The following is a 72,089-nucleotide window of genomic DNA, read 5'->3' on the forward strand; positions in this document are numbered from 1 at the left end:
GTTTGTCCATTAGAGACCTGGGTAAAGGCCTCCAGCCTGGGAGCTAAGAAAGAAATGACTCAGGGCCAGGTATGGTGGCTCACGCCTGTAATCCAAGCACTTTGGAGGCCAAGTTGGGTGGATCACCTGAGGTCGGGAGTTCAAGACCAGCCTGACCAACATGGTGAAACCCCGTCTTTAAAGAAAAAAAAAAAGAAAAGAAAGAAATGACTCAGGAAGCTACTGAAAGGTCAAAGTCTTCCTTGTCCCCAGCCCCGGACCTGGGAGAGGGCAGTAGTGCCGAAGGCTCCTCTGATGAAGTTCAGATGGAAAAGTCAGGCTGGCGAGAGCAGATCCCTCTGGCAGAATCACAGAACATCGGGGCAGGAAGGGACTTTAGTGTGATCTTGGCTCACTGCAACCTCTGCCTCCCGCATTCAAGCAATTCTCCTGCCTCGACCTCCCGAATAGCTGGGATTACAGGCATGTGCCACCATGCCAGCTAATTTTCTGTATTTTTAGTAAAGACGGGTTTTTACCATGTTAGCCAGGATGGTCTCGATCTCCTGACCTTGTGATCTGCCCACCTCTGCCTCCCAAAGTGCTGGCATTACAGGAGTGAGCCACCATGCCCAGTCTATTGACTTGTATTTTACAGGCACTACCCATCACGAACTAGCTCCTAGGTTCATTTAATGTACAAAAAAGGGTGGAGCATTCACTGGGGTCAGGCAGAACCTGGTGTCTCAGCTCTCAGTCAACGACATTTCCGTCCCTCTGTCAAACTGGGCAAAGATAATTTCAGCGGCTTTTGGGTTTTGCCCTAGAGGAGTGTACATCCATGGGAGGCAGGCATGTAAACCAATCATCCCCTCACTGGGTGGGAAGTGAGCATTTTACAGGAGCAGGACCCTGTGAGAGGTACTGCAGGGCTCTCCTGGGGAGGGAGGGAGGGGTCATGTACTCTGGCTCAGGAGGGGTCCCTAGAGGAGGTGAGGTCTGAGCTCAGACTTGGTGAAAGAGTAGGACAAAGCCAGGTGACGGCGGGTGGGGGGTCAGCCTGCAGGTGCATAGCTACAGGGAACTGAAAACAATGTCAGGCTGCCACCGAGCTGTGAGTTGACAAATGATAGAAGGCTTGGTGGGGCAGTCTTGGAGAGAAGACAGAGATTTGGGAAAAATTTAGGACTGAAAGCTGACAGAACTTGGTAAGTGGACATGGAGGGGCTGGGGTAGAGGTGAGGGAAAGGAAGGAGTCCAGGACGACCTGAGGGTCTCTTTGGCTTTCTGTGTCGATGGTGGAGTCATGTCGAAGACAAGGGCTGAATTTGCACGAGTTCAAGTTCAGACACATGAAGTTGTTGGTGCCAGAAGACATAATGTAGAAACAGCTGCAGTCCTCTAAATACCAACATCTGAAGCTCAGGAGAGATGACAGAGCCAGATACCTGTTCTTTCTCTATTATCTGTGCTTTCTATGTTACCTCTATAGATAATTTCTTACTTTACCTGTATCCACCCTGACATGTATTGAATACCTGTGCATTTTAGCTTGTTCATAGGAGCTTCTCTTCTGGGAAGGAGTGGAAAGGCGCTAGGTGCAGGGTGCAGAAGGGTATGGAAGGTAAGGTCAGCGGGCGTGCTGGTGGGAATGGGAGACAACTGAGAAAGCAAAACGAGCTGCAGGAAATGTCAGGAGGAGCCGAGAGACGCTCAGCCTGACCAGAGATGAGGGTTGTTGCCATCTTGAATGGTGGGGAAGTGAAGGAAAGCCCAGTTAAATGCCACCCAGTCAAAAAGAAAAGATAAATGCAGACAGTAAGGCAGAGAAGGCTCTGAGGCCTGGGTAATGAGAGCCATGCTACATCCCACACCACGAAGCATCCAACACCGCATATGTCCAAGGATGCGTCCCCCACGCTGGATCCGGCTGGCTTCAGTGTCCTCTCTCTGCAATCTCAGAGCTAACGTGGATGTCCATGCATCTGCTGGGCAACGCCCCCTAGAGTGAATGTCTATACTTGTTTTCACACACATAATGTTATATCCGCTGCCATCCTACTGAGTAAGGGGATGAATAAAGGTAAGTAAAAAACAAGTCACTTTAACTCAGAAAGGAGTCCCCAGGCCACTCCAGTGAATGTCAAGGTGGCCATAAACTTACTTTCCCCACCCCTACCAAGCCCTGGTAGGAGAGAGAGACATGGAGGGGAAGAGAGAGGAGGGGCTCTGTCTTTCTGGTGGATCCATAACACAGTGCTGAGAAAGGCAGCTCCCCACACCTGGCTCCCACCAGCACCCCTGCCCCTCCTTCTGCAGCAGACCCTTGGGCAAGCTTCTCTTCCCAGCCTCCACCCTTGCCCATGACACACTCAGGCCAACCTGGTACTACTCCAGGGGTGGCCCGTTCTGCCCAACCCATTAAGAGTTTGGCTGATTCGAAAACACCCAACTCCAAAAAAATGTTTTCTGTCTACCACACAGTCCTTTTGACCTACGCTGGATGATGTCATCAGAAACAAAAGCATCCTAATCTTCCAAGGTCAACATTACTCCACCTCAACCCACAGCCACGGCCATCAGACACACACCCAAGCCAAGAGATTATTACAGAATTCTAAATGGCGCTCTTTCAGAACTCTGGGGCAAGCTACCCTGGGGCCTCCAGGGCTTCCTGCCCTGGCCCTGGCCTTGACAATGAACCTGTTTCATCTCAGCAGTTGACCCGGAAATGCCAAGCTGCCTTAGTCTTCAAGTTTCCATACAAGTCTGCATTGCTGAGGATCGGGGCAGCTGGAGCAGGTCTGGGCACCTGGGGAAGGAGGGAGAGGGAGGCAGCACAGGGGGCCTGGGAATACCCAGTGAGGGCAGGGGGACCCAGATGGGCAGGGCCACTAGGAGTGGCTTCCTCACTGCTTGTGGGCTGTGTCAGTCATCCAGGTTGCAAGGAAGCCTCATGCCATCATAGCCACGACAGTCACCCAATACCCAGGCCAGGGGTTTGACCTGCTGGATTCAGTGCATTTTCATAGTTCGGTCCTGTAGGTAGGAATCGTTAATATCCATTTAGAAGATCAAAGTTGCCCCAAGCGTACCACGAGGAAGCGTCCCGGCTAGGACGTTCACATTGATCCTGGTGCTCTTTCCCACGCCACTCTGCCTTCCACCACCACGGCCATCCTCAAGTTGAGTTCTTTCTGGAAGGCGGTAGAAAACTGGCTTCCAACTTTCCAACTCTAGACTTTCTTTCTTGATTATGCCTGCACTCAAGCAGTTTTCCCTAATGTAAAATTCTCTGAGGGGTCAAAAGATCTGGCAGCTCATCCAAACAATCCAATTTTTTTTTTTTTTTTTGAGACAGTCTTGCTCTGTCGCCAGGCGCCAGCCTGGAGTGCAGTGGCACGATCTCAGCTCGCTGCAACCTCCACCTCCTGGGTTCAAGCAATTCTCCTGCCTCAGACTCCCAAGCATCTGGGACTACAGGCGCATGCTACCACACCCAGATAATTTTTTGTATTTTTAGTAGAGACAGGGTTTCACCATGTTGGCCAGGCTGGTCTCGATCTCTTGACCTCGTGATCCACCCGCCTTGGCCTCCCAAAGTGCTAGGATTACAGGCATGAGCCACCGCGCCTGACCCAGACAATCCAATTTTGAGAGAAAATTTTGGATGAATATAAACATTATGAGGTTGGGGAATTTTGTCTGTTTTTATTCACTGCTGAATCTTTCATGTCCAGGACAATGCCAGACACACACTAACCCGAGTGGGCACCCGCTAAATGTGTATTGAATCAACACTCTTCCAGATTGCAGATTCTTGAAAATGTTCATGATTTCCTGCTCAAACCGCTTGTTAAGAACACAGCATGACTTCAAGAGCCCTCAACTGTACTAAAGTAGCAACATGCAAATAGCATAACTCAAAATATGCAGGCCTTGGTCCTCAGGAGACCACGCTCCACTCAACAGAAACAGAAAGACATCCATCCGATTCCTGTACCCAGCCAGAGAATGCCACCTGTGAGAGTTACTTCCTGACTGTCCAGACACCTCTCCATGCTCTCTCAGTTACAGATAAACTCCCCGAAGGACTGGGAGCAGTTGTGGAACATTTCAAATGCTTCCTACTAATTCTTGTAGCTGGATGGGCCCTCCCTGCTCTGCTGTGACATGAATCTGCAAGGAATGCGGGGTCTGGAGAGTTCTCAGACCAACACACCTCACGGCTGTAGGTCTGCGTTCCCATCACAGGCACAAAGGCTGTAGCTCCCATCACAATCTCAGCCTCACCACCTCCCCAATCTTCAATCCCACCTCCATGCTCTGGCACCTTGGCATTCCTTCAGCTCCAGGAACATGCCCCATGTGCTCTTTCAGCTTCCTAGAAAGCTTCTCCCTCACCATTTCCTGGCATACTCTCCTCATCCCTTCAATCTCAGCTGTGTTACTGTTTCAGGAAAGCCCCCCTTCCACGCCACCCTCTCCCCTAGCCCAGATCCATTTCCTACGTCATAAGTATTAGTCCAAACTGTGCCACTGTGTAAGCTCCCCGTCATTTCACAGACCTTGATCAAAGTGAAACATTCCATGGGGGGTTTGGGTGGTGAGAAACAGCCTGACCAACTGCCTGAATTTGTCACATTTTGCTGGGAGAAGGGGCAAGGAACATCATATCCTGCCAGAACAAGGGCCAAACCACCTCATCATGTGAACATGTTATCAACATTTTCCCAGGCAGCAGGCCATGCCCCCCAAGACTCCTCCTGCTCAGGCCTATAATCACCCCAGCCTGTACATAGCAGTAGGCACTGGCATTAAGCTGGTCTCCCACATCTGCAGGTTTTATGCTGGACATAAAGCCTACGTTTTGCTGTAGGGCCGCCAACTCTTTCTCTGTCCTTCTTTAACTCTCACCTTCCCTTTAAAAAACCTAACGGTAGGCCAGGCACGGTGGCTCACGCCTGTAATCTCAGCACTTTGGGAGGCCAAGGCGGGTGGATCACAAGGTCAGGAGATCGAGACCATTCTGGCCAACCTGGTGAAACCCCATCTCTACTAAAAATGCAAAAATTAGCTGGGCGTGGTGGCAGACGCCTGTAATTCCAGCTACTCGGGAGGCTGAAGCAGGAGAATTGCTTGAATCCAGGAGGCAAAGGTTGCAGTGAGCTGAGACTGCACTACTGCACTCCAGTCTGGCCACAGAGCAAGACTCCATCTCAAAAACAAACAGACAAAAAGAAACCTAACAGTAAGCTGTCCTGGGATCCTGCCTCTTTCCTCTTTAGCACTTACCTCCATGGAAATCACACCACATCACCTTGGTGTTTGCTTAATTAATGTTGGCACAAAAGCTGAAACCACGTCTGCTTCTGCTCATTACTATTCCCAACGCCTTACACAGTGCCTGGCATATGAATGATGATGAATGATGACAAGAATCCAGCAGTAGGCAAGACCTGGTCCTATAACACCCAGTCAGGCAATTTAGCAACCCAGCAATTCTACCCCACATGTATACCTGACAGAAATGTATACACATGCTCTCCAAAAGACATGTAAAAAATGTTCACAGCAACATTCTTTGTAATAGCCAGAAACTAGATACAACCTATATCCATCAAGAGTAGAATGAATAAACAGTGGTATATTCCTTTCCTGGAATACTACACAGCAGTGAATACTAACCAGGTACAATTTCTTGCTACTACATGGATGAATGTTACAAACATAAAACTGAGTAAAAGGGCCGGGTGCGGTGGCTCACGCCTGTAATCTCAGCACTTTGGGAGGCTGAGACTGGAAGATCACAAGGTCAAGAGATAGAGACCATCCTGGCCAACATGGCGAAACCCCATCTCTACTAAAAAATACAAAAATTAGCTGGGCGTGGTGGCGCACCCCTGTAGTCCCAGCTACTCGGGAGGCTCAGGCAGGAGAATTACTTGAACTCAGGAGGCGGAGGTTGCAGTGAGCCAGGATCGCGCCACTGTACTCCAACCTGGCGCCTGGTGACAGAGCAAGACTCTGTCTCCAAAAAAAAAAAAAAAAAAAAAAAAAATCATTCCAATTATGTTAAACTGAAAAAAAGGCAAACTAATCTATGTTCAGAGAGGTCAACATTGTTAAAGATCATCAGAGGCTGGAGAGTGACTCAAAAGGTAGCCGCTTATTCCTGGGGCACTGGTAGTGCTCTGTTTCTTGATCTGGGTGCAGGTTTTTAGGGATACCTTCACTGTATAAAAATTTATCAAGCTGTTCGCACATTATTTCTATACATTATACTTCAGCACCTTAGTCATTTTGGACTGCTATAACAAAAAACCCTAGACCGGGTAACTTACAAACAGTAGAAATTTATTGCTCAAAGTTCTGGAGGCTGATAAGTCCACAATCAAGGCATCAGCAGATTTTGTGACTGGCGAGGACCAGTGCCTTCATAGATGGTGCCTTCCTGCTGCCTCCACTCACATAGTGGAAGAGGTGAACAAGCTTCACTGGGTTGTGGTTTTGTTTTTTGTTTTGTTTTGTTTTGTTTTGTTTTTTTGAGATGGAGTTCCGCTCTTCTTGCCCAGACTGGAGTGCAATGGCACGATCTTGGCTCACTCCATCCTCTACCTCCCAGGTACAAGCAATTCTCCCGCCTCAGCCTCCTAAGTAGCAGGATTACAAGCGCCTACCACCACTTCCAGCTAATTTTTTTGTATTTTTAGAAGAGACAGGGTTTCACTATGTTGGCCAGGCTGGTCTTGAACTCCTGACCTCAGGTGATCCACCCGCCTCGGCCTCCCAAAGTGTTGGAATTACAGGCATGAGCCACCATGCCTAGCCAGGTCTTTTTTTGTGAAAGCACTAATCCCACTCATGCCTTCATGACTTAATCGCTTCCCAAGGGCTCTACCTCTTAATACCATCCTCTTGGGGATCAGGTTTCAAAATATGCATTTTGGAGGGATACAAACATTCAGACCATAGCATTCAATAAAGAGCTTACTGAAAGAAAAATGGAAAGAAAGCAATGCCTCCATCAGGTGGTAGTGGATCTCAACAGGCCCACAGGGTGTTTTGGCAAACACATATATGCTCTGCTTTTTCCTATGCATACCTGTAATGAACATTCACTTTTTCACTTAAAGGAAGTACTTTATGGCTTCTCTTGGGCATATCTGAATCATCAGCTTCACTACTCTTGTGCTTTGGGATTGTTATCAAGGAAAATAATGGTTACTTGAACACAGCGCCACCATACCTCAACAGTGGACTGGCTCACTGAGATGGCTCCTAAGTGATGCTAGGGTGGGTGGTGTATACAGTGTGGATACACTGGCAAAAGGAGGACTAATGCCATGGGCAGAACACAGTGGGACAGTCGAAGATTTCATCATGCCACTCAGAACAGCTCACGAATTAAAATTTATGAATTGTTTATTTCTGGAATTTCCCATTTAATGTTTTCAGATTGTAGTTGACCAAGAGTCACTAAAACTGTGGAAAGTAAAATTGCAGATTCAGGGGGTGTGGGTGGGGAGCTACTGTATATAAGTAAGGAATATCTCTGGAAAGAGACCCAAGAAACTGAGTCAGGAGCCCTATTTTACAAATGAGAAAATATCTACTCTAGATTAAAATAACGGAGCTCAGTGGGTTGGGGGTTTTGGGTATACTAAGGGCCCTCTCGAAAAAAGAATAAGAGGGAGTTTTTATAACGGTTCTAGGATAGAAAAAAAAGTCAGCATCTTTGCTTATAGAATAAAATGAGTTCACCCACAGGATTTAATAAGGTAGGTAACAACATGAAATTCAACATAGATGCAAATTCAGATTGAGCAGAAGGAATCATTTCCAATGACACCTGTAGTTCAAAGAATACTCAAAACCGTATCTGAAAGTTAATGACTTAAAAGTTACGAATGGGTATGAGTGCCCAGAGCCAGTCTTGAGGGGCCATTTCTCTACTGATATAGCAGTACTTGTGAACCTGATTTTCCATGTTCTAGTCTCTTCTCTATCTCTCTTCCTGCTCCTACAATCTCACCACCCTTTTGCTCCACATCTCATCCAAGGAAAAGCACAAATCAGTTTCTCCCAGGACACAAATGAGACCCTCTTATCACACTCTATGACATTCTAAAACCAGATTTAATCAAGAAGATATTTTGGAATTAGAATGCTTCTTTCAAGCTCTTGCCCAAAGACAAATAATTCAAGACAGAATGTCGACCTTCAGTGAATGATGGTAATTATCTCCTCATCCAATGGAAGGGAGGGGCTGATTTTATTTTTACAAAAAAAGAAGAAATGCATCTAGTGAATGTGCTTAACAGACATTCCCAGGTATAATGAAAAGATAAGAAAAAGACAGGCATGATTAAACATTACATCCACACAAGCTGGTTAGCTGAAGTCACCTGTCAGCATCTCTGAGACTGTTCTTTTGAGAAGCACCCCAGAAAGGCAAACCGAATTGCTGGGGATAAAACATGTCCATTACCTTGCTTTAGAGGCGATAATCTTTAGAGTGAGAGTGAAAGTAGCTGAGCGAGCAGTTCCTGGACATTCTGCAAAGTCACAGGCATCAGGATGTCAAAGGCAGCCAGAAAGCACCGAGGCATACAAGTGTGGGAAACGTGTGGCCAGAGCGAAGCCAATATTTCTCCAGCTAAACAAAAATGCCAGGCAAGATCCCCAGGAATTATGAAAGGGGCTGTGCCCCTGACTAACCATGACCTTAATCAGGGTGCAGAACCCCAAGGAGCTAGCCCTGTATGAGCAATTCTATTCATAGTAACCACAAATCACGGCGTGCCTCCTCTGTATATCCAGAGATCATTTATCCAGAGACAGCGTCCTCCAAAAGACACACGCTTGGGTAGGTATTTGGAAGCCACATCGTCAGTCCTCCCAGACATACACCTGGCTCTATACCGGCTGGTTTCGCCTCATCCTCCTCCTCAACATTACACGTCCCCAGCCAGGGGCTAGGGCTGGGAAGGGGTCACTGATTTTGCCCTAGAAAAAATGTCAGGGGTGGGGACAGGGATGAACTGAATTGAGACACCATGAACCAGCTCTGGAGCAAGAAGTGCAGGAAGAGATCCGAAGAACGACTTCAAGTAAGTAGTAAAGAAACTCCATTTTCTGATAGGGCATTGTTTGTCCCTGGCTTTCATTTGTCCCTGGTTTTAGGGATCCCATCAGAGCCTTACAAGCTTTCCCGCCTGTAATACAGTGGTCACGGTGCTGAGATAGAGACAAAAAAGGAAGGAATCAATGTGGAATCAATTATAAGAATTGATTCCATATGGAAAATAGAAGAACGAAGGGAGATTTTCTGAGCCTGGTGAGTAGCCCTGATGATATAGGTCACTGAGGTTGGTCATTCTTGTTTCCAGGTTCTGCAGCCTGGGAAGGTTTCCTAGGGTTTCCTGGGGTCTGTTAGGGGGAACCAGGAGGGATGTTGATGGTTCCAGAGGTCAACATGGTCAGTAGTTTCCAGTGAGGTCTTCAAAACTTCTAGACTCAGAAGACCAAGTTCTCACCATTGACACAATCTCAGTCTTCTCATGGCAGGAAAAGGAGTGAGGCTCCCTGAAGAATTTTTGCTCTGGAACCCAACAATGGGGTGTGCATAGCCAGCAAGGGTAGAATTTGTGTGGCAGTAACTCACACTCAGCCTGGAAGGCCCCTGGACCCCCGGATTGACAAAACTGGAGTTTGAGAAAGAAAAGAAATTTAGGGAATGATTTCAGAACCTAAGCATGGAAATTAACTGCTGGAGACAGAGCAGTGAAGTGAATACGCCCTTGAAAACCTGGTTTTGCCTTTGTCAGAAGTCAACATTGGTAGGCAAGTGAAATTATCTGACAGAGAAAGGAAACATTTCCCCTAAATCCTTAAAAGGAATCTGAGGGAAAGCTGAGGAAGGGATGCCCATCTTCATAAAAAATAATTCTCATGGGAAAGAGCATGGAGAAACCAGGGAATAACCATGACTGACAGTGGGTCAGAGAAAGAAAATCAGTAGCAACCTCTCCACAGAAATAGCAGGGGCGAGGGGGCAGGAGAATAGGAGAAAGTGAAGATAACCATGAAAAAGATAAGCCAATGAGAAATGCAACATGGAAATATTAAAACATGCTGTGTCCAAGAAATACTCTGGAGAAAAGTCAAAAAGCAGGGGAGGAAAAAAATGTCAAATCAGAAGCATGGTTATTAAGATCAAAAGTGGCATTGTTTGAGATGCATAGTCCTTTTAGAAAAACATAGGTGAGAAGATTGACGGGGCAAGACGGAGCTCTAGAGGTGCTGAAGGTGTACCTGGAGAAGGTGGACCAGAAGGTCCATGAATGTGAGATTCAGAGGCATCTAATACCAAGAGTGAGGGTAAGCATTTTAAAAGACCATATTTATACCTTGAATCTTACTACAATGGTAAACGTAGCACACAAAAAAAGGACATTTTGCAAATTAAGCTGAAAAGAACACTCTCAGTATATATAACTAAGGAAAATGCCTGCAGAAGCCTGAATTCTGAAGTTAATAAAGAAATCCAGTTTTTACAAATATATTTATTATATATAACTATATTCAATATAATATAAATTATAATTTTATATAATAATTTGTAGAAGTTATCTACAAAGTATAATATAAAATCTTTTATTATTTCTGAAAAATTATATAAAATATATAAATTATACATAATATATAATATGTAATTAAATATATTAATTAATTAAATATATAAATTATAAAAAATAAATTAAAATTTATTAAAATTATAAAACAATTTTATATATTTTATGTCATATATTTAATAATTATATAATTAAATTTACATATTTATTATATTATTATTTTGAGACAAAGTCTTGCTCTGCACCAGGCTGGAGTGCAGTAGCACAATCTTGGCTAACTGCAACCTCCACCTCCTGGATTCAAGGGATTCTCCTGCCTCAGCCTCCCAAGTAGCTGGGGCTACAGGTGCACGCCACCACACCCAGCTAATTTTTGTATTTTTATTAGAGACGGGGTTTCACCAAGTTGGCCAGGATGCTCTCGATCCCTTGACCTCGTGATCTGCCCGCCTTGGCCTCCCAAAGTGCTGGGATTACAAGTGAGAGCCACCACGTCCAGCCTGAAAAAGTACGTTTTAAAGATCAAGATAAAGATGGCAGCACATGCAGAAAATGATAGAATTGGAACTAAGGCAGATTTATGAATTCAGCTAAAAGGGGTGGATTCCTGAGTTTTTCAGAAAGAAATGGGATACGGCAGAGGGAATTTGTGACCCAGGTACAGGTGTAAGACCCTATGGATACATTACTACACTTGTGGAAATTCCAAACACAATTTCAGCTCCTCTCCTCACCGAGTCCATTCTCTTATTGTTTACCAAGAAACCAAATGAATTGCCATCTTCTTTCTTTCATTCTCTCAAGGAAAGGAATAAAGCAGAGAAATTAGCAGCTTCTTTGCTTCCTTGTTTTCTGTTTGAATTTGTGGGCAGACATGGAGGAGGTGAGAGGAAATAAGAAAGGAGGAAGGAATCTGGCAATTTTCCAATGTGGATAACAACCAGCCCCCAAATATCGAGAACGTGCCTCATCCAGAGTACCTAGAGCAAAAGACTGCGTTTCATACAGAGAAAAGATAAAACAGTTTCATACCTCAAACTCACCATGGCCACTGAATGAACCACTTGAAATACTTATCAGAAGGAGTTCTAGACAAAGCATGTAAGTTACAGAAGGCTAAAGATCTCTAGCCCCTGGTTTCTAACGGGGCCAGTACGAGGTGACTGGTGCTGTGTGCACGCTCTTAGCAGGATGGGGGCGGCTTGGCACTTCAAGCAGGAGTGTGGGGAGGTAGAAAGAAACCAGGAAGGATGCCTCCCTCCTCCTTCTTCCTGATTCCCTGCCTGCCGGCCTCTCCCACATGACTTTTGCGCTTGTAGTTATTTAATTGGGAAACAGAAAGGAAACAGGAGCTGGGCATGGGGTCTCAGAGTTCTTTGTCCTCACTCAGGAATCCAGAGAGACTGGAAAGGGGGCACTCAATCCCACTGCAATGAGCTTGGAAGAGGAGGACACACTGGCATGGTCTGAGGGCTGACCATGGGCTGGGCATTCTGCCCATTTTACAGATGAAGTTCCTAGCAAAATAAAGCTTGTTCAAGGCCACAATGTCAACAGCACAACCAGGAGGAGAACCCACCCTGTGTGACTGCAAAGTCTGCACAATGCTGCCTCCTTCTCCTAGGCTAGAGGAGTCCTCGGGACTGGAGCTGTGTTCATTTCTACTGGAGGACCTGTGAAATGAGGGGCATTCTGGAGCTGGACACTCAAGGAAGGAAGTCGGGGGAACTCTAAGCCAGGATTAATGAGGTTAAAATCAGGCACCTTCAATTTACATGTTTCTTTGCCATAGAAACTTTGCCTTGACATTGCTATGTTAATACACAGCAAGAACAGAAGTCCAAGGAAACCACATTGAATGTATTCCAAGCAACCAATTAGCTGCTGTCTTTTATCCAGGGATCTGTTTCTCCCAGGAAGCATGCAGAGCTAATAAGGCAGATGAGCACCCGGTGCTTGGGACTAGTCTTAAAAAGGAGAAGAAATGACATTAATGTTCCTGACAGAGGGGGTCAGGAAAGGGCCTCTTGAGCATTCCAACATCCCAACTAGGGCGCAGGTGGATGCGGTCTGCCTCAGGCCTATCTGCACTGCAGCCAGGGTGCACGGGCCAGTGTTCTCTACAGTAATGAGGGGAGGCCAGGAATCACCCCGGAGCCTCTAAGTGATCACACCTGACATTTAGGTTTGTGCTGTGTGTGGCAGCAGCTGCTGAATCTGGGAGATATGATCTCACCTTCTGCCATCATGGGGCTCACAGCCTAGCAGAAGAGATAGATGTTAATCAAACTGTCAAATAATTGTGAAACTGTGGGTTTATCAGTGCATCAAAGGAAGGGGTAAATAAGAGGGTGCGCACCTCACCTGGAGTTGGAAAGTTGTTGGGATTTGAAAAAGCTATAAGGTTTGCTAGGTGAGAAGGAGAGGCAGGAAGGGCAGAAAAGAGAGGGCCAGGCCCCAGGACCTGAAGGAAGAGACACCCTTTCGCAGGAGAGAGCTTTGGGAACAACACATATTGTTTTATTGGCTATTTAAATAATTACCTGGTAGTTGCGTAAAAAGGATGATTGAGGTTAAAATTGGGAGACTTTAATTTGTGAGTTCCTAAATCTTGTGCCACAAATCGCCTTCTCTGTAGTCAAGATACTTTCTCATGCTGAATTTCTTATACACCTAGCAAAATGCTTGAAGAAATTATTGCTGTCATTGTTGCAGCAATAGTAACCCACATTCTGTCTCAGCGAACAGTATTAAAAGCATATACTTTACATGCTTCTGTTCATGTGATTCTGACAACAATCCTATGGGCAGGGGAGCTGTGAAGAAATTCTGCCCAAGATCACACAGCCTGGGTGTGACAGGGACCAGATCTGAACCCAGGCACAGCTAGTTCAAGGCTGTGCATGTAAACAGAGCAGCATCCCTCAGGGGGTCAGCAGAAGGAGGTGGAAAGATACCCAGTATCTATCTCTGGGTATCTTTCCACGTCCTTTAGTATACTGGTACTGTCAATCCTGAGACCTGGCAACTCAGCAAGCCTCCTATGACATCACCTGCCTTACCTGTAAAATTGGGATAATGATACCTGCCCACCCACCTCCTTGGGTTGTTGTGAGGCTCAAACAAGCACATGAGAGCACCACATGAATGAGAAGCATGATTGGGCAAAATCACACCCTGATAATAACTTCAAGTAGGCAAGACAAATGACACCCTCCCAAGACCACAGACAAAATTACAGAGAAAGGAGAGAGAAAACTGAAGTCACTCCCCCTCAACTTGACCCTGAGGCATAAAAATGAGCACTAATGGCAATTTACCAAAGTCTACCTGTCTAGTAAAGAATTGACCTTACCCAAAAAGAAGTCTGGCTTTTTCCCTTCCCTGGAATCTGAGAGGTTACCTCTAAATCCTTAATTGTATTGCCTGAGAAGTGTGGGGACCTTGGGCTACCCAGATAGTCTAATAATGTGATTTATGGTAGGGGCCCTGGGCCATGTAGCATCCACTCAATCTCCAGACAGGGTGGAGACCTAGGCCAACCACACAGCTGTCAGCTATATGAGTGAGCCCCAGTAAAAACCAGGCTCAAGAAACAGCATTTGACCCAGCAATTTCACTACCAGATATATACCTAAAGGATTATAAATAATTTGACTATAAAGATACATGCATACACATGTTTATTGCAGCACTATTTATAATAGCAAAGACTTAGAATGAACCCAAATGCCCATCAATAATGGACTGTATAAAGAAAATATGGAGGAGGGATCCAAGATGGCCGATTAGGAGCAGCTCTGGATTGCAGCTCCCAGCGAGAGTGCGGAGGGTGAGTGGACGCTGCATTTCCAGATGGATTTTTATTGCCCACAGACCAGGAGATTCCCGGGTGGAGGTGCACCACAGGTCATCAGTGTGGCTGTTTTGGCTGGCGTGGCGGGTCTCTGCACAAAAAACTCACACAGGTCCAGGCACTGTTTCAGCTGGTGACTGGAGCACCTGGGAGACAAAGTTGCCTGTTCAGCTGATAAAAAGGGGAATGAAACAGGGAGCCAGGCCAGGAGATTCCCAGGTGAAAAAGAGCCATGAGTCTCCAGCGCGGCTGTTTCAGCATCAGCGGGTCTCCACACAAAATCTCACACAAATCTGGGTGCCTTTTCAACTGGCGACTGGAACACCTGGGAGACAGAGTCACCCATTCAACCGAAAAAAAGGGTACTGAAACAGGGAGCCAGGCCAGGAGATTCCCGGGCGAAAAAGTGCCATGGTCTCCAGCGGCTGTTTCAGTCGGCACAGTGGGTTTCCGCACAAGAAATCACGTAAATCTAGGCGCCGTTTCAACTGGTGACTGGAACGCCTGGGAAACAGAGTTGCCCGTTCAACTGAAAAAAAAAAAAAAAAAAAAAGGGGTCTGAGGCAGGGAGCCAGGTGATTAGGCTCAGCCAGTCCCACCCCCACAAAAACCAGCAATCTGAAACGCTCTGGATTGAGAGTTTCACAGCAAACACAGCTGAACACGGGACAGTCCAGCTTTGTGGGGGAGGGGCGTCTGCCATTACCGAGGCAGTCCACCACTACGGAGGCAGTCTGCCAATGCTGAGGCAGCCCGCCATTGCCAAGGCAGTTCTAACTATACCCCTATAAACAGGACTGCAGGGAAGTTCACACAGCAGCTGGGCGGAGCCCATAGCAGCTCAGCAGCACCTCTGCTGGCAGACAGTGACTAGGCTGCCTCCTCGCTGGGCAGGGCAGCCCTGAAAAAAAGCAGCAGCATGACAGAAGCTTATAAATAAAGCCCTAACTTCCAAGGACAGAGCATCTAGGGGAAAAAAAGGCGGTTATGAGTTCTGCTGCCGCAGACTTAAACATACCTGCCCAGCAGCTCTGAACAGAACAACAGAGCTCACAGCTCAGCACTTGAGCTCCTATAAAGGACAGACTGTCTCCTCAAGCAGCTCCCTGACTCCCGTATATCCAAAGAGTCACCTCATAAAGGAGAGCTCAGACTGACATCTGGCAGGTATCCTTCTGCGACAAAGACAGCAGAAGAAGAAACTGGCAGCAACTCTTACTGTTCTGCAGCCACTGCAGGTGATCCCCAGGCAAGCAGGGCCTGGAGTGGACCTCCAGCAGTCCTACAGCAGAGGGGCCTGACTGTTAGAAGGAAAACTAAGAAACAGAAAGAAATAACTTCATCACCAACAAACTGGACGTCCACTCAGAGACCCCATCTGAAAGTCACCAACTACAAAGACCACAGTATATAAATACACAAAGATGGGAAGAAAGCAGCACAAAAAGGATGAAAACACCCAAAACCAGAACACCTCTCCACCTCCAAGGGATCACAACTTCTCAACAGCAAGGAAACAAGGTTGGATGAGAATGAGTGTGATGAATTGACAGAAACAGGAACTTCAGAAGGTGGGTAATAAGAAACTTCTCTGAGCTAAAAGAACATGTTCTAACCAAATGCGAAGAAACTAAGAACCTTGAAAAAAGGTTTGACAAAATGCTAACGAGAATAAACAGCTTAGAGAGGAATATAAATGAATTGATGGAGCTGAAAAATGCAACACGAGAACTTTGTGAAGCAAACACAAGTTTCAATAGCCGAACTGACCAAGCAGAAGAAAGGCTATCAGAGGTTGAAGATCAACTCAATGAAATAAAACAAGATGGCAAGACTAGAGAAAAAAGAGTAAAAAGAAATGAACAAAGCCTCCAAGAAATATGGGATTATGTGAAAAGACCTAATCTATGTTTGATAAGTGTACCTGAATGTGACAGAGAGAATGAATACAAGCTGGAAAATACTCTTCAGGATATTATCCAGGAAAACTTCCACAACCTAGCAAGGCAGGCCAATATTCAAGTCCAGGAAATACAGAGAACACCACAAAGATATTTCTCAAGAAGAGCAACCCCAAGGCATGTAATCATCAGATTCACCAGGGTTGAAATGAAGGAGAAAATGCTAAGGGCAGCCAGAGAGAAAGGTTGGGTTACCCACAAAGGGAAGCCCATCAGACTCACAGCAGATCTCTCAGCAGAAACCCTACAAGCCAAAAGAGAGTGGGGGCCAATATTCAACATCCTTAAAGAAAAAAATTTTCAACCTAATTTCATATCCAGCCAAACTAAGTTTCATAAGCAAAGGAGAAATAAAATCCTTTACGAACAAGCAATTACTCAGAGATTTCATCACCCCTAGGCCTGCTTTACAAGAGCTCCTGAAAGAAGCACTAAACATAGAAAGGAACAACCAGTACCAGCCACTCCAAAAATATACCAAATGGTAAAGAGCATCAACACAATGAAGAAACGGCATCAACTAACAGGCAAAACAACCAGCTAGCATCAAAATGGCAGGATCAAATTCACACATAACAATATTAACCCTAAATGTAAATGGGCTAAATGCCCCAACCAAAAGACACAGACTGGCAAATTGGGTAAAAAGCCAAAACCCATCAGTGTGCTGTATCCAGGAAACCCATCTCACATGCAAGGATACACATAGGCTCAAAATAAAGGGATGGAGGAAGATTTACCAAGCAAATGGAGAGCAAAAAAAAAAGCAGGAGTTGCAATCCTAGTCTCTGAAAAAATAGACTTTAAATCAACAAAGATCAAAAGAGATAAAGAAGGACATTACATAATGGTAAAAGGATCAATGCAACAAGAAGAGCTATCGATCCTAAATATATACACACCCAATACAGGAGCACCCAGAAACATAAAGCAAGTTCTTAATGACTTACAAACAAACTTAGATAGACTCCCACACAATAATAGTGGGAGACTTTAACACTCCACTGTCAATATTAGACAGAACAACAAGACAGAAAATTAATAAGGATATCCAGGACTTGAACTCAGACCTGAACCAAGCAAACCTAATAGACATTTACAGAACTCTCCATCCTGAATCCACAGAATATACATTCTTCTCAGCACCACATCACAGCTACTCTAAAACTGACCACATAATCGGAAGTAAATTACTCCTCAGCAAATGCAAAAGAACAGAAATCATATCTCTCAGACCACAGTGCAATCAAGTTAGAACTCAGAATTCAGAAACTAACTCAGAACTGCACAGCTTCATGGAAACTGAACAACTGGCTCTTGAATGTTGACTGGATAAACAATGAAATGAAGGCAAAAATAAAGATGTTCTTTGAAACCAACGAGAAAGAACACACAACATACCAGAATCTCTGGAACACATTTAAAGCAGTGTCTAGAGGAAAATATATAGCAATAAATGCCCATATGAGAAGCAAGAAAAGATCTAAAATTGACATCCTATCTTCAAAATTAAAAGAGACAGAGAAGTAAGATCAAAAAAACTCAAAACCTAGCAGAAGACAAGAAACAACTAAGATCAGAGCAGAACTGAAGGAGATAGAGACACAAAAACCCTTCAAAAAATCAATAAATCCAGGAGCTGGTTTTTCGAAAAGATCAACAAAACAGACAGACCACTAGCCAGATTAATAAAAAAGAAAAGAGAGAATAATAAAATAGAGGCAATAGAAAACAATAAAGGGCATATCACCACAGATTCCACAGAAATACAAACTACCATCAGAGATTATTACAAACAACTCCATGCACATAAACCAGTAAACCTGGAAGAAATGGATAAATTCCTGGACACTTGCATCCTTCCGAGCCTAAACCAGGAAGAAGTTGAAACCCTGAATACACCAATAACAAGGGCTGAAGTTGAGGCAGCAATTAATAGCCTACCAAACAAAAAGAGCCCAGGTCCAGATGGGTTCACAGCCGAATTCTACCAGACATACAAAGAGGAGTTGGTACCACTCCTTCTGAAACTATTCCAAACAATCCAAAAAGAGGGAATCCTTCCCAAATCATTTTATGAAACCAACATCATCCTGATACCAAAACTTGGCAGAGACTCAACAAGAAAAGAAAACTTCAGGCCAATATCCATGATGAACATAGATGCAAAATCTTCAATAAAATACTGGCAAACCGATTGCAACAGCACATCAAAAAGCTTATCCACTACAATCAAGTACACTTCATCCTGGGGATGCAAGGCTGGTTCAAAATACACAAGTCTATAAACATAATTCACCTCATAAACAGAACCAAACACAAAAACCACATGATTATGTCAACAGATGCAGAGAAGGCCTTTGACAAAATTCAACAGCCCTTTATGCTAAAAATTCTCAATAAACTAGGTATTGACAGAACATACCTCAAAATAAAAGCTATTTATGACAAACTCACAGCCAATATCATACTGAATGGGCAAAAACTGGAAGCATTCCCTTTGAAATCTGGCACTAGACAAAGATGCCCTCTCTCACCATTCCTATTCAATATAGTATTGGAAGTTCTAGCCAGAGCAATCAGGCAAGAAAAAGAAATAAAGGGTATTCAATGAGGAAAGGAGGAAGTCAAACTGTCTCTATTTGCAGACGACATGATTGTATATTTAGAAGACCCCATCGTCTCAGCCCAAAATCTCCTGAAACTGATAAGCAACTTCAGTAAAGTCAGAGGATACAAAATCAATGTGCAAAAATCACAAGCATTCCTATACACCAATAACAGACTTAAAGACAGCCAAATCAAGAACAAACTGCCATTCACAATTGCTACAAAGAGAATAAAATACCTAGGAATACAACTAACAAAGAATGTAAAGGACCTCTTCAAGGAGAATTACAAGCCACTGCTCAAGAAAATGAGAGAGGACACAAACAGATGGAAAAACATTTCATGCTCATGTTTAGGAAGAATCAATATGGTGAAAATGGCCATACTGCCCAAGGTAATTTACAGATTCAATGCTATCCCCATCAAGCTACCAATGACCTTCTTCACAGAACTGGAAAAAAACACCTTAAACTTCATATAGAACCAAAAGAGAGCCTGCATAGCCAAGTCAATTCTAAGCAAAAAGAACAAAGCTGGAGGCATCACACTACCTGACTTCAAACTATACTACAAGGCTACAGTAATCAAAACAGCATGGTATTGGTATCAAAACAGAGATATAGACCAGTGGAACAGAACAGAGGCCTCGGAGGCAACGCCACACATCTACAACCATCCGGTCTTTGACAAACCTGACAAAAAAAAGCAATGGGGAAAGGATTCTCTGTTTAATAAATGGTGTTGGGAAAACTGGCTAGCCATGTGCAGAAAGCAGAAACTGGACCCCTTCCTGATACCTTACACTAAAATTAACTCCAGATGGATTAAAGACCTAAACATAAGACCTAACACCATAAAAACCCTAGAAGAAAATCTAGGCAAAACCATTCAGGACATAGGCATAGGCAAGGACTTTATGACTAAAACACCAAAAGCATTTGGCAAAAGCCAAAATAGACAAATGGGACTTAATCCAACTCCAGAGCTTCTGCACAGCAAAAGAAACAGTCATTAGAGTGAATTGGCAACCAACAGAATGGGAAAAAATTTTTGCAATCTACCCATCTGACAAAGGGCTGATACCCAGAATCTACAAAGAACTAAAACAGATTTACAAGAAAAAAACAAACAAGCCCATTCAAAAGTGGGCGCAGGATATGAACAGACACTTTACAAAAGAAGACATACATGAGGCCAACAAACATATGCAAAAATGTTCATCATTACTGGTCATTAGAGAAATGCAAATCAAAACCACATTGAGATACCACCTCATGCCAGTAGGAATGATGATCATTAAAAAATCTGGAGACAACAGATGCTGAAGAGGATGTGGAGAAATAGGAACACTTTTACACCATTGGTGGGAGTGTAAATTAATTCAACCATTGTGGAAGACAGTGTGGCGATTCCTCAAGGACCTAGAAATAGAAATTCCATTTGACCCAGCAATCCCATTACTGGGTATATATCCAAAGGATTATAAATCGTTCTATTATAAGGACACATGCACACGAATGTTCATTGCAGCACTGTTTACAATAGCAAAGACCTGGAACCAACCCAAATGCCCATCACTGATAGACTGGGCGAGGAAAATGTGACACATACACACCATGGAATATTATGCAGCCATAAAAAACAATGAGTTCGTGTCCTCTGTAGGGACATGGATGAACCTGGAAACCATCATTCTCAGCAAACTGACACAAGAACACAAAATCAAACACCACATGTTCTCACTCATAGGTGGGTGTTGAACAATGAGAACACATGGACACAGGGAGGGTATCATCACACACTGGGGGGGAACTAGGGGAGAGACAGTGGGGGGGGTGGGCAGCTGGGGAGGGATAACATGGGGAGAAATGCCAGATATAGGTGATGGGGAGGAAGGCAGCAAACCACATTGCCATGTATGTACCTATGCAACAATCTTTCATGTTCTTCACATGTACCCCAAAACCTAAAATGCAATAAAATATATATGTTTTTAAAAAAAGAAAATATGGCACATATACACCATGAAATACTATGCAGTCACAAAAAAGAATGAGTTCATGTCCTTCGCAGGGATGTGGATGAAGCTGGAAACTATCATCCTCAGCAAACTAACACAGGAACAGAAAACCAAACACTGCATGTTCTCACTCATAAGTGGGAGTTGAAAAATGAGAATGCATGAACACAGGGAGGGGAATATCACACACCGGGGCCTGTGGGGGAGTGGGAGCAAGGGGAGGGAAAGCATTAGGACAAATACCTAATGGATGTGGGACTTAAAACCTAGATGACGGGTTGATGGGTGCGGCAAACCACCATGGTACATGTATACCTATGAACAAACCTGCATGTTCAGCACATGCATGACAGAACTTAAAGTAAAATTTAAAAAAAAGAAAAATATAGAAAATTAACTGATAAGCCCCTTATAAATAAGAGCCAAGAGGGAAGTGACTTAGTCTTCTCTATATCAAAACATTGCATATGGGTAAACAACTAGACAACTAAAACAGAATAGAAAGTTTAAAGGTAAACCCAACTACATAGGAAAATTTAAAAGGTAATTGACACCTCACACTGTGAGAAGAGGGTGGACTTTTTAATAAACTGTATTGTGACAACCGGAGAGTCATTTGGAAAAAAGATATAATTGCAGCCCACACCTCATACCTCACACCGGAATAAAACATGTGTGAATCAGAAACCCAAAAAATGAAAAAATGAATTATGTACACATATTGAAATACCACTCTGTATCCCAGAAACGCATACATTATGTGTCAACTAAAGATAAAGGGGGTATTTCTTAGTTTATTTTTAAAAATGCTGGGCACAGTGGCTCACGCCTGTAATCCCAACACTTTGGGAGGCCAAGGCGGGCAGATTCCTTGAGGTCAGGAGTTCGAGACCAGCCTGGCCAATATGGCGAAACCCCATCTCTATTTAAAATACAAAAAATTAGCTAGGCAGGGTGTCAGGCACCTGTGATCCCAGCTACTCCAGAGACTGAGGCAGGAGAATCACTTGAACCCACGAGGTGAAGGTTGCAGTGGCCGAGGTCGAGCCATTGCACTCTACCCTGGGCAACAAGAAGGAAACTCCATCTCAAAAAAACAAAAAACAGGCTCGGATGAGCTTCGGTTGTTAGCGCACCACGTGCACCGTCAGGCATTGCTGTCATGTTAGTGCCTTGCACCATCCACTGGGAGAGGACAGCTGGAAGCTCCATGCATGCAACTCTCCTGGACACTGCCCCATGCACTTCTGCCCTCTGCTTATTTTAATTTGTATAGTTTTGCTGCAATAAACCATAACTTGGATTATAACCACTTTCAGTAAGTGTGGTAGGACTTTCTAACAAATTATTGCACCTGAATATGGTCTTGGGGACCCTTTAACCTGCAACTGGTATCAGAAGTGAAAGTGGTTTTGAGGACCCCAAACTCTGTAATTTTTCTGCAATGTTATTTAATCCTCAAAAAACAAAGAAAGGGATGTTACTCTCACTTCACAGACAAGGACACTGAGTAGCTTAGAGGGCCATCACTTGTTCATGATCCCGTATCCAGTGGGTGGAGGAACTGGGGTTGAACACCAAGCTATGCACCAGTGAAATTCTCACTGGGTGCACAGTAATCCTGCTTCCATCTGCTACCCTGAGAGTGACAGACAAGTGAATAGAGAGCCTCGCTCATCGCTGATGCTTGGAACAGTAACCTATGCCATGAGAGGATAGGGGAGACCTTAGAAAGTGCTCTAGTAGGGAAAAAATATGATGCTGCAGAGATCTCCAATCCTGAGAGAGGCCACCTAGGACAGAGACATCCACAGCAGCCCTGAAACCCAAACCTCAGCCCTTTCACGGTCACAGCCAAACCAGTCATCAGGAGCAGGAGGCTGGGCAGCAGTGATGCAAAGTCTCCTGGGACAGAACATTCCACTGAGAGAGAGAGGCCGGCAGAGGGGTTGCATCAGGGGAGCAGGGAGGCGGGTGCCCAGAGAGAGGGAGAGTTCAAGCAGGAGTGGGCAGGTGGGGCAGCCAGCAGCACATCTGCCCCCAAGATGGGGATGGAGTCCATCTGCCCAGCACCACTGCCTGCCAGGATGGGGTGAGGGGGGCAGGAAGGAGGCTGCACACGCAGCAGATTCCACCCCCAGCACAGAGACCAAGCTGTGGCTGTCAATCCTGCCTTCCGTCTCAGGGAACCTGGTGTGACCAATGCTCTCAGCTTCCTACACACACGCCACCCCAGCTATGCGCCATACAATTCATTTTACAAGAGCAGCAGATTTAACGCCGCCTCCCCACAGCAGCTCTGTGGGTTCTGCAGCCCCTGAAATACACAACCGAGCAAGATGTCATGCCTAAAATCCAGGTTGATGTGTTCCATTTCTGTATTTTTTTTAAAGCCTGCACCTCTGCGATGGTTTTTCATTTTGTTATACATATACACAAGACAGAAGAAAAATCTGGTCAATCAGATTATCTTGCTTTTGCTTTATCCTTAAAGTTCATAAATCTAATACCTAGTTATAAGGGATATTTAGCCAATAGTTGTTTAGGAGAAAGATTTTTAACACAGAAGTAACTGAGAAACATAGGATTCTTAATAATGGCAATGTGAATGTATCCGGGACTTTAAAAACACCCTTCAGGGAAGAAGCAATGAAACAGGTGTTACTGACCTACAGGTCGCCACAGGGGTCCGTGGATGGGTTTCAGGATGTTCATAAAAACCGTGAAATTGAAATTGTTTGCAAAGTCATATAAGTGCATGCTCCAGAATAATTTTTCTGAGGTGAAAGTCTAAAGCTTTCATCAGCCCCTGAAAGAGAACTCTGATTCCAAAATGTTAGCACTACTAGTATATTCAGCTCTGGCACATTCTTGGTGTCCTCTACTCCCAAGTCCTTCTTGTGAATTACATAGGGTGAGAATGATTAACCTGCTGTGCAGATGGGAAAGAGATACGATCACCCAAGTTCATGGAGTGGTGTCACTTGATTAGCTGAGCTCAATGACAGTGTTTATCACAGTCCACCTTGCAGTAACTTGGTGATCCACACGTTTCTCTACCCAAGACTTTAAACTTCTTGAAGACTGGGCCTCCTTTTTGAAGACCCAGTGCGTGCTAGGCATGCAGTCAGAGCCCAAGCCATCAAGTTCCTGGGCGGGGAGGGGATGTGGGCAGACCAGGATCAAGGTTTCCAGGCACCGCATTAGGAAACCTAGAGCACTTATGGTAAGTGCCGGATAAAGCATTTTCTGTGATAATGGTGATCCTGCCTTCCTTGCTGCTAGTCTCACTCCCCAGATGATTCACATGCAGCAAAAACATCCGCTTTGGCTTCAGAGGAAGAATGTTCCCTCCCTGAGTCTTGTGCCAGACCTCCACCAGGGCAACGATATGACCCAGCACACCCATGGCTGCAGGGATATCACTGGGCAGGTCAAGGTGACTCTGTGGGGAGAAGCCAGGAATTCAATGGAAGAAAGTTTGAATAACTGATCTCTTCTCCCCACTCACAGTGCTTCAAGTCAATGGTTCCTGCTCCGCCTCCAGAAACAGAACTGAGAAAATCTTGATGAAGCACTCCAGGAATTCAATGGAAGAAAGTCTGAATAACTGACCTCTTCTCCCCACTCACAGTGCTAATGTGATTCGAGTCAATGGTTCCTGCCCTGCCTCCAGAAACAGAACTGAGAAAATCCTGACCAAGCACTCTCAGGAAATAGCAGGTAGGAGGTGAGGCCCCAGGAAACATCTTCAGACTTCCCCTCTCAACAAAGAAGTCACAATTTTGCTGAAAGACTACTTCAGTTCTGTAGCTTCCAGCTTGGAGCAATTTCAGCCCAAGCAGCCCGTCACCTGTTGGAGCAGACGTTTTACAGGTAGTCCAGTGTGGTGTATTCTGAAGCATCACTGGCTGGTGTGGTGTATTCTGAAGCACCACTAGCTGGTGTGGTGTATTTTGAAGCACGACTAGCTGTTGTGGTCTATGCTGAAGCATCACTAGCTGGTGTGGTGTATTCTGAAGCACCACTAGCTGGTGTGGTGTATTCTGAAGCACCACTAGCTGGTGTGGTCTATTCTGAAGCATCACTAGCTGGTGTGCTGTATTCTGAAGCACCACTAGCTGGTGTGGGGTATTCTGAAGCACCACTAGCTGGTGTGGTCTATTCTGAAGCACCACTAGCTGGTGTGGTCTATTCTGAAGCACCACTAGCTGGTGTGGTGTATTCTGAAGCACCACTAGCTGGTGTGGTCTATTCTGAAGCACCACTAGCTGGTGTGGTCTATTCTGAAGCACCACTAGCTGGTGTGGTCTATTCTGAAGCACCACTAGCTGGTGTGGTGTATTCTGAAGCACCACTAGCGGGTGTGGTGTATTCTGAAGCACCACTAGCGGGTGTGGTGTATTCTGAAGCATCACTAGCTGGTGTGGTGTATTCTGAAGCATCACTAGCGGGTGTGCTGTATTCTGAAGCACCACTAGCTGGTGTGGTGTATTCTGAAGCATCACTAGCTGGTGTGGTGTATTCTGAAGCACCACTGGCTGGTGTGGTGTATTCTGAAGCACCACTGGCTGGTGTGGCGTATCCTGAAGCACCACTGGCTGGTGTGGCGTATTCTGAAGCATCACTGGCTGGTGTGGTGTATTCTGAAGCACGACTAGCTGGTGTGGTGTATTCTGAAGCATCACTGGCTGGTGTGGTGTATTCTGAAGCATCACTAACTGGTGTGGTGTATTCTGAAGCATCACTGGCTGGTGTGGTGTATCCTGAAGCACCACTGGCTGGTGTGGCGTATTCTGAAGCACCACTGGCTGGTGTGGCGTATCCTGAAGCATCACTGGCTGGTGTGGCGTATCCTGAAGCACCACTGGCTGGTGTGGCGTATCCTGAAGCACCACTGGCTGGTGTGGCGTATCCTGAAGCACCACTGGCTGGTGTGGCGTATCCTGAAGCACCACTGGCTGGTGTGGTGTATCCTGAAGCACCACTGGCTGGTGTGGTGTATTCTGAAGCACCACTGGCTGGTGTGGCGTATTCTGAAGCATCACTGGCTGGTGTGGTGTATTCTGAAGCACGACTAGCTGGTGTGGTGTATTCTGAAGCATCACTGGCTGGTGTGGTGTATTCTGAAGCATCACTAGCTGGTGTGGTGTATTCTGAAGCACGACTAGCTGGTGTGGTGTATTCTGAAGCACCACTAGCTGGTGTGGTGTATTCTGAAGCATCACTAGCTGGTGTGGTGTATTCTGAAGCACCACTAGCTGGTGTGGTGTATTCTGAAGCACCACTGGCTGGTGTGGTCTATTCTGAAGCACCATTGGCTGGTGTGGTATATTCTGAAGCACCACTAGCTGGTGTGGTCTATTCTGAAGCATCACTAGCTGGTGCGGTGTATTCTGAAGCATCACTAGCTGGAAGGCCACGCATCACAGCATCAGTTTTGTTTTGTTTTATCACTGCCACAGAGACAAATGGGTTCTGCACACACACTGGCAGATGGGATTTGTTTGACTCTTTTGATGGCTAAGGATTGACTTCAGAACACAAGCCCTAAAGTCAACAGACCTGACTGGGACCCTCGCGTGGTTTCTTTCCCGGTAACTTTGGGCTAGTACTGGAATCTTTCTGAGCTTCAGTTTCTGCGGAGTGGTTTAGAATAGTAGATTGTTTAAAATACAGTGTCTGTCATGTGCTAACAAATGAATAATGTTATTTTGACATGGAAGATAAGTCTATATTTGAAGTAAAACTCAGACTCTACACTTAAGAAATTTAATATAAACTGAGAATCACAATAATTCTGCCTTCCTTGTCCACTGCCACAGGAAAAGGGCCATGTTCATCTGTACAACAGAGTACAATACACTCAACAATAAAGACACATAACCCAATTGCAAATAGGCAAAGGATTTGAATAGATGTGTCTCCAAAGAAGATACGCAAATGACCATTAAGCACATGAGAAGATGTTCAACATCGTTAGTCACTAAGGAAATGAAAATCAAAACCACAGTGCGTTTCCCCTTCATACCCACTAGAATGGCTAAAATCAAAAAGACGATAAGGGTTGCAAGAATATAGAAAAATTGGAATCCTCCTTCATTGCTAGTGGCATTGGTGTAAAATGGTATAGCCACTTTGGAAAACAGTTTGGATGCTCCTCAAAATGTTACACCTAAAGTTACCATCTGACCCAGCAATTCCACTCTTACATTATCCTATTTATACGAAATGCCCAGATTAGACAAATCCACAGAGACAGGAAGTCGATTAGCGGTTGCCAGAGGATGAGGGAAGGGGAGAGAGAAGGGATGGGGAAGAAGCGCTAATGGGCATGCAGTTTCTTCTGTGGGTATAAAAATATTCTGGAATTAGTGGTGATGAATTACAGCTCTGTGAGTATATAACCATTTACTTGTATATTTTTAAATGGTAAATTTTATGATATGTAACTTACATCTCAGCAAAGCTGTTAATAACAAAATGGTACCCACCTCATACCTTATAGGGTTGCTGGGAGAATTTTTTTTTTTTTGAGATGGAGTCTCACTCTGGTACCCAGGCTGGAGTGCAGTGGGGTGATCTCAGCTCACTGCAACCTCTGCCTCCCGGATTCAAGTAATTCGCCTGCCTCAGCCTCCCGAACAGCTGGGATCATAGGCGCATGCCACAAAGCCTGGCTAACTTTTATATTTTTAGTACAGATGGGGTTTTGCCTTGTTGGCTAGGCTGATCTCAAACTCCTGACCTCAAGTGATCTGCCCGTTTCTGCCTCCTGAAGTTCTGGGATTAGAGGTGTAAGCCACGACACTTGGCCTGCTGGGAGGATTATATGAAGTCCCCAGTACATGTCTCTCCTTAGAGCTCCTTTGTCAATGGTATCAGAGGTGTAATTACTATTATCACTCTATCCTCCAAATTACCTGGGGCACGAATAGAAGCGTACAAATAAGCTGATACCGGTGATTAATTCTGGGGCAAGATCTGAGATTGAGAACAGGAAAAAAGAGACTTTAGCTTTATGTGTAATGTTTTAATATTTTAAAGGAGCATGCATTTATCTATTATTTGTGTAATTAAATTTTAATTTTCTCTTAGGGCAGTGAAACTACTCTGTAGGATATTATAATGGAAGATACATGTCATTACATGTTTATTCAAAACCATAGAATACACAACACCAAGGATGCTCCCCAGTGTAAACTACGGACTCTGAGTGATCACGATGCGTCAATGCAGGTCCATCAGCTGCAACAACTGCCCCACTCTGCTGGGGGATGCTGATAATGGAGAGGCTGTGCCTATGTGAGGGAGGGAGTGGATGGGAAATCTCTGTACCTTCCTCTCAATTTTGTTGTGAACTTAAAATTTCTCTAAAAAATAAAGTCTATTTAAAAATTAATTTTAAAATGCCTGTTGTTATTCTTGAAATACATCTTCCCATTAATCATTTCAAATCATCTTGCCTGACAACCATAATTAAGCACTGACAGCAACTAAGAGCCAGGAAGTCTCCATAGAGGAAACGCTATATCAAAAGAACTAATGATTTCTAAGACAATTAACTTAATTGCTCTAAACTACACTATCCCCCCCAAAAAACTAATCAAAGGCAGAGAAAAGGCAGGGGGCAGAGACAAGGAGAGAGGGGCAGGTGCCTAAGGAGGGAGCCCTTCCCTCCCCAACTGGGAGAGGAGATAAATCTCTGCACCCCAATACCCCAGTATGCCTCATTCTAACACCCGAAGTCTTGGCTGCGCCTCCCCAGAGACTGCCTGCTCTGCTCTCACATGCTCAGGGCCGTAGGTAAGTGAGGAGGAGGCTCTGCAATAAATGGCCTTAATCTGTTTATCACACCTATTTTTAGGGCTTCGTTTTATAGCTTGGTGAAATGAGCAGGTGCAGAGAGATCCAAGTACCCTGCTACATTAAGATGTTCCATGAGAAACAGGGAGACACTTTCACAAGCAAAACTGGAGTCAGAAGCCACAGGTTGTTTTTGAAGATGACACCAATTAGGGAGGCTGCAGAAGAGCGTGCTGATTTGCCCTTTGGTCATGTGAAAAGGCACGGTCGGTGCAGCGATGATTTACTGCTAGGAGGATGATGCCTGGACAGACATAAATACGGATGGACATGCACACACTCACTAGTCCCTTCCCTCTGTGGCAGAACCTACCAAGGCCCATGGGAAACGGCATTCACGAGCTCAAATCTTCACATTGCCCACTCCAAGGCCCACCGGAGGGAAGGTAGCCAAGCTTCTAACAACAGTCTGGGCCCTCATTAGAAAGAGTCCAGGTTCAACATTTCTATATTTATTCAACAGACAGGTGAGGGACTGCGATGTGGCAGGCATTGCTCTAGGGACTGGAGATTCACCCAGCAGGAAAAAAGACAAAGTCTCTCTTCTCATGGAAATTACATTCCAGTAGAGGGTAAGTCAATGCATAATGTGTCAGGCAATGCTTAGTGCTAAGAGGAAGACTGGGGAAGGAAAGGGAGACAGAGAGAGAAGGGAGGTGACGGGATGCTTGAGATAGGGCCAGGGAAGGCCTCTCCAGGTGGCGGCAACTGAGCAGATGCTTGCAGGAAATAAGGGAGCCAGTCCTGTAGAATATGGAAGGACAGAGACCTCATGACTGGGATTAGTGCCCTTATAAAAGAGATCACTGCCAGCGTCCTCCTTCGCCCCTCTTGCCACAGGAGGGTACAGCAAGAAGGCATCTCCAAGAACCAGGAAGCTGGCCCTCACCTGACATCAAATCTGCGGGTGCTTTAATCTTGGATGCCCCAGCCTCCAGAACCGTGAGAAATAAATGTTTATTTAAGCCACCCAACATAACAGCCCACACAGAGTAAGACAGAGGTGAGGGAGGGAGGAGAAACCTTTTCATACATTATCTCATTGAATCCTTAAGAGGCACATATTATAATCCTTGTTTACAGATGGAGAAACTAAGATAAAGATGACAATGCTGGATGAAATCTCTAACTTTAACAAAAAATACACATAGGAGGAACTCTTTGTAATCTGGGATGGGAAAGGCCTTCCCAGGAAAGGCACAAAACTCAGAAGCCTTAAAGAAAATGATGAACAGATTCAAAGTCATAAAAACAAAAACAAATGCTAAAACTATACATACATATCCCCATGAGACAAAAACAAAATAAAACCCATTTATAAACAAAACCAAAAGCAATATTCACAACATCAATAGCATGGCACTGAGACCTGTAATGCGTTAGGAATTTATCAAGTCAATAAGAAAGACACACAACCACATGTTTAGAAAGTTAAACTGGTGAGTATCAATTAACAGAAGGGGAAATGCAAGAGAACGAGACCTCTGTGAAGGTTCCCCCTCCCACCCCCACCAGTGTTCAGAGGAATAAACAGGAACAACAATCTCATGTGTTTTCATTTTCAAGTCCAGGAAAATTGAGACAGGGTCACCTTCAGTGTTGGTGAGGATGTGGGGAAACAAATATTGTCTGCTCTGCAGGTGGGAGTCTGAATCAGAACAGCCTTTTTAGAACACGCTTTGACAGAATCTACCAAAATGTGTCACGTATATGTCCTGCAACTCAGCTATTCTATTAGAAGACTCTAGCTACAGATGTGTCTCCAAATGTATACAGGAAAACAAACACAAACTTTCCCTCTACAGAAAAAGAGCAATAATAACTCAACGTCCATCAACAGGGTATTATTTAAGCAGATTAACTATGGTATCAACTATGAAGTCTTTAATAAGAATGAAGTAGAATTAGGCTGGGTGCAGTGGCTCATGCCTGTAATCCCAACACTTTGGGAGGCTGAGATGGGTGGATCACTTGAAGTCAGGAGTTCAAGACCAGACTGGTCAACATGATGAAACCCTGTCTCTACTTTAAAAAATTCAAAAATTAGCTGGACATGGTGGCAGGTGCCTGTAATCCCAGCTACTTGGGAAACTGAGGCAGAAGAACAGCTTGAACCCAGGAGGTGAAGGTTGTAGTGAGCAGAGATCACACCACTGCACTCCAGCCTGAGCAACAGAGTGAGAGTCTGTCTCAAAAAAAGAAAAAGAAAAAAGAATGGAGTAGAATTATATGTATTAACATCAAAAGATCTCAAAAAAACTTGAAAAATGTTATAAAAAATACATGTAATCAGCTAGTCTATATGCTAAAAAATAAAACTATATATGCATGTATACAAACAAACGGATAGAAATGCCAAAAAAAAAAAAAAAAAAAAAAAAAAAAAGCAACTGGAAGTATATACCGAATGGAAGACGGAAAGAGAAAGAGGGAGGACGCGCCAATTCTCCTGCCTGAGCCTCGGCCCAACAAAATGGCGGCGGCAGCGGCGTCGCTTTGTTTCCGCGGCTCCTGCGGCGGTGGCAGTGGCAGCGGCCTTTGAGCTGTGGGGAAGTTCCAGCAGCAGCTACTGTGACGACTAAGATTCCAGTGCATTTCTATCGTAACCGGGCGCGGGGGAGCGCAGACCGGCGCCCAGCAATCGCAGAAGCCGACCAGGCGTTCAAGCGAAAACATGACCGCTGAGCCCATGAGTGAAAGCAAGTTGAATACATTGGTGCAGAAGCTGCATGACTTTCTTGCACACTCATCAGAAGAATCTGAAGAAACAAGTTCTCCTCCACGACTTGCAATGAATCAAAACACAGATAAAATCAGTGGTTCTGGAAGTAACTCTGATATGATGGAAAACAGCAAGGAAGAGGGAACTAGCTCTTCAGAAAAATCCAAGTCTTCCGGATCATCACGATCAAAGAGGAAACCTTCAATTGTAACAAAGTATGTAGAATCAGATGATGAAAAACCTTTGGATGATGAAACTGTAAATGAAGATGCATCTAATGAAAATTCAGAAAATGATATTACTATGCAAAGCTTGCCAAAAGGTACAGTGATTGTACAGCCAGAGCCAGTGCTGAATGAAGACAAAGATGATTTTAAAGGGCCTGAATTTAGAAGCAGAAGTAAAATGAAAACTGAAAATCTCAAAAAACGCGGAGATGGGCTTCATGGGATTGTGAGCTGCACTGCTTGTGGACAACAGGTCAATCATTTTCAAAAAGATTCCATTTATAGACACCCTTCATTGCAAGTTCTTATTTGTAAGAATTGCTTTAAGTATTACATGAGTGATGATATTAGCCGTGACTCGGATGGAATGGATGAACAATGTAGATGGTGTGCGGAAGGTGGAAACTTGATTTGTTGTGACTTTTGCCATAATGCTTTCTGCAAGAAATGCATTCTACGCAACCTTGGTCGAAAGGAGTTGTCCACAATTATGGATGAAAACAACCAATGGTATTGCTACATTTGTCACCCAGAGCCTTTGTTGGACTTAGTCACTGCATGTAACAGTGTATTTGAGAATTTAGAACAGTTGTTGCAACAAAATAAGAAGATAAAAGTTGACAGTGAAAAGAGTAATAAAGTATATGAACATACATCCCGATTTTCTCCAAAGAAGAATAGTTCAAATTGTAATGGAGAAGAAAAGAAATTAGATGATTCCTGTTCTGGCTCTGTAACCTACTCTTATTCAGCACTAATTGTGCCCAAAGAGATGATTAAGAAGGCAAAAAAACTGATTGAGACCACAGCCAACATGAACTCCAGTTATGTTAAATTTTTAAAGCAGGCAACAGATAATTCAGAAATCAGTTCTGCTACAAAGTTACGTCAGCTTAAGGCTTTTAAGTCTCTGTTGGCTGATATTAAGAAGGCTCATCTTGCTTTGGAAGAAGACTTAAATTTGGAGTTTCAAGCGTTGGAGGCTGTAAACAAAGAGAAAAATACCAAAGAGCATAAAGTCATAGACGCTAAGTTTGAAACAAAAGCAAGAAAAGGAGAAAAACCTTGTGCTTTGGAAAGGAAGGATATTTCAAAGTCAGAAGCTAAACTTTCAAGAAAACAGGTAGATAGTGAGCACATGGATCGGAATGTTCCAACAGAGGAACAAAGAGCAAATAAAAGTACCAGTGGTGAACATAAGAAATCTGATAGAAAAGAAGAACCTCAGTATGAACCTGCCAACACTTCTGAAGACTTAGACATGGATATTGTGTCTGTTCCTTCCTCAGTTCCAGAAGACATTTTTGAGAACCTTGAAACTGCTATGGAAGTTCAGAGTTCCGTTGATCATCAAGGGGATGGCAGCAGTGGAACTGAACAAGAACTGGAGAGTTCATCTGTAAAATTAAATGTTTCTTCAAAATACAACAGAGGAGGTATTAAATCAAAAAGTACAGCTAAAGTAACAAAAGAATTATTTGTTAAACTCACCCCTGTTTCCCTTTCTAATTCCCCAATTAAAGGTGCTGATTGTCAGGAAGTTCCACAAGATAAAGATGGCTATAAAAGTTGTGGTCTGAACCCCAAGTTAGAGAAATGTGGACTTGGGCAGGAAAACAGTGATAATGAGCATTTGGTTGAAAATGAAGTTTCATTACTTTTAGAGGACTCTGATCTTCGAAGATCTCCACGTGTAAAGACTACACCCTTGAGACGACAGACAGAAACCAACCCTGTAACATCTAATTCAGATGAAGACTGTAATGAAACAAGGAGAATCAAAAACTATCAGTTCCAATGGGAAGTATATACCCCAAACAGTTCTCAGTTGTGACACTTTTTTTTTGCAAAGGAGAGTCCAGTTGGGCAGAGGCGGGAAGCATGGGGCCCTCCTCTGAGTACCCGGTCTTCTAAGGAAACACTACGGTGTCTGAATGTCTGTAATCATGAATTTATATATTGCTTATAAAATTTAATATGTTTTAAAAACTAGAGGATGATATTGGTACTTGTATTCAAACTCTTTTAAGTGACAGAAATCCAACCCAAAATTGCTGAAACAAAAAGAGGACGTGCTGGCTCCTGTCCTTGGGAAGTCAGGGGTGATGCTGACTCCAGGCCCACTGCGTGCAGGGCAGACCATGTGGCCAAGCCTCTGTCCCCTGCCCTAGCTCTCATGCTGCTTTTCTGTTTTTCTTCATTCTCAAAGGATATTGTCACATGTCACACAAAACAGATGCCTGAAGTCCCAGACTCACATTCTTTCTGAGCAGCTCCTGTGCAAAAGGGACCGTTTCTCTCCATGCACTAGTCCCAGGGGAAATGCTAACTAGTCCCAGGGGAAATGCTAACTGGGTTGCTTGAGAATGAGGCTCCTACCTCGCACAATGAGCGGGGACGGTGCAATGGAGCACTTTGGGCCACCTGCTGACTCCAGTGAGTGAGGAAGACCCATGTGTGAAGATAGATCAGAACAGATTCTGAAGGAATGTGTTCTCTTTCCGGTTCCACAAGGGGGCGTAGTTTTAAGGGCAAGAACTTAGCGATAGGCCCTACCTGCACCCCCCATCCGACTCCTCTCTCCATCCGGGAATTAGAGGTCTTTGTTTTAATTTTCTTGGGCACGCGGGAAAGAACCAAAAATCAATCACTCCAGCGGAAGTTTAAAGGAACTCCTTTCATTGGCCAGGGACCTTGGAGAAGGTGGGAATTCCTTCCAGGTTAAAAGTCCCCTTCTTCCACACCCCTTCGGACTCCATGTTTGGATCCTCTTCCACGAACTCTCTTGTGGAAGCTGTCTCTCTCTCTCTCCTGGATTTCCCCCTCTGGGGTCCCCTTCTACCCAGTGTGGAAGCTGTCTTTCCTCTACTGGATTCCATCTTTCTGGATTCTCTCACTCAGTGTGAGACAAGCTTTCCTTCCTTGGTTTTCCCCCTCTGCGAACCCTTCTCACTCAGTGTAAAAGCCAGCTGTTTCTCTCTTTCTCTCTACCTAAATAAATCACTGTCTGCAAAACTTTTGGGTCCAGTATTTACTTTACCAGTGCACTGCATCCGGCGTGGTCCCCTTTCCCATTCTTGGGTGAGCGAGAGACCAAGGACCCAAAAAAACATTATCTCAGGGGAGCTGTGCCTCCCCTGCACCCCAAAACCCAGTCACAATTCTATGACTGACAGCCACAGTATGACCACGTAGGATGGATGAGGAGGTCCCCTCGAGGAATCAAAACCAGGGGAAGAGGGATGGGAAAGTGTGGCAGGCAGATGGAGTAACAGACACCATGATCCACTACAGATCAGAAGTGAACAAGATCTAATGTAAGACCCAACCTTGCACAACCAGTCAATGGCAGGGGTGGGACTGAAGTCAGGTGGGAGAGACTTCAAAGTCTCTCCACTTCACACTCAGTTTACTCCAGATCGCCAGGGGACATTGATGCCATCTCTACAGGAAGCTCTGCGTTAGTGAAGGGGGTTCTTGGGGGTCTGTCACCCAGGAACTGCAGTAAACCCATCACATTCCATACGTTTCCCTGCAGATTATCATCCTTGGAACAAAATGGGATTTGCACAGATAGAATTTTTCTGGAGAGAGGGAGAGAAATGGAGGAGGAGGAAGAGGAGAAGGACAGTAGAATATTTATGAGATTGGAAGGTCTCAACAGTACTTCTAAAGAATAGGAAAGAATGAGGGTGTAGTGAATTAAATATGAAGGCTGCCCCTGTAGACCACCTTCACCAACCTCATCATTTATTAAACACCTTATTTTGCATTGCAGAAGGAGCTGCGGAGAGAGAGTGAAGGAGGCAGCACAGAGTTCTGTCCTCAGAAGCCTGCAGTTGAGGACTGCCACACTAGTGCAGGGGTCTGTCACAGAAACCACAGACAAGGCAAATGTAACATCAAACATTTCTTTATGCAAAATCCAAACGATGAAAAACAATCAAACAACATTTAAAAACACAGTTACAAGAAGGATAACCAGCACAGTTGTAAATTCAAATTTTCCATGTTTTAATTCTTTTACTCCAGACTCCAGTCATTTATTCCCCATGACTGTGCACACTCAAATACCCACTGCCTTCTGAACTCTGATCACCACTCCTTGTACTCTCACTCCAAGTTAGCACATAATAACTTGCAATGTTAGATCACCCAGATTACCCCAATCCCAAATCACACTCTTTCAATGGCAATTGCATGAATGGAGGTAGACAGTACATTTTTAAGTATGCCAGATGTCACATAATTGAACCCGGTCAATGGGCCTCCACATAGGCCCACAGAGCAGAAGAAGCCAGGTGCCCTGGGGCTCTGGGGTGAGGGTGGTATGCAGTTGTCGGACTTGTTCCACAGCAGGACATGAGGCTAAGCCTTGCCCGGAAAGGAGGACCTTGGGCCTCCTTAGGGGACTGCTTCTGCCCCTAATCATGCACCTACCATTCTACCCCCCTATTAGTAGGAAACAGAAAAGACCAAGACCTTCACACAGAGGATGCCTAAATTATTTATAAGTCTTTTCCAGACTGAGCAATTGGAAATACATAGCTCACTTTTCATCACTTATATTCTCCCCTTTTCACAAATGAAGAATGTGAGACTTCCTGAGACAACTTTGCTGCAAGTGAATGAGAGAACCAAGAACATAATAAAAAGCTTGTGGAGAGACTTCTAGTGTTCACGCTCATCCTGTTCTTTTCTTCCGGGCACACAGGAAGATTACACTGTCTGCCTCCCTTGTAGTTAAGTGAGGACCATGTGATTAGCTCTGGCCGATGGGCTGTGAGTAGACGTGATACAATCTCCAGGCTGGCGTGAGACCCTTCAGGACTATAATTGTAATTGTAATGTAATTGCTGGGGTGAGACCCTCCAGTGCTCTCTTCCCTGTCTCAGTCATCAAGGCCACACGTTCCAGTCAGCTCAGCTATAAGATGGTAGTACCCCAGCCGTCCTGAATCCCTGAGGAATCATATGAAGTAGCCCCTCAATATCCACCCAACCAAATCCTGTAGGATTTGTGAATGAGTGAGAAAGAACATTTTTGTTGTGTTAAGCCTCTGCGGTTTTGTGGCTACAGCATAAACCTAACCTATCATGACTTAACAAAAAAGCCTTCAGTCTAGTGGAGGGCTAAGATATGTACATAAGTAAGCACAATGCAGCAAAGGAAAACTGGCATTTGATGGCCTGACCTATCTACCAATGTCTGATGAAGGAGTGGATGCATGGCTGACACGAAAGTGCTGCAGACAGTGTGACGACAGGTGATGGAAACGTTCACTTCCACTTGGGAGTTAATCAGTAAAGAGTGATGGAGCAGAGGAAATACAAATATTAACAAAGTAAGGGTTTTTTTTTTTCAGCTTTTTGTTCTTGTTGTTTGTGAGTCTCACTGTGTCGCCCAGGCTGGAGTGCAGTGGTGCGATCTTGGCTCACTACAGCCTCTGCCTCCCTGGTTCAAGCGATTCTCCTGCCTCTGCCTCCCCAGTTCAAGTGATTCTCCTGCCTCAGCCTCCCAAGTAGCTGTGATTACAGGAGTCCACCACCATACCTGGCTAATTTTTGTATTTTTAGTAGAGATGGGGTTTCACCATGTTGGCCAGACTGGTCTCAAACTCCTGACCTCAATCAATCCTCAAGCCCGCTTTGACTTCCCAAAGTGCTGGGATTACAGGCTTGAACCACCGCTCCCAGCCAACAAATTATGCTTTGAAAACCTATTGGGTTACTGATATTATTTTCATCAACATCATTTAGGAAGGCAGTTCTTTTTCCCTGGGCCACTCCTCCAACAAGTGCCTTGAAGACCAGGTGACAATTCAAGCCAGCTAAAGCCTCCACCCTGAGCTGCTGGGTCTCCAACCAGGTCAACTAATAGAGAAGGATTCTTCTTGGAAGATGGACCATGTTGCCCCTTTTCAAGAATTCTATCGGGGCTAAGTACCACCGGGAAGGACTGCCTCACCTGGCGCTCTATCTGCTGCTCCTGCTGGTGACTCCCATTGGGTACGGGCCATCCACAGCTCCCAGAGGCTGTTCCTGCTCTCTTGGGGCAGCAGTTCCTCCCGACAGCTGACAGCAGCTGCTCTCATCGGCATGTCTCTCAGCAAGTCCTGGAGGCAGAAGATGCTGCTTTCAAGTAATGGGATCTTCTAGGAGTACCTTGGGTTGGAAGCTCCTGGGTCCTCATTGTCTGGCCCCTCTAGGAGTTCCTAGGAGCCTAGATGGCCACATGGTCAGCTCAGTGTGACTACAACCACTGCAGGGCACAGCAGCAGACAGGCCAATGCGAGGCCAGCTTTATTTGTTGCAGCAATGGTACTAGAGACAACTGCCAAAGAATACTCCTTTATACAACCTTTTCATTGCCCTCCAAGCACTGCAGATATGGTTATATTTCTACCTACCCAGAATGGGCAAGACCCAGGTTCATGAGCCTCGGGTCAGGGAACACTCTCTTCTTTCTTAAGAGGGTCTCTCATAATTCCCTAATCCCAACTCTGCCAAGGCTCAAGTTTCTACTCAGTCAGCTCAGCATGTCCCAAAGTTCTCTTCCCACATCCCATCTTCAGAATTAGGAGAACTGCCATGACTCTAACTCCAGGCACAGATCTGCTTGGCCAGGTCCTCACAGCAGATGGGTAAGCTTCACTTTAATAACATTCCTGGGTGATGATCCTTTGGGCATGTATCTTTTAGGGATTAATACGTCAATATCATCAGTCTTCACAGCAAAGTATTTCTTACTGTTCCAACTAGCCCAAAAAGGCAGCCCTTAGCGGGTTGGAGAATGCACTGGCATAGGGATGAGGAGCCTGGGATTGTGGTTCTAGACTTGCCTCTTACTAGCTGTGAAACCTGAAAAAATAACCACCTCCTTAATCTTCCATTTCTTTATCCATAAATTGAGGTCAGATCTACTCCACCCACTTTAGGGAATGGTGAGACTGACATTAAATTCATGAATGTGGGTCTCTTTCAAAACACTATACAAATGCTGAGTAGAATTTGTCCATTTATTCTTTAATTTTCCAGTAATGCATATAGTTAAATAATAAAAATTCCTCAGCAATGCCATAAATGCCCCGTTGCAGTACTGAATTCTTAAATGGCTACTCTGCTTCTTTAGCGTGCAAAGCATTGCAAGGGATGAAGGAGATTTAAGGCCTCATCTTTGCTCCCTAGTGATTTACCCTAGTCAGGGTTATAGTCTTATTACACCTAAAATGAGAGTGGAGAGGACTCAGGATATCATCCAAGCCATGTTCCTTACTTAACAGTGAGGAAACTCAGGCCCAGAAAGATTATCTAATAACCAGCAACAGTTATAATACTAGCTAAACCTAGTGTGCGTTACTCCATGCAGGGGACTTGTCAGGAACACACGGCAGATCTGTGGCCAAGCCAGGCCTGGAATCCTAGTGTTGGCTCTTTGGCGTGGGCTCCTTCCGCATATTTTCCTTATAAATCCACTTCTCTGCATCCGCCCTGTTAGTCGAGGCTGTATGTCAACTACTTCTCTTCTGTGATTCTCACACTAAAAGCCCTAAACAGCAGAGACTATAGCAAGCACTGAGAGAGTGGACAGAATGAAATAAGCATCACAACAGGTAACCTGGGGGAAACTGAGGCACTCAAAGAGGAAGGAAAAGACACTTTAAAAATATGGAAGCCAAAGTGAGGGGTGACCCAGGATGTCGGCAACCACTTCAAGATACTCTAGAGAGGGTGTAATAGATGTGCTGGGGAATTACAGAAAAGACCAAAAACAGTTTATGCCAAATAGAATTATATAGTGGAGTCCAGGTGGTGAAGTACACACCCATCACATAACTGAAAGGTAATTATTGGGGTCTATAGATCAGTTTTTTGGGGGCAGAGGCACAGAGTCTTGCTCTGTCACCCAGGCTGGAGTGCAGTGGTGTGATCTCAGCTCACTGCAATCTCTGCTTCCCAGATTCAAGTGATTCTCCTGCCTCAGCCTTTTGAGGAGCTGGGATTACAGGTGCCCACCACCATGCCAGGCTAATTTTTGTATTTTTAGTAGAGACAGGGTTTCACCATTTTGGCCAGGCTGGTCTCAAACTCCTGACCTCAAGTGATCCACCTGTCTTGGCTTCCCAGAACGCTGGGACTACAGCCGTAAGCCACTGTGCTCGGCCTCTAGCTTAGTTTTTATTGGCCTCAATCAATAAAGACTGAAATATTCTAGAGAGTCTCCTCATGTCATGCTCAGACTATGATGGTAGCTACTAAATTACCGTAGCTTTTCATTTTAAAAGACTCATCTCTGTTCACAGTGATTTCTACTAATACCACCACTATTATTGCTACTGGAATACACAACCACACATACAAACATACACAATATCTTAGGGATGACAAAAATGAGGGCCAGAGCTGGCATTTGACTTGCCTGCAAGCTACACAATGAACTCACAATTAACTAACTGTAACTGAGCACCTTGTTTGGTTGGATGCATCATTTCCTACTGAAGAATGGCACAGAATAATAAAAAATGTGATCCTAATTAAAATATATAATTCAATTGGGGAAAAAAGAAAATAAAATGTTACTTCCATAGGTGGGTCCTATCAAGCATATCAATAATACTTACTATTACCGATACTAATAAGAGATTACCATTACTAATATTAATAAGCTTCCTGAATCTGTAACAATGCCAGCACTCTCTTGTGGAGTAGGAAGGGTTAATTCCCACTGTCGATCAACAACACATTACCTTACGATATTAAGTGAGTAACAACAATAAACAGCGGTGAGGGACAGAGCAAAAAAAAAGATACAATCCCTGTCTAGGAATTCAGAATCCGAGTAGGTAGGAAGAAAGCGTATCTGTAAAACTCTGAAGTACCTAGCGTTGTATGCGGGTGATACTCACTAAGCATTGTGGGATAAATGCATGAATACATCAATAATTCTTCTGGATCAGACTGATAGATAAAGGAGGCTGCCTTATGAAAGAGTCTCAGTTCACAGGGTGCCAACATAGAATGCCTTCATTTTTTACATAACTACCCCATCTGGGCAATGTCAACCCCTTCTCTATCTTTCCCCATGAGTGGGGACTTCCTTAAAGTCATCTTGACCTTAAAGTCATCCCTCGACTTTTTCCGTCACTTGCAATTATCCAGTCTCATTAAGATTTCTAACACTCAGCTCAGTTCATTTCAAAACTTCAGTCTTATAGCTGGTTCAACATTCTTTTCGTCCCCTCCTCCACAGCAGGCAAGAGCTATGCAGTGGTGGTAGCTTGGAGTAAAGGAGTAGCAGTGGCCTGTCCACAGCTTCCCTCTCCTGATCTCATTTTTTTTTTTTTTTTTGAGATGAAGTCTCACTCTGTCTCCCAGGCTGGAGTGAAGTGGTAAGATCTCAGCTCACTGCAGCCTCCACCTCCCGGGTTCAAGTGATTCTCCTACTCAGCCTCCCCAGTAGCTGGGATTGTAGGCGTGCACCACCACACCCAGCTTATTTTTGTATATTTAGTAGACACAGGGTTTCGCCATGTTGGCTAGGCTGGTTCTCCTGGCCTCATTCCTGCACCACTGAATAGTGGTGGCCACAATCGTCCAGCTGGACCCTAATCACACACGCACCCCACAAGTCCTCCATGGTCTTTGGCTGGGTGACGGTAACAAGAGCCTCCTCCCAAATGGCTTTTCTAAATGACCCTGGAGAAATCTGGATTCCCCTCTAGGGGTGCATCTCATGACAATCTTCACATGTAGGAGCCTTCTGGTTCCCTAAGCAACAGCAGTCCCAGCCAACTGTGGCCTTCACATCGCCTACCTGGCTCCACAAGTCCAGAGCCTGGGGCTCACATGGAGCCTGTCTTTGGGCTAGGACTGCCCGACCTCACTTCTCTTTCTCCTGTGCCAGGAGCCCAGGGAAGGTAGCAGGTCCTGATGATGCACGTGTCCAACTGGAAAACTGGATGCCAGGATGCTCCATCTTCACAAGAAACTTTGGAAAAAGGAAGCCCCATCATATATCTCTCAAAGGGGAAGGGGGAAGGAAGGACCGGCTTCTCTCCAAGAAAACTGCATTCTCCAAAATGTGAGCTTCTCTCTCCTGCCTCAGTCCTTCCTACTAGGGCTGGGAGTTTAATTGGGAGGCAGAGAACGAAAGATGGAAAAGCAGCTCTCTTACGAGGCCCAGTGGGGCAGCCCTAATATTCAGCTCTCCAACCTCAGCACCAGAGGCACCATGAGATGGGGCTAGTAGCAGGATCCACCTCCTGGCTGTTGAGAGGATTAAATAGCAACCACATGGGCAGGGCTCAGGCAAGTGTGAGCACCCAGTGTGCCCTACAGAAGTGTCTGATTATTGTCATCATAATTTGGAGTCTTGGCTAAATTTCCAGATTATTGAGGAATATCCGGTTCAGCATGACCACCAGCTTGTTGTGCTAAAACCCACCTCAAATACAAAGGAAACTGCTCAATATGGTCATAGCCCAACTATTGGTATGTGTTTTCACTCATCGGCACTAAAGGGACCTTGAACACTGAGGGTCAAACAGCACGATAAAGTTGATTGAATTCAGTGGTTTTCACACTTACTGCTTTTTAGACATGAACTCTTTCTTCATATGAAATACTAGGTGAAAGCCTAAAACAGAACGCTGGTGCGATCAAAGCTGGTCAGGAAGACGTGTAGGAGGGTACATGTCTTGGAGTCCCTGGGGCTCAAAGGGACAAAGGCTTTAAAAAACAAACATTCTGTTAATCTCTAATGGGTTTTGATTTTTTTTTTTTTTTAGTTTTATGATTTTTGAACTCATAATTGAGGTTAGGCACCGTGGCTCATGCCTGTAATCCCAATTTTGGGAGGCCAAGGTGGGAGAATTGTTTGAGTCCAGGAGTTTGAGACCAACCTGGCAACAAAGTGAGAACCCCATCTCTACAGACTTAAAAAAAAAAATAGCCAGGCATGGTGGTTTATGCCCATAGTCTCAGCCACTTGGGAGGCTGAGAGGGGAGGATCACCTGAGCCCAAGAGTTTGAGGCTGCAGTGAGCTATGATCACAACACTGCATTCCAGCTCAGGCAACAGAGCAAGACCCCATCTCAACTAAATATACATATATAATCAATCTTTAAAATCATGTTTAAGATGTTCCAGAGCCTTTAGTGAAAACACTTCTGCCCACAGACAGAAAAGTAAGGGATGGCCTCTCCTCCCAGGGTCAGGGCAGACACTCCCTCTAGGAAAGGGGCAGCAATGCTGGCCAGTGTGGGCTGCTCCCAGAAAGGCCTGCTGTCTGCTCCAGCGCTCCCAGCACGCCTGTAGGGTTGCCCTCTCCTAGGCAAGCGTCCAGCAGGAAAATGCCAGGGTCATCCCCTGGTTCTTTGACTCTTGATCCCAGCATTTATATCCTGGCCATTTCACAAGCAGCAGGAGGGCATTAGCCATCCCACATTGTACAGCAGGGATGAGATGTCAACAAGGGTTTAGAATCCAAAGCTGTTTATCTCACATTGAACCTGACCCTGCCCCAGAAGGACAGCTCTGATCTGGTTCAAAGGCGAGATGCGGCTTTGGCTAGCAGCAACACGTCTGACCTGCTAATGAGGGATGAGGTGAGGAGAACACTAAAAAAGAAAAAGAAATGAGAAACAAAGAAACACAACAATTGATAACCAAGAACTCAAAATAAAATACAGTTCCATCACTGTCTCATGTGAAATTGGATACCAGGCCCAGATTATTCCTAAGTTTACAAACTTCCACTGGATGCTTCTGCCACAAACAGTCCTGCCACCCTTAGCCACACTCTCATCACTCCAAGCCATTTCTTGACCTTCACTAAATTTTCTGTGGTTGCCCTCAGGAATAGGAACCCCAGGATCCTCAACACCACAATACCGCCTTCCAGAATGGGAAACAATGAACAGACTTTCAAAAAAAATCTTTACTGTTTCTTTTTTCCCCCAAAAATACAAAAATAATTCCTTCTTGTAAAAACTTGAACTCAGAGCTACAAAACTTAGAAGCGAAATTTGTTTGAAATCCCAGCTTCCAGCAATAGCCACTATTAATAATTTGTTAATAATTTGAGAAACAAGGTTATTTTACCTGTTTTTATGTAGTGACAATACATAGAACCTACATATTTTAATAGAAACTAGTAAATAAAAGGGATTTCATTTTACACTGTATGCAACAAAATAAAAATGTTTAAAAACACCACTTATCTAATACTTAGAACTTTGAAAATAGTTGAAAAAAAAATCTACCTGAAAGTTCATCAGAACTGTCCTCATAAATTCACATACAGAAAAAAATAATCTGATACATGTTAGTTAAAATTAGGATAAAAATTCAAAAGTCCAAAACTAGTTTGAGCTGAATTACAGGGTAGCTAATGCAGAGGACCAGCTTCATAATTTGCAAGGCACACTGCAAAATGAAAACGTGGGGCCCTTATTCAGAAATAAGTAAGAATTTCAAAATGGTGATTACCAAAGCGTCACACCAAGCACAGAGCCTTTTAAGCATGGGGCCCTATGTGACCGCACAGATCACTTTTGCCAGTGAGGCTGGCCCTGCCAATGCTCATTAATTCAACCATTTTATAACCAAGCATTTACTTTGTATGTTTTCTTTAACTTTTGATTGTTACATGTTGGAAACAGATGCTTGGTGCCGCAAAGAAAAATTAGCACTGAGACAAAGGATCTTTCAGCAATGCAATTTTTACTTACTGGACTGCAGGAAGGGTACTCTCACTAGCCATTTTGCCAGGAGAGTACAACAAACAAAAGAAAGCAGACATATTTATTCCTTACGCATTTGGGGGTCATCCTTACTGCTGTGTCTGATTTCCATTGGCTGGAGTCAGACTTCACAATCTAAACTAAAACATGATTGGCTAACAACTTAAAATTTTTCTAAACAGCTAAAAGCAATGGAGAGCTGAGACATGCCTGTGAGCATGTCCAGCACAGATATCTTGGTTAAAGTACAAGGATATAGAAATGTACTATGTGCCTGTAAGCATGGCATGTCTAACACCTACATAGGATAGGGCTTAACAAAGAGTTATTAGTGCACTTATGATTTATTTTTTAACAAGAAAGAAAACTTTAAAAAGGAATTTTTCTACTTCCCACATTATAGGTACGTAGTAGGTGTACCTCTTTGTGGGGTACGTGTGGTGTCTTGACACAGGGGTACAACGTATAATAATCATATCACGGTAATTCAAGCATTTACCATTTGTGTTAGAAACATTACAATTCTACTCTTTTAGTTATTTTTAAATATACAGTAAGCTATTGTTGACTACAGTCATCCCGTTGCACTATCCAATACTGGGTCCTCTTCATCCTATCTTACTATATTTCGTATCCATTAACCATCCCCACTTTCCGCCCTCTCTGCCCAGCTTCTAGTAACCATCATTCTACTGTCCCATCTCCATGTTTCAGTCGTTTTAATTTTTAGCTTCCACATATGAGTGAAAACATGCAAAATTTGTCTTTCTGTGACTGGCTTATTTCACTTAATGTAAATAATGTCTTCCGGTTTCATCCATGTTATTGCAAATGGCAGGATTTCATTCTTTTTATGGCTGAGTAATATTTTTAAGGCTTCAGATCTATCCTGTTTACCTTTTAAATCCTTTCATGCTGTGTTTTAAAAATGTTTAACTTTCTCTAAGAAATAAATCAGCAGGATGGCAATAAAACCAGAAAAAAACATTTTTTTAAAATGTATTTTAGCTTGATCTTGATTAGCTTATGTGTTTTTTAATGTATTTTTCAGTTGAAATGAATTGGCTATGCAGCTAATATTGTAAAAATACAACACATTCTGGAATATCAGGTTAGCAAAAATAAAATCTTAAGCTCCATTTTATATCCAACAATCTACATCTGAGATTATTTACAACACGAGATTTTTTCTAGGATAGATTTTCTAATATGCTTCTAATTTTTAAAATTAAAAACATGAGCTTCCTTCCCAATATTCTCTATAGCTGTCACTAAATAGATTTCCCTCAAAAAAGGGAAAAGAAAGCCTTATCACTTGGCAGATTAAACTGTATAAAATTAAGAATTCTCTTCAGCCCCTTTAAAATGCAACAGGTTCATTTTACAACACACAATTGCTATGTAAAGTAGCCATCCTAGAGCCTCCCTGAGTCATTTAAACGTTTTGCCATGTTCAACGTGAGCTATGTCATGCATAAGAATAGCTTGATCTTTTATACATGATAAGAATACCGAGAATTCCTTCTTTTGCTATAAAAGGCTCACAAAAGCCACAAAAAGGCCTGGACCACATTCTTTGGCAATTATCAGTATGAGGAGGAGGCAAGACCAAGACAGAGAAAGAGAAGGAAAGTGATTTGTAAATGGCCTGACTACAACCAACCCTCTTTGATTAGGAGAAACAGCTGCAGAGCCTCTTTACCCTCAAGACAAGGAGAATCACTGTTGATTTTGAGGTTCATCCTTCAGACAGACAGCTCAACACACCGTCCTGAAATTTCCCACCCTTTCATCCCAAGAGAGACCAGAACAGCTCTGCCATCCAGGCTTACTTGCATGGACACATCTCAAAAGCTCTAGAGTTTATTCAAGCTTCCTTTGGAATTCAGTGTAGTCACTCAACGAATGCTGCTTAAACAGAACTGTGGCATTTCCTGGTGGACATCAGCAGGAGAATGGAAAGGGAGGCAGCTTTGTGACTGGTCAGCCTGAGCTCCCTCCTCAAGGTCCAGGCTGTCCCAGATACACACAAGATATTGCCCATTCCAGATGGAGAAGGGAAGACAACTCACATTTCTTAAGAACCTATTGTACACCCATGCCACTCCAGGCACTTTGTGTGGATTATATTATTAACCCCCACAAAACTCTCCCATTTTGCAGATAGGGAAGATGACTGCAGCTATAAAGGCAACTTGCTCAAAGTCACACAGCTACACACTGGCAACCAAACTGCTACTCCAGTGCAGGCAATAAGGTAGGATGTTGTGGCTGGAGATATTTACAAGTATAAAACCACTAAAAGTCGTCTGCTTTTTCTGATTACTAAGCATCAGCAGTTCTTTTGGTATTTTTTTTTTTTTTTTTTTGAGATGAAGTCTCACTCTGTCACCCAGGCTGGAGTACAGTGGTGTGATTTTGGCTCACTGCAACCTTCACCTCCCGAGTTCAAGTGATTCTCCCACCTCAGCCTCCCAAGTAGCTGGGATTACAGGCCTCCACCATCATGCCCAGCTAATTTTTGTATTTTTAGTAGAGATGGGGGTTTCACCATGCTGGCCAGGACGGTCTCAAACTCCTGACCTCAAGTGATCCACCCACGTCGGCCTCACAAAGTGCTAGGATTACAAGCATGAGCCACCACACTGGGCCAAGTATCAGTAGTTCTAAACAATGTCAATGAGAAGCTACCTCTTCACAAAAATAATTATTTTATTGGTTTAGGTTCTAAACAATTATTGCAGCTACTGTTGAGTTTAATATATACGTAAGCTTCGGTGGATTGCCTGGGCTCAGGAGTTCATGACCAGCCTGGGCAACATGGTGAAACCCCATCTCTACTGAAATAGCCAGGCGTGGTGGCGTGCACCTATAGTTTCAGCTACTTGGGAGGCTGAGGCAGGAGAATTGCTTGAACCTGGGAGGTGGAGGTTGCAGTGAGCTGAGATCCTGCCACTGCACTCCAGCCTGGGTGACAGAGCAAAACTTCATCTCAAAATATATATATATGTGTATGTGTGTGTGTGTATGTGTGTCTGTGTATATGTGTGTGTGTGTGTGTAAGCTTCAAATTGGCATATGTATGTTACTTATGCTTTCATAAGCATGGTATTTACACGAAATTTATTTGGAGAACTCCTAGATTTGTAGTTGCTCGTGGAAATCCAGACTCACCTTTACACATAGATTTAGAAAATAAATTGATAGTAGTTTAGAATCAATTAGCTTTCAATTCCATTTCCAACACAGGTTGTGTCTCCAATCCCTGCAGTATTACCGATTCTCTGGTTTAAACAGATTTAGTATAAACAGTGAGAGCACAGTGATTATAAAAATGAAAAATCAGATTTTAATTCATGTGTGAAATATTTTATTGAATCTGATAGGATAGTAAAACTTACATGCATTCTTCTTCAATCATTCCTCGTTTACAAACTAGAAAAAAATTGTTGCTGACTGTATGATTTTTATTGAAAATAATGTTGTCATATAGAGAATAGTAATGTGAAAAATCATGTTCCCCGTATCAAACACACCATATGAACCTTCACTGCACTCTGTCAAAATGACCCAATCCACAGAAAGAACCAGCGTCCTGCTGGAGCCTGGGAAAATCACTGTGTGACTTGGCCAACAATTAAACTCTTTGTTCACAATGGTGAGTCACTAAAACCAGCCCACTTTCTAGCAATGCCATGCTTCTGTTCTCTTCTTGTAAGAAACATGTACCCTTTTTTTTTTTTTTTTGAGATGGAGTCTAGCTCTGTTACCCAGGCTGGAGTGCAATGGCGGGATCTCGGCTCACTGCAATCTCCACTTCTCAGGTTCAAGCGATTCTTCTGCCTCAGCCTCCCAAGTAGCTCGGATTACAGGTGCGTGCCACCATACCCATACCCAGCTAATTATTGTATTTTTAGTAGAGACGGGGTTTCGTCATACTGGGCAGGCTGGTCTCAAACTCCTGCACTCGTGATCTGACCGCCTCAGCCTCCCAAAGTGCTGGAATTACAGGCGTGAGTCACCGCACTCAGCCACATATAATTTTTCAAAGGGATTAATCACTGCAATAATTCTTACCTTTAACTAAAAATATCTAATATTCCACACAAAACTGATGGCTTTTCTTCAAATTCAAATATTTCCAATTTTTTGTCAAATACAAAAGACCATCAAATTCCCAATCTCAGGTATCGGCGGCACCAACATTGGTGAGCCTTTCCCAAACCTGCACTCTGTTCTCATCTCCTGCTTCCCACATGGCTGTGCCCTGGGCTTTTCCAGGCCTTCTAAAATTTTCCAGCACACAGTCTAATAGTTCTTTTTTCCAGCCACTCCATTCCCAGAGCTAAGATTAGACATGTCTTGAAGACAGGAACTGTCACCATACCATCGGAATCCCCTCCTCTCCCTTTTCCTTTACACAGTCTTGGATACACTGTATGTAAAAGCCAAGGGTATGTTTTAATTTATTAAACTACTAATACAATGCAAGAAGCAGGTCAAAAAGTGGACCATCCCTTCACTGTTGGGAGGAACAAATTTAAATAACAAAGTGTTCCTTTATAACTAGTAAAGTAGTAAACATAAATATGTAATTACCATATAACCCAGCAATTGCACTCTGAAGCATTTTTCCCAGAAAAATGAAAACTCGCATCCACACAAAACCTGTACACAGATGTTCATAGTGTCTTTCTTTGTAACAGACCAAAACTGGAAAGATGCCAGACAGTCTTCAACAGGTAAATGGTTAAACTGTGGTACATATATACCATGGAATACTATTCAGCAAGGAAATATAATGCACCATTGATACACTCAACAACTTGGATAAATCTCCAGGAAATTATGCTGAGTGAAAAAGGCTCATCCCAAAAAGTTGCACACTGTATGATTATTTTATTTTATTTTATTTTTTGAGACAGAGTCTTGCTCTGTTGCCCAGGCTGGAGTGCAGTAGTGTGATCTCAGCTCACTGCAACCTCCACCTCCCAGGTTCAAGTGATTCTCCTGCCTCAGCCTCCTGAGGAGCTGGGACTACAGGCACACACAACCACCCCCAGCTAATTTTTGTATTTTTAGTAGAGACGGGGTTTCACCATATTGGCTAGGCTGGTCTTGAACTCCTGGCCTCAAGTGATTTGCCTGCCTCGGCCTCCCAAAGTGCTGGGATTACCGGCGTGAGCCACCACACCCAGCCTGATTCCATTTATGTAACATTTTTGAAATGACAAATTTTAGAAACAGAACGGATTAGTCCTTGCCAGCAGTTTCGTCAAAGGGAGGGAGGTGGATGTGGTTATAAAAGGCAACACGAGAGATCCTTGTGATGGAACTATTTAGTATCTTGACTGTAGCACTGGAAACAAACCTACATGTGTAATAAAATTGTATAGAGCTAAATACACACATACAAATGAGTAGAAGTAAAACGGGAAATCTGAGTAAGAGAGGTAGACTGTAGCAGTCTTAATATCCTGGCTGTGATGCTGTTCTATGGTTTTGCAAAATGTTATCACTGAGGGAACTAGATAAATGGTACATGGGAACTCTCAACATTATTTCCTTTTTTAAGTTTTTTTTTTTTTTTTTTTTTTTGAGACAGAAGAGACTCTTGCTTTCTCACCAGGCGCCAGGCTAGAGTGCAGTGGCGCGATCTAGGCTCACTGCAACCTCCACCTCCCAGGTTCAAGCAATTCTCATGCCTCAGCCTCCTGAGTAACTGGGACTACAGGCGCACACCACCACACCCAACTAATTTTTTGTATTTTTAGTAGAGATGGGGTTTCACCATGTTAGCCAGGATGGTCTCAATCTCTTGACCTTGTGATCCACCCACCTCAGCCTCCCAAAGTGCTGGGATTACAGGCATTAGCCACCGAGCCCGGTCTTAAGTTTTATTTGTAATTGACATATTCTAAATTCTCTTTTTTTTTTTTTTGAGATGGAGCTTCGCTTTCCCAGGCTGGAGTGCAATGGTGCAATCTCAGCTCACTGCAACCTCTGCCTCCTGGGTTCAAGCAATTCTCCTGCCTCAGCCTCCTGAGTAGCTGGGATTACAGGTGCCTGCCACTATGCCTGGCAAATTTTTTGGATTTTTAGTAGAGATAGGGGTTTCACCATGTTGGCCAGACTGGTCTCAAACTCCTGGCCTCAAGTGATCCACCTGCCTCGACCTCTCAAAGTTCTAGCATTGCAGGCATGAGCTACCGAGCCTGGTCTAAATTATTTCTTACAACTGCATCTGAATCTACAATTATCTCAACAAAAATTTCAGTTAGAAAAGTATTAAGCTAACCAAAAAAAAAAAAAACCCCAAACTTTTAATATTTATTAAGCAAACAGTTACATTGTGCTAATTGCCAGGTACCATTTTAAGTACTTAAGGGTGCTCACTAATTGCCAGGTACCATTGTAAGGACTTAATGAGGATGTTAACTCATTAATGAGAAGTCAATGGGTTGTACATACCACTCATTGACAACCGTATGTGGTATGTGCCACTATGATTCCCATTTTACAGATGAAGAAACTGAGGTGCAGAGAGGTTAAATAACTGTCCAAAGGGTACACAGTGAGTAAGTGGTAGAAGCTGACTCTAATACAAGCAATCTGGATCCAGAGCTCTCCCTTCTGAGATCTCTGCATTACGCTCATGAGGGCTAGTGGGTAGATAGGCACAGAGACCCTGAATCCCAACGGCAGTTCTTTCAGAAAGTTCCCAACACCCAAGGGAAAGCACAACACATCCTTCTGATCATAAAGCCAATCATAGACTTCACATGCTTTCAACTTCACTTATGTCTCTTTTAGAGACAGGGCCTCACTGTGTTGCCCAGGCTGTCATGCAGCGTTGCCATCCTAGCCCATAACAGCCTCAAACTGCTGGGCTCAAGCGATCTTCCTGCCTCAGCCTCTGGACTAGTTGGGACTATAGGTGTGCACCATCTCACTCAGCAAATCAGTATTATTATTTTGGTAGACATGGGGGGTCTCACTTTTGAACTCCCAGCCTCAGGTGATCGTCCTACCTAGGCCATGCAAAATGTTGAGATTACAGATGTGAGCCACCACACTCAGCTGATATATTCTCGACTTTAAAGGAAGTAATCAGAATGATTGAATTCTAATGTAAAATCATCCCCGTGGTGGGAGTGAACACGTTTAACGCTTGAGAGCGACTTCCTACTTTTGCCCAGCAGAGGCTGGAAAACAGAGAGAAGGGTTGGGCACGCTCTGGAGCACATTTCAGAGGGAAGGTAAGGAGGCCTCAAAAGCACAGTGCATCTGGGGGCAGATAAAAGGGGAAAGCTGAGGCTGGCTGAAACAAGACCACCCGATCACGTCCTGCTTTACACACTAGTCCCGGCTCTCAAAGTCCTGCTGCCCTATCCCCAGAGGAATGCACCTTGTCTAGCACTCTCTCTCTCTGATGATCCCCCATTAGCTCTTGGCCTTATCAGCGTCAAGCCCACAGGCTTTTACAGATGCTAGCCAGCGAGGGCCCTGGGGATTGAAACTCAGAGCCTATGCGGCATTCCAGGTTGCAGGCCTATAGCAAGGCAATCTGGCTTGGGAGATTTTCAGATTATCAAGTGGGAAAGGCAGGAATGTCACGGCCTCTGTGGGTGGACACAAGGACATTCATCAAAATGACAGCTACCATGAAATCCCCGTCTCCCTTTCCCACTGGATGGTGTGGAGCTGAGGCATGTGTGTGGACATGCATGTATAAAAACCGAAATTATTTTAGCAGAAAGCCATTTCCCAAGACAAGGCAAAGGAGGGCTAGACCTGAACTTTTCAAAAGGCAAGCCCTCAACCAGCAAGGCACTGTAACTTAACATGAATAGTGAGATCTCCGCTCGCACACGGGGTAAATGATGGGAACAGCATGTGCCCCTGCGGTCCAGGCTGATACGAGTACCATTCAGAAGAAAGGGGAATTGGTACCAGGGAGTAGGAGCCAGACTTTACAGGTTTCTAAAGACAGGAACTCTTGGAGATTTTCAGTTAAGCTTTGGCTGATCAGGTGAGAAGTAAGCCCCACTGTGAAGTCCAGGCTAGAAGAAACCAGGAGGAAAAAGTATTCTTCATGATCTGTAATTTTGAGAAAGAACCACTGGGAAATGAGTTGAGAAGGGTCACCAGGAAAATGGAATCCCCGGCTCACACAGGTATCCCAAAATGACTCAGCTCCGTGCATCGTTTTTCACATTTAAATGACATTTCCTTTGCCATGAGTCTGAAAATTTCCTCTCCCAGATAAAGCAGAAGCAAAGAGGGTTTTTAATTGTTGCCCATCCCGTTTCCTGCTTTGGTTGCTGGCATGGAAGTAGGTAATCCTGGGGCCTTTGTCATTGTCCTGGGAAGGGGAGGCCACAGGCATAAGAACATCACGGAACGCAGCAAGGTGGGGGATGGAAAGACCTTGGGTCCCTAAAGAGCCTCCTGAGCCACCAAACCAAACCTGGGCCCTTTGCCGCCAGGCTTCACATTGAGATGAGACATATCCCTCTGCTTTGAGCCACTGTTGGGGTTCCTGTTGGCAGCCAAGCATTTCTTAATTGGCACAGCCCCCCATCAATGATATTGCTTAACAATCATAAAAGGTTGCCAACTCCACACTCCCTAACTGGCCCAAGGCTGAAACTTGGACGAAAACTCTAGGTCTCTTTATCCTATTATCTAAATCTGCAGCGCCCAAGTGAAAAAATGTAGCACCTATAAACCCAGCCAACCTTGTCACCTGGAAGTCTGGTATTCATGCCAAAGGCAGAGCAGATAAACACAAAGACACAGAAATGGCAGGGATTAGGGGGAGGCATGCAGGGGGTTGAAACAGGAAGAGGGGAGGACAGTAGCCCCCCCTTAGCCACAGTTTCTCTTTCCAAAGCGTAGAAAGTAAAAAGTTCCTCTTCAAAGTTTCCCTTCTTATTAAAAAATAATAATTATGTTAAAAATAATAGTTTATTGGCCAGGCGCGGTGGCTCACGCCTGTAATCCCAGCACTTTGGGAGGCCAAGGCGGGCGAATCACGAGGTCAAGAGATCGAGACCATCCTGGCCAACATGGTAAAACCCCGTCTCTACTAAAAATACAAAAAAATTAGCTGGTCGTGGTGGCATGCACCTGTAGCCCCAGCTACTCGGGAGGCTGAGGCAGGAGAATTGCTTGAACCCGGGAGGCGGAGGTTGCAGTGAGCCGAGGTCGCGCCATTGCACTCCAGCCTGACGCCTGGCAACAGAGTGAGACTCTGTCTAAAAATAATAATAATAATAAGTTTATTTTAAAGACTTTCTTCAAAACTTCTTGCTTTTTGCTAATAACTCTTTGTTAAGCCCTATCCTATGTAGCTGTCAGACATAAAAAAATTAGTACATTCTATGTCCTTGTACTTTAACCAAGATATTTGTGCTAGACTCACAGGCACGTCCCAGTTCACAGCCGATGCCCCTTCCTTATTTAAGAATGCTATTACTTTTCTAAGTCTTTTCGCAAGCAACTTCCTCTTTTCCTTTGTTCTCCATTGCCTTTACCTACTTTTAAAAGTTTGAAGTTATTAGTCAATCAAGTTCAGTTAAATTGTGAAATCTAGCTCCAACCAACAAAGATTAGTCACAGCACTAAAGACCCAATACATAAAGAATAAACATGCCTGCCTTTCCTTTATTCATTACACTCTCATAGCAAGACTGCTAGCTAGTAATGCCCTTTCTGCAGAAAGTGAAATTACCTTACTAAGAAAACTTTCTGTCTAAAAGCTCATTTTCCTTGTAGTACCTAAGATCAAGCATTCTGTCTCTAACACAAGCTTTCAGTTACCCACAGTCAAACGTGGTCCAAAAATATTAAATGGAAAATTCCAGAAATAAATAATTTGTAAGTTATAAATTGCATGCTGATCTGAGTACTGTGATGAAGTCTTGGGCCATCCTACTCTGTCCACCCAGGACGGGAATCACTCTTTTGTCCGGCATATACACATCATCCATACTTCCCACCCAAGAGTCACTTAGTAGCCATCTCAATGATCGGATAAACTGTGATGATGCGGCAGTGCCTGCGGTCAAGTCATCCTTATCTCACTTCATAATGGCCCCAGTGCACCAGAGTACTGTGCCTGATTTATAAATTAAACCTTATCACAGGCATGTTAGCATAGGAAAAAGAATACTATATATAAGGTTCTGTACTATTTGCAGTTTCAGGTATCCACTGAGGGTCTTGGAGCATATCCCCCATGGATAAGGGGGGACCACTATAGAAGGGAAAAAAGAGAGACAGGAAACAAGTGCCCTTTAAGAATGAGGGTTTTTTTTTGGCCGTGTGCAGTGGCTCACACCTATAATTTCAGCACTTTGGGTGGCTGAGGCAGGCAGATCACCTGAGGTCAGGAGTTCAAAACTAGCCTGGCCAATATGCTGAAACACCATCTCTACTAAAAATACAAAAATTAGCCAGGCATGGTGGTGGGCTCCTGTAATCCCAGCCACTTGGGAGGCTGAGGCACGAGAATCACTTGAACCCGGGAGGCAGAGGTTGCAATGAGCCAAGATCGTGCCACTGCACTCTAGCCTGGGCGATAGAGTAAGACTCCATCTCAAAAAAACAAAAAAAAAAGAATGCGCTTGTTTTCTTGTCTTTTTCTTTTTTTAAAAGATGCCCTCATGCTTTTTAAAATTGGCATGCCCCGAGTAAGAAGCCACTGCCTGCTGGATCTCCATCATCACGTGGGTCTGGAAAGGCTAAGTCCATCAGTGGAGCCCCGTCTCACATGGCGCAGACGTGTCAACGACCAATGGTTTCTTGCATTGCCTGTGCATGACTTGGCTGCCCAAAGCATATTTTACATTAGCTTAGGTCCTGACATTCTATCATGTTCCCTGTCAAGAAGCCAAGTAGTTCTTGGAACCTTACACACCAAGTGACATATAACAGAACCCTAGCAAATGAGACGGCTCTTTGCCAAGTGCCCTTAAGTTAAAGGCTCTTCTTGCCTTTCCCACCTCTGTGGCAGTGGTCTGGCTGGCTGGGCTGAGAGTAGGCGTCCACCACTGAAAGGTCACTATCCTTTGCCAGCATCCGAGGTACTTTTCAAGGAGGCAGTGTCACACGGTGTGGGGCTATTTGCAGTTGAGTTGCCTTTAGCAATCTGTATCACTGAGTCAGGAACTAACAGTGGGACAGAAAGGGGTCCCCCAGGCTGTCTATGGAGAATGGCATAAAGCTGGGGGAATGGCCACCAAAATGACACCTTCCCTTTCTACTTCCACGCTGTCTTCAGCGAACCTGCCACCCCAAGGGATGCCTTGTCAGGCTGTAAGGGGAGAAGCTCCAATGTCACCTCACATGACATAGTCCGAAATGTCTGTGGTCCCATGGTTGGAGTTTCTGCACCCTGCTCGCAGGGTGTCAACACTCTTGCAAGGAAGACAGGCCCTCAAGGACAGGCAGGGTTCCTCCAGGCTCCTGCCAGCGAGGGCAAGTCCTGGTGCTCTCCTGGCCTCCCCAGGGGCCACCATTGCAGCCTCTTTTTCCGGGACTCCCCTGCCCTTCCCAGCCTGTGTGTCCTGGGTGCCTGCCATCAGCTCAGAACTGTGCAGGGCATGCTGGAGCGATGCTGAGAAGTATAGGGCAAGTCTTTGCCCAGAGGGCCTGTGATAACTAATTTGAGAAACAATGCCCCTGTTTCTTCAATGTGAGGGAATCAATAATTGAGAATCGGTGGGATTGTGATGTGGGGAATGCACTGATAAAATCAGTGGGGGGAGGTATCACAAGAGAAAGGGCTGGTCAGCGAAGACTTCTTGGAAGAGTTGAGTCTTAAGCAAAGGCTTGAGGGAGGGATGAGGGCCAGACAGGGAGGAAATGAAGGCATAGGGACAGCAGAAGGGTGACGATTATGAGACAGGGTGGGCTCGGGGGCCAGGAAACAGCCAGCATGGGTGGCATCCAAGAAGGTGGTGAGAAGTGAACTCATGCAAGCAGGACTGTGCCACCTTTCCGGCTGCCTGCACGGCAAGCAACAGACAATGCCTCAGGCCATCTTCCTGGGCACACCTCTGTATCCAGCCCTTGGCATGGGCTTGGCTCACAGTTAGTGCTCAATACACACTGATGAATGAACCAGGAAAAATGACTAAGCACCCTCAGCCATGCAGGAGGCCCCAAACCAAGAAACAAAACAATATTTGAAGGCAGGGATTGCAAACTCAATGCCCAGATGGGCCAGGCAAGTAACAGAAGTGCAGTTGGCCAAGAGTGAGCAGTGGGGAACGGCCAGGGATACTGACGCGTGGACGCTCTTCTTCAGGGGGACAGTTTCTGTCTGACTGCAGCCCAGCGCTGTTGCTAAGGTTCGTGAACCCAGCATTGCCAGGTTTCTGTTACGTGAAGTCTCCCAACTTTTAAATGTGAGCAATGAACTTAGAAAAAGTTCTGCATAGACCAAACAAAACACATAACCCAAAGTCATATCCAGCCTGTGAGCCATCTTTGGCTATTCAGGATAAGTTTTTTGCTTAAGAAGTTGATAGTCTAAAAAAGTCCCCAGTAAAACTAATTTATGATGACAGAGGTAAGAATGGGAGTTGCCTTTGGTGGCGGAGGGCTGACGCCTCGCTCCCTTTCGGGAGGCTGGAAATCGCCCGTATTTTGATCTGTGTGATGGTAACAGGGATGAGGACACATTTGAAAATTCATCAAGCTGTAAACATAAGAATTGTACACTTCACTATATCTAGTAATGTAAACAGTAAAAAAGGCCCCCAGAGTTGGATGAAACCCTCTCCAGAGTGTGCTTTAAGCCATGCTGCTCCTTGAGCCTCAGATTCCCTTTGACCCTCCCTCTCTTCACCCTGCTGCCACTCACTTGCCCCATCAGCCGTGGCCCAGGGAGCACTTCCTCCAGGAAGCCCTCCTACTCCACCCCAGCCCAGGGCTGTGCTTGGCCCACATGAGTGCTCCCTGATCCAGCCCACGAGTGCCACCTTCACCCCCATCTTCACCACTTCCCAGGTCTGCCACCCTTGGATGTTCTGAGGTCCTGGGGGTGAGGACCATGCACTGTTCACTGTGACGCAGGCCTCACACACAGTGAGCATTCAGCAGAGGTCTGACATGACAGCTCAATCTTCTCCAGCAATCAGCAAAGGGGAGGATGCCTCCCTCCCCAACCCCATCTCTATTTCCCTAGAAGTGACTGAGCACAGAATCTGGAAACATGAGATCTGGAGAGAAAAATAAAAGCCAGGGGACTAGCAGAGTTCTGGGTAAGAAGTCCTGGGGGAGCAGGGTTAGGGACATGTGCATCTAAAGATTTAAAATGTGATTCTCTTGCAACCAGTTATGATGACGTTCTACCGAGGAAAGGGAATAAGATGCGTACAATTCTTAAATCACCTCCCTGGCCAAAGAAACTCTAGGCCAGTGCGGCTCAAGCATCAGAATCACCAGAGGGCTTGTTAAAAACAGATTCCTGGGCCCACCTCGGAGACTGATTGAGTGGCCTGGAACAGGACCTGAGAATTTGCATTCCTAACCAGATGCTGATGCTGCTGGTCCAGGGACACCCCCCCCCACCACCCTGCTCCGCCGTGAGTGGCACTGGCTCAACAAGACCATTGTTAGGGAGTACAAAACGTCTCACTGCATCGGTGTTCTTTCATTGACTCAGTTAACAAATTTTTACTACATTTGTACTGTGTACAAAGCCATGTAAATGTAGTTGCACCCTCACTTTTGGTCACCAGAAAATGGACTGCTACCTCTCAGTGCCCGTCACAAGATTTGCTGTTAAAGCAGAAAATGACACCCACGTTCAGCCACTCCCCAATGCTCAAATGGTCTCAGGTTCAAACTCATGACTCTGAGAACAAAGTGTTTGAAGTCCACTCCCATCAGCCAACTCATCTGTTTCTCCAAATGTTTCCGATGAAATGAATCATTTCTCTTGGGTCTCTCTTCAATACATCACCTCCTTTGTTTAACCAGAAGAGGAGTTGATTGTAGATTTTGTACTTGAGACTGGGCAAGGAGCATAATTTTCCCCTGGAGTCCAAGCCAGCAAAGGGTCTCCAGAATAATCTGAAGGTGAAGGCAGCTTTCCAGCAGACAGACAAACACACTGCTCTGAAATAGCACCCGTTCCCGTCCCAGGCAGGGGCCGCCTTCTGGCATATTCAGTTACAAGTGAGTGCCTGGGCATTAAATCTAAATGGCCCATGCTATGGAATGCCTGGGCAGCATGCAGTTAGATTATTTATGCCCTTTGCACCTGTGGAAGTGAGGTTTAATTATTTATTTCAAGTTAAATTTTCAATCCTTGGCTTCCAGTCTGCAGATGAATAAACACCTCCATTAAACTGCAGGGGACTTTGGGTCACCACTCAGCAGGGGCCAGAAAACTTAAGGATTTCCGCACCCCAGGATGTCATCTCACTCACTGCCTGAGGATATCCTAATAAAAATCAATCCTGTGGAAGAGTTTTCAGAATCCTTTGAAGTGACAACACCTGAAAAATTCAGTTCTGCCCTCTCAATGAAAATGTAACTCAAGAGGTAAGGGCACAACCTTTGAATCACAGACACGATACTCTGCTAGTATATCTTTCCTGATTTGCTGTAGGAGGCCACTAGCCCAACGGATCCAATTCCTTCCTAAATTTGGGCAAAGCATATCTCAATATTGTCAGAACTCTGGAGTTAAGCATCAGTCACCTCCTGGTGGTGTCTGATTAAAATGTAATACTAAGGTATGTTCTAATTGAACAAGTTGCCTTCTTATGGTATAATCCAGTTTGTTGTTATCAACAGGGCTGTGGCTTGCAAAGTGCTATTTTAACCCAAGCTATCATCAGTTCTGCGCCTCAGGCCGAGCTGCTCAGAATTCAAACCTCGACCCTTCTCCGCTTGCCTTTTCCTGCATTAGTAACTTGAGTCCAATCTCCTGTTCCAATGAAATGGTTAGATTCCCATTTTGCTGTATTTTCTTTTGTGGAGAGAATATCAGCTTTCACATACAATTCTGGAAAGTTTCCAAGGCCATGCACAAATTTGCTGACTGCATCATCACAGTCCCCTTCCTCTGAAAAGTGACTGCTCGAGCTTTTGGCTTAAGAGCCAACCCAGCTCCAGCATAGATGGCAGTGCCTGAGAATGGATTCACTCCTTGAATGGGACCAGGATAAAAAGGCTCTAAACTTTACAATTTGGATGACAGAATCCATTTCTTCTGGGGGAACCAAGGCTGCCTTTTGGTTTTGATTTCATCTGGTTCACTGGGTGCATTGGTTCTCCCAAAGCACAGGGAGTTATCTGCTTTGTGTCCTTCTGTGTTCTGCATCATTGGGATACCTATGGTTGCAACGGAGCTTAGCATAGGGCAGGCACACAGCACACGCTTGTGGCATGAATGACTGTCTACCAGAAAACACCCACCCTGAAGACCAGGTAGCAGCACACAGGAAAGTCACAAAGCTCTTGTGCCTCACGGATGCTGGTTGCTTCTCTTGGCTCTGTCTGACCCAGTGTTTGATGAGAAACTGGAGAAATGTTAACTTGAGCCAAATATAACACTGGTTCATCTGCTCTACAAATTAAATGGGCTAAGAACCATATAAAAACAGTCCGTTTACCAAGAGTAAGGATAATTGTGAGTCAATTTGATATTTTACCAAAAACCTGACAGAGGCCCTATAATCTAAACTATCTCACTGGTATGTTGGAATCATTTTTAAACAGCCTGATAATCTTATATACAAATGAGATTTCCACTTTTAATGAGTCACAAGACACACAGTAAAATATTTTAATAAATATTTGGCAAAAATTGAATACACAATAACAATAATATACACAAGCAAAAGCCTCATGTTCCTTGGTACATTACCTTGGAAAGAAATAACATGTCATTTGAAATGAGAGTTTCCCTCTAATACAAGAAACTAATTCAATAAAACAGAGTAGTAACAAACTTGCCAACAGTTTAGTTTAGAATGGTCATGTATGAAATGGACAAATGCCTAGAAACATACAATCTACCAAAACTGACCCATGATGAAGTAGAAAATATGAAAAGACGTATAACAAGTAAGGAGATTGAATCAGTAATCAAAAACCTCCTAACAAAGAAAATTCCTAGACCAGATGGCTTCACTGGTAAATTCTACCAAACATTTAAAGAATTAACACCAATCTTTCTCACACCCATCCAAAAACTCCATGAGAAGGAAACATTCCCTGCGTATTCTATGAGGCCAATATAATCCTGATACCAAAGCAAGACAAAAACAGTACAAGAAAATGATAGAACAACATTCATTATGAATATGATGCAAAAATCCTGAACAAAATACTTGCAAACCAAATTCAGCAGCATATTTAAAGAATTATACACTATGACCAAGTGGGATTCATTCACAAAATGCAAAGATAGTTCAACGTAAAAAAAAATTAGTCAATGTAACATACCACATTAACAAAATAAAGAGCAAAACCTCATGCGCATCCAATGTCAAAAAAGCATTTGACAAAATTCAACACTTTTTTATGACAATAACACTCAATAAACTAGGAATAAAAAGGAATTTCCTTAGCATGATAAAGATTAGATACAACAAACCTACAGCTAATATCATACTCAATGGTTAAAACACACACAGCCCACACACACACACACACACACCTGAAAGTTTTTTCTCCTAATATCAGGAATAAAACAAGAACGCTTGCTTTCTGCACTTCTATTCAACATAGTACTAGAAGTTCTAACCATGGCAATTAGTCAAGATAAATAAATGAAAAGTATTCAAATTGGGAAGGAAGAAGAAAAACTATTTCTGTTTGCAAATGGCATCATTTTATATGTAGAAAACCTTCAAGTTACACACACACACACACACACACACACACACACAATGGTTATAGCTCATAAACAAATAGCAAAGATGCAGGATACAAAATCAACTCGTAGAATCAGTTGCATTTTTATATGCTAGCAAATAACAATCTATAAAGAAAATAATGAAAACAATTTCACTTATAATAGCATCAAAAAGAATAAACTAGGAATAAAGCAAGGAGATGAAAGACTTGTACACTGAAAACTACAAAGCATTGCTGATTAAAATCAAAGAAGATATAAATAAGTGGAAAGACATTCCATGTTTGTGGATTGGTAAACTTAATATTGTTAAGTGATCTACAGATTGAATGTAATGCCTATTGAAATCCCAATAACATTATTTTCAGAAGTAGAAAAATTTATCCTAAATATCACATGGAATCTTAAGGGACAAATCCCAAATAGCCAAAGAAATCTTGAAAAAGAAGAACATAAATAAATAAATAAATAAATAAATAAATAAATAAATAAAATAAAATAAAAATATAGCTTCTAGGGCTTCTGATAAAAAAGAAGAAGAAGAAGAAGAACAAAGTTGGGGAATGTATACTTTCTGATTTCAAAACTAACTAAAAAGCTACAGTAATCAAAACAGTGTGGTGCTGGCATAAGGACAGACATATCAAGCAGTAAAATACAATACAGAACCCAAAAAAAAAAATCTTCACATATACGATCATTTGATTTTCAACAGGTGTGTCAAGGCCATTCAGTAGGGAAAGCACAGTCTTTAAAATGGTGCTGGGAAAACTGGGTATCCACATGCAAAATAATGAAGTTGGATCCTTACTTACACAATATTCAAAAAGGAATCAAAGACCTGAACTTAAGACTATAAACTATAGTTTACACTATAAAACTCTTAGAAGAAAACATACAGGGAATGCTTCATAACATTGAATTTGGCAATGACTTCTTGGGTATGACACAAAAGACACAACGAATAAAAGAAAAAAGAGATAAATTGAAGTTCATCAAAATTAAAAACTTTCATGCATCAAGGGACACTATCAAGAGAGTAAAAAGACAACACAGAGTGGAAGAAACTATAAGCAAATCATATGCCTGATAAGGGGTTATATTCCGAATACATAAAGAAATTCTACAACTCAACAACAACAAAAAATTCAATTCAAAAATAGGCAAAGAACTTGAACAGATATTTCTCTAAAGAAGATATACAGGTGTCCAATGAGCACATGAAAAGATGCCCAACCTCATTAGTCATTAGAGAAATGCAAATCAAAACTACGATGAGATACCATTTCACACCTACTAGGATGCCATAATAAAAACAAAATAACAAGTGTGTTTGAGGATGTAGAGATACTGGAATCCTCTTTCATTGCTGGTGGGAACATAAAATGGTCCAGCCATTGTGGGAAACAGTTTGGCAGTTCTTCAAAAAGCTAAACACAGAATTACCATATTTTCTTAGTCAATTCAGGATGCTATAACAAATCGCCATTGACCAGGTGGCTTGAACACGCACATTTACTTCTCACAGTTCTGAAGTCTGGGAAATCTAAGATCAGGGCACTGGCAGATCTGGTGTCTGGTGAAAGTACTCCTCCTAGCTTGGGACTGTCTTCTCCTACTATCCTCACATGGTGTGGACAGAGAGCATGAGCAAGCTCTTTCATGCCTCTTCTCATAAGGATACTAATCCCATTCAAGAGGTCTCCACAGCCCCGCAAAGACCTCGTTCCTAATACCATCACATGAGAGGTTAGCATCTCAACATATGAATTTTGAGGGGACACAAACATTCAGTCCATAAGACATAAGATCCAGCAATTCTGTTCTTAGGTATATACCCAAAAGAATTGACTCAGGTCTTTCAAGTCTAGAAGGACTCAAATATTAGTACACCAACATTCATGGAAGCATTATTCACAGTAGCCAAAAGGTGGAAACAATGCTCCTGGCCATCAACAGATGAACGGATAAATAAAATGTGATATATACATATATTGTACATGTAAAGTACATTTTATTCAGCCATGAAAAGGAATACTATTTTGATATATGCTACAGTATGAATGAACCTTTTACATGATGCTAAGTAAAATAAGCCAGACAAAAAGGACAAATATTGTATGGTTTACTTACATGAGATACCTAAAATAGGCAAATTCAAAGAGGCAGAAAGTAGCCTAGAGGTCAGCAGGAGCTGGGGGAAGAGAGACATGGAGAGTTTTGTTTAATGGGTACAGAGTTTCTGTTTGGGTGATGAAAAGTTCAGGAAATAGTGTGAGTTGTTAAATAACTTTGTGAACATATTTAATGTCAGTGAATTGTACATTTTTTTTTTTGAGACAGTGTCTTGTTCTGTTGCACAAGCTGGAATGCAGTGGCATGATCACAGCTCACTGCAACCTCAAATTCCTGAACTCAAGCGATCCTCCTGCCTCAGCCTCTTGAGTAGCTGAAACTACAGGCACATACCACCACACCCAGTTAATTTTAAGTTTTTTAGTAGAGGAAGGCTCACTATGTTGCCCAGGCTGGTCTCAAACTCCCAGCCTCAAGCAATTCTCAAGCCTCAGCTTCCCAAAGTGCTGTGATTACAGGCATGAGCCACCATGCCTAGCCAAATTATACAATTAAAAATAGTTAGGTTATGTACCTATGTAACCACAATTTAAAATGGCCATAGTTGTTTATTTTAAATCACTCATTTCCAGGGTTTTAATATAACTGGTATCATTCATATATTGGTCTGAAGGCCCTATTTAAGCATTGTTTTATTCCCATTTTCTGGAAGCACTTAAAATTAAGAAATCTCTTTTTTTTTTAATTGCATTTTAGGTTTTGGGGTACATGTGAAGAACATGCAAGATTGTTGCATAGGTGCATATGTGGCGGTGTGATTTGCTGCCTTCCTCCCCTTCACCTATATCTGGCATTTCTCCCCATGTTATCTCTCCCCAACTCCCCACCCTCCGCTGTCCCTCTCCTATTTCCCTGCCGACAGACCCCAAGAAATCTCTTTTATGAATGACACAAATTGACAATCAGATGAAAAGGCCATCTATATATATGCAATCAAGAATCTTCCCTGGCCTCTACCTCTCTGATTTTGTCACAGCTTCTTGATAAGAATACCAAGAAATAAAAACACTGCTACTTTCTTTTTTTTTTTCTGAGACAGAGTCTCGCTCTGTCACCCAGGCTGGAATGCAATGGCATGATCTCAGCTTACTGCAGCCTCCACCTCCCGAGTTCAAGCGATTCTCCCTTCTCAGTGTCCTGAGTAGCTGGGACTACAGGCATGTGCTACCATACCTGGCTAATTTTTTGTATTTTTAGTAGAGACAGGGTTTTATCATGTTGGCCAGGATGGTCTTGATCTCCTGACCTCGTGATCCACTTGCCTTGGCCTCCCAAAGTGCTGGGATTACAGGCATGAGCCACCGCACCCAGCCCCAAGGCTTTATACTCTATGTCCCTTGTCTGTAAATGCACAAAATGCCATCACCAACAGGAGGGACTCTACACTGTGGGACTAGAAGCAATGGACACAAGGCTTTCCATGGAATTTCCCAACAAACAAACTCCCTAGATTTTTAAAAGACCCAAACTACCAGCACAGAACAACTCTGTGGATTTCCACTGAAGATATAAAATAGTTATACATGATGGAACTGTAAAACACTGATTAAACTGTTACTTGATATTTTCTCCCATCAAAAGCAAGCACCTGCCCCTGAACTCTGGGCCAACTGAGCTGAGAGGGTAGGCTGGCCCATGGATTTCCAACTTTGAGTTCTTAGTCTGATTGATTTTTCTTCATAGCACTTGTTAACTGACACTATATTGTCTATGCATGTGTTTACTTGCTAGGATCTCCTAGAAGCTAAGCTCCATGAGGGCAGGTTTTGTCTTTCACTCACCCCTGTCACCCCAGGTCTTCAGCAGAGCCTGACCCATGGGAGGCCTCCATCAGCATGTGCTGAACCAAGGGAGTGTGAAAGTTGTGTCAGTTGGAGGATCTACTGATCTTGAGTCTATCAATGTCAATATCCTGGTTATGATATTGGGCGATAGTTTTCAAGATGTTGCCATTGGGGGAAACTGGATGAAGAGTACACAGGGTCCCTCGGTATGACTTCCTACAACAGCATGTGAATCTAGAATTATTTCAAAATACAAAATTTAATTTTTAAAAACTTTAAAATATATGCAAACAAACAAAAAGTGCCTAAAAGCCATTCTATAAAATACCTATTATTTTTCAAAGCTGTAAAGGAGATTTTTTTAAAAAAAGGAAGACTAAGAAGAAATGATAACTAAATGTCATGTTGGATCCTGAGTAGGATTATGAAACAGAAAAAGGACATTGGTGGGAAAACTGAAGAAATCTGAATAATGTCTATAGTTTGTTAATAGTATTGCACCAACATTAATCATGTCATTAACATTACGGGAAGTTAGGAAAATTCTCTGTACTTGATTTGCAGCTTTTTAAGTAAATCTAAAATTATTGCAAAGTAACAGTGTTTTTTTAAAAATGCAGGATTGGAAGAAGGATGTTTGATAATGCACCAAGCAGTTAACTAGAACTATACCTGCTTTACTTTTCACATAAAAAAATCATAAAAATCTAAACAGTAAAAATGTTGAGACATTAACACATCAACAATTATGTTGTGGCGTGAATCCAAAATCCTTGGGGCCAAATTTGGTAAAATTCAGGATCTTTTTTATTCAAGAAACAAGTATGATGTATGCACTAGACGTTGAACCTAGTAGGGTCCAGGCCAGAACCATATCATCATAAATAGTCACACTACGTGAGATACAAATAAAGACTGCAAACATTCTCTCACCCTATCAAGTCACATTTTGTTGCCAAATACTTTTGCTCAAAGCTTTAAGAAAAACCTTTTTGTTTTCAGAGCTATTTGGATTTCAAAATTGCAGATAAGGAATTGTGGACTGGATTATTAGGATTCCAAATGAATAAAATTTGATTTTTAATTTGTTAGATCACCAAATTTCTAAAAATTATCACCTCAATATTTCTCTCTCTCTCTCTTTTTTAACATCCAGGAGTAGCACTCATGACCCAGAGGAAGGACTAGGGGGACTTCTAGGATGCGATGTTTCATTTCTTAATCTAGGGGCTGGTTAGAAGGGTAAACATTCAATGAGCTATGCACTTAAAATCTGCGTACCTTTTTTATATGTATGTTAAATGGTGATGTAACATTTTTTAAAAAGCAGCAATGACACAATTGATTTAAAGTCACAAAATGTTAACATGGCAAGAAGTCTTCCTTCACTCTAGATATGTAATCACATTCCCGGTATTTCACAGGTGGACGATGGTCAAGTGACTTGCCTAAGGTCACACAGCAATGCAGTGGGAGAGCAGAGACTTCAGCTCAACTCCTGGTCTGTTATGCAAAATCATGAGATTTCTGTTTGAAACATTTGTTCTATAATATGTGTTACTAATTAAGTGGGAAACCTTGTAATACCATCAGATTGGAGTTAATACCCAAACTTTTTCTGCTCGTTTAGATTTACTTTTTCCCATGAAATTACAGAACTGATGTCTGGATCGGATGTCTACATTTAATTGGGTGTAACTATGCTTCTCTCTAATAATGCATAAAACCATCAACGACCATAAATACAATTTAAGTGTTTTGTCACATCATCCAACTTAATCATTCAGCTATAAATACATCATGGGTGATTTAAATCACTCAATTGGACTCATCACTTTAAAAATGTTAACCTTCTAGCTAGCTATGACATTTTAAGGATGGAAAGGAAAACACAATTTGTGCCTCTGACTGACATGCTTTTAATTATCTTACTACTTTTCTAGACATTACCATATGACTCAGCTTTTCATTGTGTTTAATTTATATTCTTCTTTTCAGAGTTTACAATCTTGCCACAGGCAGCTGAACTGGGACAAAACTAGAAAAGCACTGAGCTTATACAAAAAACACAATTTCTTTCTTTTTTTTTTTTTTTTTTTGAGACAGAGTCTTCCTCTGTCACCCAGGCTGTAGGCTGGATTGCAGTGGCGCAATCTCGGCTCACTGCAACCTCCACCTCCCGGGTTCAAACTATTCCCTTACCTCAGCCTCCAGAGTAGCTGGGACTACAGGCATGCACTACCATGCCCAGCTAAATTTTTTTTGTACTTTTAGTAGAGACTGGGTTTCACCATGTTAGTCAGGCTGGTCTCGAACTCCTGACCTCAAATGATCCACTTGCCTCGGCATCCCAAAGTGCTAGGATTACAGGCGTGAGCCACCGCGCTTGGCCTAATTCTTTTACTATAAAAATAAATGATGGATAAAAATGCCTACAGGCAGAACTTTCCGAATGCCAGGCATCTGTAAAAATCTCTCTTAGATAAAACTGTAATTTCCATTTATATTTTATTTATTTATTTTTTTAGTGGCAGCATCTGGGCTGGATACAGTGGTGCGATCCTAGCTCACTGCAGCCTTCAAACTCCTGGGCTCAAGCAATCTTCCCGTCTGAGCCTCCCGAGTAGCTGGTACTACAGGCATACGCTACCATGTATAATTTCCATTTTTAAAAATCACATTAAAATCAGAGGGCTTTTAATTGGGCTTCAGACTGAACTCTTGGCATTGAAGTGCTAAATTGTGTGGGGGTGGGGTGGGGGGAAGGAGTCTCATACTTCCATCAGATTCTCAAAGGAAGCCATTACCTTAACTAAGGGGAAGATGCATTAATCGTTAGTCACTAGCTTCTATAAATAAATAGTAATGATAAATAAAGAGTAAGGAAAGCAAGATCTGGGAGTGAGACCCCAAGTTTCTCTCACAGGTTTTATAGGATATTGAAAGAGCCATGAGGACATTGTCATGTAGTGCTGTGTCTTGGGCCGTCACAAGAGCCCTGTGAAGCAGGAATGGACCTGGCTCCATTTTGCAGATGAGGAAGGTGATGCCCGTGAGATTAAAGAACTTGTCAAAGCTCCACAGCTATTCAACGTGGATGCAAGATGCTGAGAATACATATGGCATTTAAACTGATCCCCATCCGAGCTATACACTTAGCCTTATGTTAAATACCTGTGAGGACGTAAAGGGTCTCTTAAAAGTTCTCCCATCGTGTCAGCCTGCATCACTGTGCTTTTAAAACAAAGAGCCTGCATTACACACAAGCATTATAAAAATGTAATTTTCAGTGTGTTTGTTTCAATTTACATTTCACAAAGCATACCAAAAAAAAAAGTCCTGCCCTGATCTTATGCATCATGTTAGCCCCATCTCACCTCCATACCCTCCTGCCCAAGGCTACCTCAAATCCAACCTTAGCCATTCCCTTTTTAGGCATTAAAAATACCAATAGCAAATACCAATGGGAGAACTCCCTCTGTGCCTTCCAAACGTGAAGTGGGGCATCTTTTCCTGCCCCTACTCCCAGAAGTCTCCCTGCTTCTTCCTCTCTCAGTATGGACTACTAGGGACTTGCTAACCAAAATAGCAAAGAAAAATACCTTCCATCGTCTCCTTCCTATCTAGGTGTTTAAATGCCAGAGCTATCTTCCAGATACCCCATGACCATTCTGAACATAGGCACAGCTGTCAGCAGAGGAACAGAAAACAAGAAAGTCCCTGTGAGTCTGACCTGACAGAAGACAGCTTTGTCACCAGTCTCCAAGTCGAAAATAGATCACCCACCACTCAGAAGGGCACAGGGCACTTTTCCACTCTTATCTCGGAGGCCTCCGGGAGTTACATGAAACGCGCCGAGCACTTATGGAATAAAATGTGCAATCAGTGATACGCTTTCAAAATAACTTCCTTTTGACAGGCCCGCCAAGGACAAGATGACAAGGAATGCGTAAGGTCGCGTGTGAAAGTGCTGATCCTCTGCGGTGACCACACACCTCAGAAAGGACAGCAAAGGCCCCTACGGCCAACAGCTGGGTCAATCGCCTCATTTTACAAATGCGCAAACCCGCTCTCTAGCGCAATTCAGCCAGATCGCTCTCCTTGTGCTAAAGCTTTCGCAAACAGATTCACTTCTCAAGATGTTAGGATGCCCCGCAGTCATCCAGCTGTTTCATCAGCGGCTCTCTTTACTTGTCTCCTTCACATTTTGTGTGTGCGTGGTGGCAGGGCAGGGGCAGGGGAGTGCTCCTAAGCTTCAGGAAGTCTACATCTGACTCATGCATGTGACTTCATAAGGCTGCATCCCAGATAGTGAAATAAACACATGGTGACAAAGTCTAAGATTATCTATTGTAATTTTTTTCAAGTATTAATGTCCTCACTTTTCATCCAATGCTACAATGAAGCAAGATGAACAAATTAAGTAGAAACAACATGCCTGACTTTTGTGTGCAATTTCTCATTAGGAGTGGGAACTGGCCTGAAATTCTACAGTGTTTTGTAGCATATACTTCTTTGGGAGTCAAAGAGGGCAGAAATTAGACTATAGTTTATGAGGCTTTGAATTCTGTACCAAGACAAATCAGAAGCTCCCCAAATTATGTTTTTGTTGCTTTTTGTGTCATTTTATTTTGTTTTGGTTTGGTTTTGTTCTAACAACATCTTGGGCAAATGACTGTTTTTTTTTTTTTGAGACAGAGTCTTGCTCTGTCACCCAGGCTGGAGTGCCATGGCACAATCTCAGCTCACTGCAACCTCTGCCTCCTGGGTTAAAGCAATTCTCCTGCCTCAGCCTTCCGAGTAGCTGGGACTACAGGTATGCACCACCATACCCAGCTAATTTTTGTATTTTTAGCAGAGAAAGGGGTTTCACCATGCTGGCCAGGCTGGTCTCAAACTGACCTCAGGCAATCCACCTGCCTCAGCTCCCAAAGTTCTGGGATTACAGGCATGAGCCACTGCGCCGGTCCCAAATGACAAGTCTTGTCTGTCAATGTTTTCCTCGACACTGTAGAAAAATTATTTCCATGACTTTCTTTAAAAGCTGAGTGAATTTACTCATCTCCCCCTAAAATATAATTAATGAAAAATCTTTCAAAGTGAGGCATACAACTCTGTTCTTAGTCACAGGATATAACTTGACTTTTCTTTTTCTTCCATTATCTTCCACCAAAGAGCTGTAAGTATCTGAAATCATCTAAAGAGCCAAAAAAAATAAAAAATAAAAAAAAAATAAGAGCCACACTCACCAATCATTCCACTAATCTTCCATATGGTTACCTTAAGAATAATTTCAACTGTAAAGAGAAATAGAAGTTTCTCCTATTTTAGAAAACTGACTCAACATATACTTTTTGTTTTTTAAAACAGGTCAAATAGCTTTTGAAAGGTGAATTGGAAGTCTTGATTGGCTCTCTAATTGAGGCAAAATCATTTAAACTGACATTTTAATTTAATCTAGAAATGAGCATACAAAAGCTACAAAACTCATTTCACTTTAACCCTTCACCAAAGCAAGGTTTTTAACTCTTAAATAAAATTTCCCCAACAAATAACAGAACAAAAAGGAAGCTCTTAAGGAACAAGAGGAGAGGGAGAGCTAATGATGGGAACCACATTCACAACGCAAACCTGACCTGGCATTTACAAGGAAATACGACCAAGCTCCTCTTGCACACAAAATTAATGAAAGCCAGGCACCAGCTCCAATCGCCCTAATGCGGACACTCTTGCTGTCTTACTGTAACTCAACCAGCTGTGTTGTAGATCGAAATTGTAAATCTGACCAGTGCTCTGAGCCAAAAAATAAAACTGCCTTCTGTCATTAACAAGTTCATGAAATTCAGACCTAGTAGGTCTGAGGGCACCGGATGCCCACAAAGTTGTAATTTAAATAAAGCTGACTATGAAATCAAGAAGGCAGTCAAGAATTCGATGAGAACAAAAAAGTCCAAAAGGGGCGACACTTAGCCACGACTTTTGGACTTTTTTGCGCTCATCTAATTCTTGATCACAAGAATTAGACACAATCAAAAATTGTGATCATCATAACCCAAAAAGTAAAAGAAATGACTCCATGCTGATATCAATAATTGATAAATAAATGAGGAAGAAGGAACAGCTCTTCCTTACAGAAGAATTCCAAATAATAAATGGAGAAGGAATGAGTGAAATGGAAAATCACTGTTAGAATATAAGAATGATACCTATTGTAGGCAAGCCAAAATTAGCAGGTGAAAGTTTGAAAAGAAACAGGATATTTGCATAATCCTACATTAGTTCCCCTGAAATATTCTTAATTACAAAGAAAAAATAGCAACTTTCAACTTTACAGTTACCACCACCTTCAGCAAGCAATTATGTGATGCCCTGAGGAGAACATAGCCACTCTTTGGGATTCTTCTTTCAACATGCATAACCTCAATAGAATCTCAGACACGTCAGGCAAACGCAAATCCAGGAATCTTTCACAACAGGAATTGGCAAGTTACAGCTCAAGGACCAAATCCGAAACTTTGCCCATTTCCATAAATGAAGTCAGACCGAGACACAGTCACACTCATTTATTTACATATTGTCTAAGGCTGATCTGTGCCACAACAGTGAAGGTGAGTAGTTGCAACAGAGAACATGTACTCTGCAAAGCCAAAACTATTTACTTTC

At 43.4% G+C, this 72,089-nt stretch overlaps 1 protein-coding gene and 1 long non-coding RNA gene across 4 annotated transcripts; both read left to right on the forward strand.

Annotated features, from left to right (window-relative positions):
• The first annotated feature begins 8,998 nt into the window (after positions 1 to 8,998).
• Positions 8,999 to 28,354, forward strand: LOC105715779 (uncharacterized). 3 transcript variants are annotated; one of them, XR_001107130.2, is made up of 4 exons: positions 8,999 to 9,092; positions 24,577 to 24,786; positions 26,529 to 26,660; positions 28,162 to 28,354. It is a non-coding gene; the product is annotated as an uncharacterized LOC105715779 (long non-coding RNA). The 3 variants fall into 3 exon arrangements; XR_001107129.2 differs by lacking the exon at positions 26,529 to 26,660; XR_001107128.2 differs by lacking the exon at positions 28,162 to 28,354 and having other exon boundaries at positions 26,529 to 27,808.
• Positions 28,355 to 31,510: 3,156 nt separating this feature from the next.
• On the forward strand, positions 31,511 to 33,792 carry LOC105715788 (transcriptional regulator ATRX-like). Its single transcript, XM_064373626.1, is given in 3 exon segments — positions 31,511 to 31,973; positions 32,088 to 33,644; positions 33,647 to 33,792. Coding segments are annotated over 3 exon segments (2,073 nt in total). The 5' UTR covers positions 31,511 to 31,603.
• Positions 33,793 to 72,089: the final 38,297 nt, after the last annotated feature.

This window comes from Aotus nancymaae, unplaced genomic scaffold (genome assembly GCF_030222135.1).
Source record: "Aotus nancymaae isolate 86718 unplaced genomic scaffold, 86718_ANA_hifiasm-v0.15.2.pri h1tg000010l, whole genome shotgun sequence".
NCBI lineage: Eukaryota > Metazoa > Chordata > Mammalia > Primates > Aotidae > Aotus > Aotus nancymaae.